Below are 71,130 nucleotides of genomic sequence, written 5' to 3' on the forward strand. Positions count from 1 at the left end.
ATTTGGGATTCTAAAACACGTTTGGATATTTAAATACACGTTTGCAAGAAAAAGAAAATAAAGAATATCAAAAAATAACTTAGAATGCAAGAAAATGATGATACTTGCGTTGGGATTAGTTTCTTTCATATGGAGGTGGTCTAAAACTAAAGCTTATTCATCAAAGATTTTTTAGTCCTTTCATGTTTGGTTAAATCCTTATATGGCTAAAAAAAAAAAAATAAGAAAGTGTAACGACAAAATAAAGAAAAAAGGAAAAAAAAGATTTTGTATAGATTCGATCAAGTAATTTGATTGATATCAATTTGTTGTCTAATTAAGTTAAAATTTTATTAGTATATTTATTATTCATTATTCTTCAATCTGAATGGTAGAAATCGAATTTTAAGTTTTTTATTTATTGATTTTATGGGTATTTGTTAATTCTTAAATTTGCTAATATTTATTCAATTTTCTCTTGTAAGATTGTTTCTTTACCAAAATTTTTTAATCTTGAGATATTATGGTTGTGTACCTCTAGTTCTAGCTAGAAAGAACTTTGTATTCTCGTTATTTTAATAGTGAAAATTATTTGTTGCTACTATAGTTTTTATTGCTTGTTTTGGAGAGATTTTTTACGTAAATTACTTGTGTCTTTTTGTTTATAGTTTGGTGATTTATTTAATAGCTCTATTTATTTGATTCTTGTTAAATTCACACAAGAGAGGGATAATTTGATTTTTTTACTATGTAATATATTTGGTTTGAATATTATTTGAGATTATTTTATCCCATCAAAGTGGTATCAGAGCTCAGGCTATTTGATTTGTGCCTTATGTTGAATATGGAAGCCAATACAAGTAAAATGATTAATTTGAATGGTTCAAATTATCATGTGTGGAAAGGAAAGGTGAAAGACTTACTTTATTTGAAGGATTATTATTTGCCTATGTTTGCCACTGAAAAATCTGAAAATAAAATAGATGTGGAATGAAATTTGTTTAATCGACAAGTATGTGGTTATATTAAACAATAGGTAGATGATAATGTCTTGAATCATGTTAGTAGAGAAACACATGCATACACTCTTTGAAGCACGCTTGAGGAGTTGTATACTCGAAAACTGAGAATAACAAACTATTTTTTTAAATTAAATTGTTGATGAGTTTGAAATATCAAGATTGAACTTCTATGACAGATCACTTGAATGCATATCAATGTATTATTAATCAGTTGACTAGCATGAATATCAAGTTTGAAGATGAGATACATGGTTTATGGCTTTGGTACACTGTCAGACTTGTAGGAGACGTTTAGAACAACGTTATCTAACTCAGCTCCAAATGGTATTATTACTATAGATTTGGCTAAGAATGGTGTTTTGAATAAACAAATGAGAAGAAAGTCACATGGTTCCTCTTCACAATCTGAGATCTTAGTCACAAAATAAAAAAAAAAAGTAAAGGTTCAAAAAATAGAGATAGAAGTAAGAGTAAGTCCAATAAATTTGCCAATGTTGAGTGTCATTATAATGGTCTGAAAGGGCATATAAGAAAATATTATCGAAAGTTGCAAAAAAGACAATAATAGTGACAAAGATAAGGAAAAGAAGAATAGTGATGGTAATGATGCTAATAAAGTTGTTACTGTCATAAATGACTTCTTTGTTGTATATGATAATGATGTTGTTAATCTTACATGTCATGAGACTAGTTGGGTGATTGATACTGGTGCCATAATTCATGCTATATTTTGTAAAGACCACTTTGTATATTACACATCTGGTGATTTTGATAGTGTTAGAATAAGTAATTAGGGCTCAACTAAAGCCATTAGTATAGAGATTTGTTCTTGGAGACCAATAATGGCACTACATTGATCTTGAAAAATGTTAAACATATTCTCGATATTTGCATGAATTTGATTTCTACAAGAAAGCTTAATAATAAAGGTTTTTGCCACACTTTTTGTAATTGTCAATGGAAGCTTACTAAAGGTTCTATGGTTGTAGCTAGGGGTATAAAGCGCTCCTCATTGTATTTAATGTAGGCTAAGGTATTTGATTCCATTATCAATGTAGTAGATAATGATGATACAATTAAGTTTTGGTACAAGCGACTTAGTCATATAAACAATAAGGGTTTAAAGGTTTTGGCCAAGAAAATTTTTTTTTCTGGAGTGAAGAATGCATCCTTGAATAAGTGTAATCATTGCTTGGTAAGGAAATAAACTAAAGTTGCATTTAAGACATCCTCTCCATCAAGAAAGCTAGGTATATTTGATTTAGTATATTTTAATGTTTGTGGTCCTATGAAAACAAAAATACTTGATGATTTCATATATTTTATGACTTTTATAGATGATCATTTAAGAAAGATATAGGCTTATACCTTAAAATCAAAAGACTAAGTGTTAGATTTATTTAAACAATTTCATGCTTTATTTGAAAGATAAATAGGATTGAAATTAAAATGTATAAGGACTAGAAATTGGGATGAGTACAATGGATTTTTTGATGAGTATTGCAGACAGCAAGGTATTAGACATCAAAAGTCACCTCTTAAACTCCTTAGTTGAATAGGTTAGTTGAGAAGATAAACATGACGTTAATGAAAAAAGTGAGATGTTTGCTTTCACAAGTATAATTATCAAAATCTTTTTGGGGTGAGACTTTGAATATAATTATACATATTTTAAATCACTTAACATGCGTTCTTCTAGATTTTGATGTTCTAGATAGAGTTTGATTTGGCAAGGATGTGTCTTATTATCATTTACGCACCTTTGGATGTAAGACTTTTATTTATATTCCTAAAGATGAGAGGTCCAAGCTTGATGTCAAGAGTAAACAATGTGTGTTCCTTGGTTATAGCAAAGATGAGTTTTGCTATAAGTTTTATGTTCTGATGCAGAAAAAATTTATGAGAAGTAGGGATGTTATTTTTGTTAAAGATTAGACCATACAAGATATTTAAAAGATTGATACATTAATTCCATGATGTAGTGATGATTTGGTTGACTTGGATCTAGTTTTTCTAACATATATGCCTCTAGGTTAAAAATGTCGAGGATAACCAATATAATACAGGTGATGTTGATACCAGTTCTACACAGGTTAAGGTGGGTGATGACACTCATAAATAGTCACTAGTATCAGAGGTTCAATAAGAGGTTTTACCAGAAGTTTCACTCATGAGGTTTACTAGAGATTAACAACCTTTCACATGGTATTCTATTGATGAATATGTGTTACTAATTGATGAAAGAAAACTTGAATGTTATGTAGAAGCCATGAAGATGAACACAAGAAAGAGTGGGTTGATGCCATGTAGATAAGATAGAGTCTTTGCATGAGAATAATACTTTTAAATTGGTAAAGTTGTCTAAGAGAAAAAGAGCTTTGAATAACAAATAGGTATATAGAGTGAAACAAGAAGAACACACTTCACAGCCATGTTTCAAAGCTAGATTGGTTGTTAAGGGATTCAATCAAAAGAAAGGTATTGACTTTCATGAAATATTTTCTCCCGTTGTTTAGATGTCATTTATTCATGTGATTATGGGTTTAACAGCTAGTCTTGATTTGGAGATTAAGCAGATAGATGTCAAAACTACTTTTTTCTATGGTGACTTGAACAAAGAGATTTACATAGACCAGCCAGAAGGTTTTATAATAAAAGAAAAAAAAGATTTTATGTGCAAGCTAAAGAAAAATCTTTATGGATTGAAGCAAGTATCGAGACAACGGTATAAGAAGTTTGAGTCAGTTATGGTAGTTATGGGTAAGCAAGGCTACCGAAAAACTACCTTTGACCATTGTGTGTTTATGCAAAAATTCTCTAATGATGATTTTATCATATTATTACTTTATGTTGATGACATATTTATTGTTGGTAAGAATACTTCTAGAATTGATCAATTAAAGAAGCAATTGAGTGGATCTTTTACTATTAAGGACTTGGGGCTAGCATAGTAAATTCTTGAAATTCAAATTTATTGAGACAGAGCAGCCAAGAAATTATATATGTCACAGAAGCACTATATTAAAAGAGTGCTTGAAAGGTTCAATATGAATTAAGCTAAAGTGATTAGCTCTCATATTATTACACATTTTAAGCTAAGTATTAATTAGAGCTCTTCTACAATTAAAGAGAAAGAAGACATGAGAAGAGTTTCGTATGTTTCAGTAGTAAGAAGTTTGATGTATACATTAATGTGTACCAAGCCAGACATAGCCCATGTAATTGGTGTTGTTAGTCTCTTTTTGTTAAATCCAGGAAGAAGGCATTGGAATGCAATTAAGCAAATCATGAGATATCTATAAGGCATTTCCAACTTGAGACTCACTTTTAGAAATGAAAAACCAGTGCTAGTTGGCTACATTGATTCAAATATGACAGGAGATATTGATTCTCGAAAGTCTACTTTGGGTTATTTAATTACATTCTCAGATGGGGTTGTATATTAGCAAATAGACTATAGAAATGCGTTACACTATTTACAGCAGAGGTTGAGTATGTTGCAACCACTGAAGCATATAAGAAGTTATTATGGATGAAAAAGTTCATAAAGAAACTCGGTTTCAAGCAACAATGCTATGTAATATTTTGTGACAATCAAAGCGTAATATAACTTGGTAAGAATTCTACTTTGCATTCAAAATCAAAGCATATTGATGTGAGGTACCATTGGTTAAGAGATGCTCTCAATGATAACTTGTTTTAGCTAGAAAAGATTCACACCGATCACAATGATTCTGATATGTTAACAAAGACACTACTAAGCGAAAAGTTTGAAGTTTGTCGTTCGATCGTCGGAATGGTGATTCCCTCCATATAGTTGAAAAAAAAAAAGAGATTTGTTGGGCTTAGTTTCCTCTATATAAAGGTGGCATAAAACTAAAGCCTATTCACCAATGACTTTTTAGTCCTTTTATGCTTGGTTATAGGGTTTTAAACACTTATATGATTAAAACAAGAAACAAGAATGTGAAGACAAAATAGAGAAAAAAAGGGAGAAAAAGGGTTTTGTGCAGTTCTGATCAAATAGTTTGATCAAGGTCAATCCGTTATCCAATTAAACTGAAATTTTATCAGTGTATTTATGACTCATTATTCTTCAGTCTGAATAGTTGAGATCAGGTTTTAAGCCTTTTACCTACTAATTTTGTGTGTATTTATTAATCTATAAATTTATTAAGACTTCTTTAATTTTTTCTTGCAAGATTGTTTCTTTACCAAAATTGTTTAATCTTGAGATATTGTAATTGTATACCTCTAGTTTTAGCTACAGAGAACTTTGTATTCTTATTATTTTGATAATAAAGATTATTTGTTGCTACTCGTAATTTTTACTTTTCATTTTAGGAAAGTTTTTCATATAAATTACTTATATCCTTGTGCTTGTAATTTGATGATTTATTAATTAGTTCTATTTATTTGATTTTTGTTAGATTTACACAAAAAATAAATAATTTAATTTTTTTACTATGTAATATTTTTAATATTATTTGAAATTATTTTATTTTATCAATTCGATCTTTCAACTTGTACTATTTGTGCATAATAAAACCAAACGTAACACAAATTTATTTGACTACAACAAATAATGTACAAGTGACGATGTTCTAAAAGCCGAGAAAGAATTGTATAAAATTATTATGCCGCGTCAGTATATCTCATCCTATTCATTAAAAGTCATGCCTTCAATTAGGGTTAGCAAATATATTCAAAACCGACGGATCAAAATCTCAAATAGAGTTGAAAAAAAATATGAAGTAGCATTAGATTAATAAAATAAAATATAAATTGATGTGGCATACAGTTCGTACAATGTTTTTCTTTAAAAGCTTGTATGGATTATTCTTCCTGTATGAGTTTGCGGGGGCTCTAGTTTATTTTCATCCTCTTTACTTTGGAAATTGGACCTAACAAATTTGACCGTCTAGAATAACGTAAGGGGATAAGAGACTAAGAGTCTGAGAAAAAAGACAAAAAGAAGAAAGAAGAAAGAAGAAATGGACGTAAAGAACGTTTGCCTAAATTCCCTACATCATCCACGTTGTCAATTCATCACGCACACATGTAATAGAATCCCTCCCACGTGCTGATCCCATCCAATCCAAAGGTCGTTAAACTCCCACGTCGCGTCCCCATTTCCCATCACCGGCATTTCCTCCTTAATTATTAAGTTACAGTTCGCCAAATGTCCACGCGCTCCTTCCCTTCTTACGTCTCCCATTTTCCCTCTTTTGCAAATCTGCCCTTTGCTTTTTCTTTAGAGTTCGGAATAACACTTGCAACATAGAAAACAAAATTAAAGAGAAAAATGGTGAAGCCGAGAAGGGAGAGGGATGACGCCCTTAATAATAACAGTAACGGTCGTTACAAAGGTGTACGGATGAGGAAGTGGGGAAAATGGGTAGCGGAAGTACGTCAACCGAACAGCAGGGGCAGAATATGGTTGGGTTCTTACAAGACAGCAGAAGAAGCTGCCAGAGCTTACGACGCTGCAGTTTTTTGTCTGCGCGGGGCTTCGGGAAAGCTTAATTTTCCGGACAATCCTCCGGATATAGCGGACGCCAGTGAGATGACGCCTGCCCAAATCCAGGAAGTGGCTTTCAGGCACGCGCGTAGAGTTACTGAAGAAGCGGAAGTGACGGCTGCGGCTAGGAATTCTTACCCAGAGTGTTGTTTTGGCGGTGAGAGTGTTGGAGACCGGTCAGGTGGAGCTTATTATCCTTCGACTGGTGCTTGGAATTTCTAGTTCTTCAAGTTTCCTTTCTTTTCTCCTCTTTTAGAAACATTAGTTGAAACTGGTTATTCCAAGGTCCCCTGTTAGTGTTATAAGCAAATTTTGATTGGTGAAGATTTGCTAGAAGAAAGAAAAAAAAAATTGTATCTGAGAAAGTTCTATCATGAAGCTGTGTTTTATTGAAATTGCCATATGAAATGCATAATCATTCTTTGTTTTCCTTTTTTCTTCTACACATTATCATCGATAGATATTTCTTTGTTATCAATAAGCTTGAACCATTAGCCACTTGGCGAAATTGCTGTTGTCCGTTAGTCCATTTGTAACTTGTGACATGGTGACTTCCAATACAAGACAATGGGATTCAAAGCAATCAGAACCAAGATTTGTTGAACTGCCGAACAAGTTTCCTGTTTTTGAGTTAGAAAGTAAGAAGAATATTTGATTGTGAATGTTAAACGACCTTTTTCATTGCGGCTTGACTTTGAGTAGCTTGGACAGTCCCCATCTTGAGGTAACCGCAAGATCTATTGGGATTGCCAAAGCTTGCAAATTGGATTATTGAGATACTATTCCCACCTTGGCATGCCAATTTCAATGAAAATTCTCGGTTTGTTTTCCCACGTACAGTTCCAACCCTGATTGTCTGGATTGAAACCTGGAAATGATCCATATCTCCAACCACTTCTTCAAGCAAAATCAACGTGCAGTACAATAAATCTTACGTATAGTGACCCTTAAAAAAAATTGGTAAAACCTCAAAATTCATCAATATAGTATCATAAACTATACACCGATGATTAAAATATATATTTCAATGAATTTTTAACCATCAGTATATCTTTTGTTGGTATAAACCTATACCGAGAGTTTTTAAGATGTTGAAATAGTTCACAAAAATATACCTACGGTCCAAGACTGTTAGTAAATGTATATTTATTGGTATAACATATGTTATATTTTTCACTATTATACCTTTTATCGATGATTAACACCTGTCAGTATAGACTCGTATGTTTTAATTTTTCTTGCTTATACCAATGGTTAATCCTCGTCAGTATAAACTTATAATTTTTTTACCTATACTGACACTTAAAGCCCGTCAGTATAGATTTGTATGTTTTAATTTTCTCACCTATACCAACGACTAGCGCCCGTCAGTATAGACTTATATATTTTAATTTTTCTTACCTATACCGACAGTTAATGCTTGTTAGTATAGATTTATAATTTTTCTTACCTATACTGATGCTCAGCATCCGTCAGTATGGACTTGTATTTTTTTAATTTTCTTACTTATACCAATGGTTAAAGACTGTTAGTATAGAATTATATGCTTTAATTTTCTTACTTATATTGACGGTTAGAGATTGTCAGATAGACTTATATATTTTAATTTTTTATCATATTTTATTGACAATTGGTGACTATTAGTATCGCTTGAAATATTTCAATGATTAAGTGCATCAGTATAAATGTTAAGACGTTGATAAATTTTTAAAAAAATTATATTTTTAATTATTAATATTAATATATTTATAATCATAATATGATTTGTTTTCATATAAACAAAAAAAAAATGCAATAAAGTAAAAGATATTTAATAACATTAAAACTACAAGTAAATTACTTATAATCCACAAACTTAGTATAAACAAAAAACTAAAATCATTGTACCAAGTCTAATAAAACAAACATCGATAAAACAAATATAGATAAAGAGTTACACCACCTCACCCTTAAAAATACAATCATAAGTTTGCATCACCAGATACCTAAAGGCCTTTTGATTACCTTAGAACTTCAATAGAACTCTAAACAAGATAATCTTAAAAAATTTGTATATAAACAAACAATTGTAAAACCACCTCAATAAGAAAAAACATACATGCACCTATTACAAGCCCTTTTCAAAATCAAAATATTTTAATTCATTCAAAATATCACAAGTCTTAAAAAAGTTAACAAGTGTAGCTACATAATATAACTAACAAGCTCAATAAACCCAACTTACTAACAGTAGTTAATATACCAATCAAATATCACAAAACACAACAACCTTATTTCAACAAAGTGTATAATATCCAAAACAAAACCAAATCCCCCTACAAACATAATGCTCAGAGTAAATAAATAACTTCCTAAAATAAATGATCCTATCATAGATATCTACAAACAAGCATCTGTATAGCATAAAGAAATCCAATTAGAATTCTTGTAAATTATCTTATTTATATAAAAGTAACAAGATAATCATCCATTCATATATCAGTAGAAATAATTTTATAAACATCTTATTCATTCATATATACAAAAGGTAATCATCCATTTATGTACCAGCAAAAATAATTTTATAAACATCATATTCATTAATGTAATGCATGAATGAACAAGAAATAACCTAATTTGCATATATAATCTCCTCATTCTTTTAGTTTAATTTTAAATAATAACTTAATGAAACCAACCTAAAATTATTTCAGTTAACAGAACTATCATTAAATAAATATTTTCACTATAATATTCAAGTTTACAACTACAAAGCATGCTTACATCATAAGGAAGCCTTTTTAAAAGAAAAAAAAAAGGTAAAAAAGCTTTCTCAAAGGAAAAAGAACGGGTTTTAAATCATAGTGTAATTCAATGGTTATGGCAAAGACAATAGGTAATGTTTCAAGAACACAATTACATGATTCAAAACTTAGATTCAAAATTAATTTTGGCATTCTATCTAAGAAAAAAGTATCAAGCAAAACATTTGCACATATTTATCATGTGATGACTAGTTTACCATTTTTATTTTGATTAGGTTGATAACTTGAATTTGAAGAATGATTGTTTTCATGTGTGATTTTTGGAGCACTATTAGCATCAGAAACCTAAAAATAATTCAAAAAATTTTCAATGAAGTTTAAGATTCATGAGTAAAATGACAATTTACATATATATAAATTAAAATAGATGTTATATATATCTCTCTATTCATCATGTGAGTAACAGTATTCAAGATATCTATATTTTTATTGAAAAATTATTTTTTAAGTATCGATAAGACAATAATTAAAGTTTCTTTTAAGTTTTTAATTTTAACCTTCAACTCTTATACCTCTTTTTTACGCTGAACTAATTTAAAAGATGAAAGACCATATTTTTAGATGACGTAGATATTATACCCATGCAATGAACATGCCATTTTCTCTTTGGTCCTTTAACTTTTGAATAAACATCATCTTTCTATGAACTCCCTTCAGAATTTTGAGCACTATTTTCGCTCAAACCTTGTTTCATGAGTTTCTAAATTTGTAAACAAATATTTTAGTATAAAGAAACTAAACATAAGTAAAAACAAGTAATAACTAAATTAAATACCACAATTTCTGTTGTCTTGTCATTTATAACACTTCTTCTTTACGTGTATGAGAAAGAATACACACATCAGCATGTGATAGTGGAATTTCATTAGTTTCTTGTTTCTACAAAGGTATCACATTAATTATTGTAATGAGAAAATCACATATATAAAAAGTAAACTTCATATTTATTTAACTGAGTACAACAAGAAAAATTAATATATGTACCAAAGTTTGAATGATCTTCGAGAATGATTTTATTCTTGTGCAATACGGCTTATCTAATTTTGAGCGATTTGTTTTGTTTATCTCACTTTGTTTTTTTAAATAAATGAATAAGAAAAGATATATTATAATAACTTTATAATTATTATCATAGTATTAAAATAAAGTGAATCATATATATTGTAAACATTTACCTTTGCTTTATTAGTCAACCAATCTACAGCAAGAAATAGGAATTGACTTTTGTCTACCGGAGAATCATCAATCTTTGTAGCCATTTTCTCTTATATCTTTGTTTATTATAAAATTTAGATTTCAATTTGCTTTTCCATTGCCTCTACTTAGCACCCATGTTTTTTACTGCCCAAGATTTATTTTTTGAAATATTTCTTCATCAACGAGCTCATTAGAATCATATTTGTGAAATTCAAACTTCAACTACAATTTGAAAGAGGTAATTGGAAAGAAAATGTCAATATATATTATAAGAATTGCTACTATTAACTAGAAACTAAAAGATTATTGTCATGGCATTAGCTAGCAACTAAAATATTATCGTATTGATACCTCTAATGTTTTTCATATTTCTTCTTTTTTATCATCTGACATTTTATGCCAATTTGTATAATTAATTGGCACAAAGCTAGGCATTCTCACTATGCTGCCAATGAATCGAGTTAAAGAGCAAGATTCATCACTGATAAGTATAGTATCATCATTAACCTTAACAACAACATGCTTCTCTTCTTCCAAATTCCAAATATCAGCCATACGTGTAGGACCTCGAGATTTTTTATGTCGAACATTTTTTACGTAGAAAAATTGCATGTAAAGAAAGTAATTAAATTCATTAAAAAAAGTAATTGTATAACATTATAATACATAAAGAATTGTACTAAAGAATATAGTACTTCTATACCTGAATTATGTTCAACTTGTTCATCTTGATCTTCATTATTGTAGATTAAAAAATTGGTTCTTGAGATTCTTATGGAAGCTCATGTTGTGAAGCTTCTAGATCTACAGGCACATGTTGTTCTTCAGATTGTGCTTGTAATTGAGAACTACAGGCACGATTTATCTTAGTGATATTCAATCGTCTACGCTTTGTCATCTTAAGTCCAATAATACACAATATATACTAAGACAATATAAAAGAGAACTTAATAGTGGCAAACCATATAAAGTACTAAGTACAATTTAATATATTACATAATCACACAAAATTAAGTAATTCAAGCGAGCAACACAAAAACAAAATAATAGTGAACTATATCATATATTGCAAAACCTTAACAATAATTTAAACTATTACATAAAATTAAAAAATGTCCTCATCATTATATTCATCTATGGGACCTTCTTCTACATGCTCATTTTTTATCTCTAATGTGACCTATATTTCTTCATTATCAACTTCACTTCTAACCCAATTTGAAGTCTTATATGTGTCATCAAATTCAACATAGATTTCTTCATTCTCTTGTTCTTTATATAAGGATGATTCATCACTCATATCAAATACATTTACAAGTTTTGTATGCTTGACAAGAACCCAACCATTATGTTTTTCATCCTTAACATAAAAACTTTCTTAACTTGTGATGCCAAGATAAAAAGATCATGAACCAAATTAGTTTCACTATGAGCTAGATGTGAAAAATTTATAAGAGTGAAACCAAATTTAACCTTCTTGCAACCTCTATTTATATCAATCTAATCACATTTAAATAACATAACTTTTAATCTACCAATATAATTCAACTAAATGATATTTTTTAAAACTCCATAATAGTTAGCTTCCCTCTCAATAGGTTGTGCATCTCTTGTACTTGCATAACTTATCATTTTGGTTGTTACAACAACACCACTGTTTTGAGTTTTCAAGTATCTCTCACGTGCCTTGGTATGAAATATAAAACCATTAACGATATAACCAGTATATTTTTTAACAGTATCAATTAGACCATGAGCAAGCCATCTAAGTTGATCTGTAGCATTTGTATCTCTTTGTTCATCCAAATTGGTAACCTATCCAATTTCATATTTGGTTAAAATAATAATCTAACTATAAAAACTTTAATTACATATTTCAAACCATGATGTTGACTTACATGATCACGAAAATAATCATAAAAAATTTCACTTTACAACTTTTTTATCTCATATAGCGTAAGCCGAGGAGATCGATTACGCCTTTTAATAAATTACTTATATTTTTTACATGAAAAAAAATTCTTATAAGACTATATAATATACTACAAAAAAATTATCAAGTATAATATACATGTAGATAAGTGTTCTTACTTTATAAAATGAGCAACCTTATTAGAATTAAATAGCACATATCGATGTGCTTGAACAAAAGTTATAGCTGTAAGTACAATTCATGAGACCATTTTACACTTGTTAACATTAAAATCTTTATATTTTAATGTACCTAATGATCTTCTTATAGTAGAAAAAATGGATATTTTTTCCTCTACAAAGGGATTCTTATCCTCATTTCAGATGTGTCGATTAAAAATAGTTTTTATCCTATTAGAGTATCTTGAACAAAAAATTATGCATTCATTTGCTAAGTACCCTTATGCAATTAAACCTTCAGGACAAGTTCTATTGTGCACATATGATTTAAGAGTAAAAAGAAATATATATAAATAGAAGTTCAATAGAAAATATCATTACCAAACATCCTAGTTAAAATTTAAGTAAAAAAATCTATAACACTTTAAGATGTACCTTTTAATAGGATACATCCACTGATAAATGACTGTACCAGTAATTTTTGTTTCATTTGTCAAATGGATAATTAAATGTACCATTATTATGAAATAAGATAGAGAAAAAATCTTTTTTATTTCACATAAAATTGATGCAGCTCAAGACTCAAGTAATTCAAGCTTATGTTCTTCGAGAACTTTAAAACAAAGTTTTTTAAAAAAATATGCACAAATCAATAAGAACCAAGCACACATTATCAAATAAAGACCATCGTATTACTATAAGAAGAAACTCTTGCATTAAGAGATGACAATCATAACTTTTGACTCATATTAGCTTTCGTTATTTAAGTTACACACAACATAAGATATTTGAAGAATATTCATCTAGAGTTTTCATTTCCTTAAGAATCTTAAAAAAAAAAATTTTCAATTAAGCTCATTTGATATAAAGCTTGAGACAAGTATTGGGTGTTAGTGCCAAGATGAGTCTTTGGATGAAGAACACTTTTTATACCCATTTCTATAGGGTCAAGTCATTTTTTATAGTTATCCTTTTACTTCCCTTCTTGCCCAATCAATGTACCAAGAATGTTATCATAAACATTATTTTCTAAATGCATCACATCAAGATTTTGACACAATAAAAAATGTTTTCAATAAGGTAATGTGAACAAAATGATCTTTTTCTTTCATGGCCTATCTTCATTACCATTTCATTGTTTCAACTATCTTAATACTTCACTCCTGAATGGTGGTGAATGAGTACTTCTAAATTTTTTAGTCCTATCAAATGAGTTTTTATCATTTCAAAATCAATAACGTTTAAGGGCATATGTAACAATACTTTTTATAATGTTTTAATCACTTATATGCAGTATCAAATCCATAGCAAGGACATGCGTACTCTTCTCTAGTACTCCATCTAGATAAATTGACATATGCAGGGAAGTCATTAATGGTCTAAATTAATGCTAAATGTAGTTGAAAGTTTTAATTTTTTGAGGCAAGTCGGAACACCAACTTCCCAAAGTTTCTGCAACTCTCTAGCAAAGGTTGCTGTTATATATCTATATTATTTTTAGGACCTTTTAGACTAGGAATAAGTAGGGAATAAAGTTTGGTTGTTTCATGCAAATCCATAAAGGCAAGTTATAAAGTATTAATATAATAGACCAAGTATGATGTGTCACACTCATAATTTTAAAAAGGGTTAAAGACATTAGAAGTCAATCCCAAGCGAATATTACGAGGGTCAAAGAAAAACTCAAGATATTGAGAATCTAATTCTTTTCAAGCAAGAGAATCTACAAGATGTCTTACACGTCCATCTTTAGTACGTTTAAATTCATGCCAAGTCATCAAGGGAGCAATTTTTTAAGACATAAATAACCTTTGTAGTCTTGTAATTAAAAGAAATCAATGTAAATCTTAGCAACTTTTTTTTCTAACACTATATCTTGGAGATCACTTTATGCATCATTCAAGCTCTTTTTTCACCTAGGAGCATAACATTTTGAACATATTTCTTCATTTGTCTTATCTTTTCAAAACAACATGTAATCATTGAAACAAGCATGAATTTTTTCATATCCCAAACTTAAGGCAGAAATCATCTTTTTCAATTCTTGATAAAACCCTGGCAATGTATTACCCTCTAATAGAGCAAGTTTTAAAACCTCTAACAATGTATTGAAAGATATATTTGTCCAACCATTAAAACACTTATGCTATATTTGGATAAATATTAATAAAAGAAAGGAAAAGAAAAGAAAAGAAAGTTTTTTAAAGGAAAGGAAATGATATATGTAACATTTATTTGGATAATTAAAATTAATAAAGGAAAAGAAAGGAAAGGAAAGGAAAGGAAAGGAAAGAAATTCTAATAATCATTGTTTGGATATAGAGTGAAAAAGAAAGAAAATGATTTATTATAATAATTTTTTTCAATTATAACCTTTCATTGCCTATTATTTTAGAACATTCCTGAACTATGATATTTTTGCTATCTTGTCTAGCCTCACAATTACTGCTATATCAATGGTTTTTAATCAAGTGAAATAGGAAGATGTTTTACAAATATACATTGATAAATTTTAAGCTAGTCTGACATCTTATAAACTCAAAAACATATCTATTTATATTCAACCATTCATCAAAATCAAATCACCAAAAAATTATAAAAAATTTTTATATTAAAAGATATATATGAAACTTACTTGAAAAAAGAAATGGTTTTGAAAAAATTATAGGATGATTGTGATCTATTTAGATTTTTTTAATTAGGTTTTTAGTATTAATAAAAAGATGGACATAATAGTCTCTTTATAAAAAAAAAATTTTCAACTTTCTTTTCCCTAGCTTTTCCTCTAAATTGGGGTATTAAAAAAATTGAGTTTATAAGGGAAACCAAAGGTTATTTGGTTTTTACCTCTTTCTCTTTCTTTAAATTAAATATTTATCCAAACAAGGGAATGAGAGTTTTGTTTCCTTTACTTTACTTTTCTTTCCTTCCTTTCTTCTCAATCTAAACATACTGTTAATGTGAAACTAATAGTATTTACAATTTGGATATAGTTTCTCTTTTACATCTTTAAGTAAATCATAAAAATTGTCACTATCAATTTTTTGACCATGGTGTTGCTCTCCACTAGTATCTCCAACTTGTATGTTACCCACATCAACATTCATAGTTCTTTTAGCCATCATATCATGTAATAAATCATTAATATCATGACCTAGCCCTCCTTATTTGTCATTATTTGTTCCTGTAAGTAAACATGCATCTAAGACCTCTTCATGAAATACCCATCAAATATATCTTTTAAGAAAACCATCACACATTATATGATCAAATGCATCTCCCCTACAAACTCTCAATGCGTTGACACATTTAACATAAGGATACCAAAATTTTCCATCTTTAAATGATATTGTAAAGGCAAAGTCTAAAAAACTAGTGACTTATTTTATGTATTCTCCACTAGTACTTGATGTGAGATTTATCCATGCCTTATCTATAAAATGTAAGATGATTTACCCTCGGTAATAAAATTATATTTAATTTAAAAACTTAAATTGAAACAATAGCATTTAATTTAAACACTAAATAAAATTTGACTATGTAAACATAATGTCACATTTTTATTAAGAATAATATTTCAGACATACTTTTATAATTAAACTTATATATTTTCAGGAAAAGCACAACTAAGATCAATTTTAGTTGAATAAGCAAGAGAGAAGTAAAAGATAAAATGAAAGTAGCTCAAAACAAAAACAAAAAAGCTATAGATGTGAAATAGGGTTACCAATGTAGGGTTATTTGGGTTTGGGTTTTAGGGAAATAAGAAATATTTGAAATAACTCATAATTGCAAAAGGACAAAATCTGGGTAACTTGTAAAAACTGTGTAGAAATTAGAGATTTTTGTAAGGAAAACAAAGTTTTAAAGCTTGAAAATTTTAAAAATGATTTTAGCTACAAAGTTAAAAAGATCAAAAGCAAGGGAGAGTGAGATAAGATAAGCTTCAGGCGAGGTAAGGATTGAAAGGTAAGGTAAGGACGATAGGAACAAAATTTTCATTGCTTTTGTTTTAATAAGTTTATATTTTTTTAAAAGGTTTTCTTTCTCAAGCCGTGGGACCATAAGGTAAGGACAGTGGATTATTGAATGCATTTTTGGCTAGAAAATACCTTGAATAATCTTAGAAAATCTTAGCTTCTGGTTGTTCAAGGCATTTGTGATAAAAAAAATACATTAAATAATTCCCTTTAATTTTTATAAGAAAATTATTGAAGGCATTAAAACACCTTTAACAATCTTTTACAAAAAATTGAATGAGGTTATTGAATGCATTTTAAGCCAAAAATGCCTTAAATAATTCCCTATAAAAATATTTTGGGATTTATTCAAGGCTTTTTTTGCCAAAAACGCTTTGAATAATCCCCTTCAATTTTTATAAGATAATTATTCAATGAGTTTTTACCCTAAAAATGCTTTGAATAATCATTTACAGAAAATTGAATAGGGTTATTAAAAGTTATTGAAGGAGTTTCTAGTAAAAAACTCATTTAATTTTTATAAGTGGATTATTGAAGGCTTTTTTTTTGCCAAAATACCTTGAATAATCCCTTAAAAAAAATTGAATGGGATTAGTCAATGTGTTTATGGCTAAAAATGCCTTAAATAATTCATTAATTATTCAAGGCGTATTTAGCTAAAAACGCCTTAAATAATCCATAATTATTCATTTAAAAGGCGTTTTTAATAATCCAAACTTTTTTTTTGGAATATTCAAGGCATTTTTGTCCAAAAAACACCTTGAATATTTTTTTACAAAAAATTAAAGGCAATTTTTTTGGTAAAATGCCTTGTGATCATTTTTAAATTTATTTCCTTTTTCTGAACTTTAGAATTCCAAACTGCTAATACAGTGAATGATAAATATTATTTTATAAAAAAAATTTTACTAATAATATAGAAAAATATTTATATGAATATAAATACTGCTATATTTATAAGTAGACTTTCGATCTAAAGTAATTTTAAAATTTTATGAAACCATAATAAAATTGAAATATTAATTGAAACCAAATTACTATAATATTTAAATTTAAAAAAATTTTAGTCTAATATTTAATTATTAATTTATTAATTAATATAATACTTACAAATTTTATTTAAAACTTATAATCATTTAAAATTAATTAAATTACAAATTTTATTTATTAATAATTATAGTTTTTAAAAATTTTTATTAGAGGGAAATATTATGAATTAATATTTTTTTAAAAAAATTAGGAATAAATATTTTTTGGAGCTTATATTGAAGGTTATTATAATCGTCAGTATATAACATAGTTATAGTGACAAATATTTATATACCGTCAGAAAAAGTTTATCTATATCGATGGATTTATAAAATGTTGGTATAGGCACTGTCTATACTGACAATAACAAAAATCCGTCAATATAAATACTTTTTACTTACATAGTTTAATCATTAGTATAGATAAGTGTCAATATATAGCATACTTATACTAACGGATAGTTATATAACGGCAGAAAAAGTTTATCTATACCGACGGTTGTATAAAGTGTTAGGAAAAGTATGATATATTTTGACAGTATTAAAAAATCATTAGCAAAAATCTATTTTACTTATACAATTTGACTGTCAATATAATTAAGCGTTAATATATTAAAATTTTTTTGTAGTGGTGTTGACATCTTTCTTCAAGAACGTAAATATTTGGGGAAAGTGCATGGTATTCGATAATAATTGCATCATTTTCTTGTTAGCTGATTTTAAGCCATTACCCACAGCTGGTTTCTCAAATTATTTCAAGTACACTTTTTAGTTCTTTCACCAACTTTGAGTAGAATTTCCTTAAAAAAGAAAATGGTTTGCTGAACCATTACCAACAGGAAAATTAATTTGTGAAGATGCAATCAGCAGAGAAATGGTAAGCCATCAAGTAAAATGCAATCAGCAGTACCGTGAAAAAGGAGACAACAGTATAGTAGTAAGTAATATCTGTGTGTAAGAGCTTCTTCATTCGTATCATCATTTGATTAACCACAAAGAGTCAAAGACATTATGGCTCTACTCTTCATCATCAAGCACATTATTTCTTTAGGAGACACATATATCCTAGTACATTTCTTGTATCTTCTCCCTTTTTAACTTTAGGTTCTGGTTCTCTGTATTTCAACTGCAAACAGCTTGTACAGCCAACTTCTTTGTTACATCCACATTATTCAATCCGAATGTTGCCTCTGATACATCAATGCTACAGCTTGGCCTTCCCGCACATGCCTACAAAAGAGATTTTTTAAAATTACAAATAATCCATGAATTACTTACAAAGTGAAATTTTCATTTTTTTTTTATATCAAGGATGTTTATATATGATTACCTTTTCCACTGCAGCCAAGCTGATAGTGGCTTGGAAGGAGCCTGCCTTGTATGAGCCACATGATCCCCAGGGGTCTCCAAAGCTGGCAAACTGGATATCCGCAATGGTTCGCCCAGCTTGGCATGACAACTCCAATGTGATGCCCTCATATGCATAACCACAAATTGTTCCTATTGTCACAATCTGGAAAGAAATGCCTGTAGTGTTTCCTCCTACTTCCTCAAATAAAATCAATGTGTTTGTGCCATTGTTGTTAAGGAATGATCTCGGAATGTGGTACCTGATACAAGTATAATACATTTATAGTTAGAGGTTGGAGTTCATTTACACTATAATTTTAAGCAAATTATCAGTAGTTTTACCATCTTTGGGAAGGATTGCCACAGTTTGTCCTACATCTGCCATCCTTATATGCGCCGCGGTAATCGCAGGTGTCACTGCATCCATTAGCATCAGCTATCTGTGCAGGCCAATATCGGCCAATGCTGTTTCCATTCACCCAGGCGTGCCCCTTGCCCATGCCTTGCAAGTCCACCACCACTGGTTCTGTACCCAAAGGAGCCTCGAAAGTGGTCTGAAGACAAAGAACTTAGATTCATTAGAGCTCGAAAAAAAGGAAAACAGAAAAATTAAGAAGCTATTCTTATATAGTACCTTATACCAAGTCATAGGCCTGCCAATGGGAACTTTATCAGTAGCAAAGACTTTCCCATGTGGTGATTTTGGATCAAAGAGACGTTTGGCTAATTCACCAGTTAAGCCAACCTTCGCCAGAGAAACAATGAGATGAGTTCACCGGAAATAACATTAAAAAGAGACAGGAAGGGAAATAAAATCAAATTACCTTATAAAACCAATTGCTTGATGTTAGGTCAATAGTCTTTTTTGCATCGTTAACCAACTGCACTGAGCCACCCACTAAGCCAGTAGGTTTCAAGTCGTACTTCTCACCATAGTTCTGTCAATATTGAAGCAACGAAGAGAAATTTTATTATCTATGAAAAATGAGAATGCTTATGAACTTGACTTTGATGCTAGGATGATTCAGCTGTTAATTCTGCTAAAGAGGTAGGAAGTGCAAACCGCTAATCCAATTGTGGCACTGAGTAAAGATATGGTGTTTGCCCCAGGTTTGAGAGAAACTGGTTTCTCGAATACAAAGCTATAATCGTCACCATTTACCATTTGTTGACCATTGGCTTGCTTGGAGAATTGATAACCTATTATACCGGCAAACATTGATTTAAAATGTTGTTGGAAATTATCATTGCAGAAACAGAAACCAATTGCACCTTTCCATCGAACCAAAATTACCTACGAGCTTCTTGTTCACGTAAGCATAGAGTGCATGGCCATTGGTGCTGACGCGTAGGGTTGTTTTTTTCCAGGAATTATAAATTGTATTATTGATATCAACACTGTTTCAGATTAAAAAAATAATAATAAGCAATACTCCATCCATGGTAAAGAGAAACACAGGAATAATTAGGTCAGAGTTGAGGAAATTACCTAGTCATGTACCATAAATAGTCACTGATGTCAAAAGTTGCTTCTTTCTGGTCAAGAAGAACTGTTGCTCTAAATCTCCCCTTTCCTCGGAGGGTGTCTCTCATGGCCTCTGGAGCCCACGTCCAGGTGAGTTTGGGAGCTTGCTCTTCTGTCTCAGGTACATCAGCAACTCCCTCGTTTTCGTCGCCATCGTCGACGTCATTCTCATCCTTATAGTTTAGTTTCTTTATCATTACGGAGGTCTGACTACTGAGCTGTGGACAATAATAATACAATATATATACTTCGTTAGCATTATTGTTTTGCTGTGGCCTGTGAGCCTTTAGAAAACCTAATATGAAAATTGTGAAGGAAGAAGTGAAATCAATCTCTCTTACCTTTGCACTGTTGAATATCTCCTTGTTGCAATTCTGAAGAATACTAACAGACCAAGCAGGCACAAAGTACTTCCCATCTTGGCCCAAGTCAACATTGGCATCATTTTGCTCGTTTTGATTGCTCAAGAAACAGAATCTCTCTCCGGTAGCATTGATGGCGTACGTGGTCAACTGATTGCCAAGAGAAATTTACATCATTTCTTTTACCTCGAATTCAGCAATTTCTTATGTATATATTTATCAAATGTACTTACATTGACATCTTTAGCATAATTCTTTGTTGTCACAATGCCACTAGTGAGAGCTTTCTCCCCAACTTTAAGAGCTGCATGAAGTTGCTTTAAATGTCCATACTTTGGCTGGTTAAGATTCCCTGAAAGTTTTTATTTTCAGAGCATCAAGCTTACTAACAATGTCGAATATTCTTGGTTTTAAAGTTGTTCTACTTTAGAAGTCAAGTTTATTGTAACTTGGCCTTGATGCAGAATCAGGAAAATAACATCATAATATTTGTATGTTTGATTACCATATTCATCAAGTGGTGCATCATAATCATATGACGTAGTAATGTATGGACCTCCGGCAGTGCGTCCAAAGTTTGTTCCACCATGATACTAAATTTTACAGGGCAAGAAAACAATAGATTATTACGATGAAATAAGAAAATATGGCAGTTGAAAATCCTCAAATGCGATGACCAACCATGTAATAGTTATTCAAGACTCCTCCCTGTTGGAAAAAACGTGCAACTGCAAATGCGAGATCTTCAGCTGCTCTATGTGGGTCTTTGCCTCCCCAAAGTTTGAACCTAGGAGAGCAAGGATACAGTGTTAAAGCCATTCTATAACAATGAAAGAGCCAAGGAAGAGAAACACACCATCCAGTCCAGTTTTCTGTCCACATTTTTGGACTTTTAGGATTGTTTGGCTTGAATTGGTCACAGTAAAATCCATTGCAGGTATTGATCTGCACAGAGGGAGGAAAAGAATGTTACTCAAATAAATCCATGGCATTTCTGCTTTGTAGTATAAAGTACAAATCGGTATACCATGGTTTGAGGAGCATCGTTTTGTTGGCACATAATCCATGGAACACCAATATTTTGGGCTACAGCCATTTGTGCACACCATTGGATGTATTTTTTCCCTGCTTCTCCATAACCTTTCATGATGTTTCCATATTCGTTCTCGATCTGTCATGTTTTAATTACAGCAAAAGGTCATTAAAACTATAGCTAATAAAAAATACAAGAATTAACTGAAATGAATGTTGCTGGTATTTTTTAAAACCTGAGCAAAAATAATGGGGCCTCCTTGTGATGCAAACAGCTTGGCACTTTTGACCACGTCGACGATCTTGGTTGTAAAAATTTCCATTTCTCTCTGTATTTCATGATAATTTTTTTTTAGAATGCTTATCATCAAAATCAATGAACACTGAAAGAAAAGAAATGTCTGGTAAGTTGAAAAAAAAAAATCGAAGTTGTGACCTTGTAGATCTCGTTATCAGTTCTCAGTTGAATCCCTGGTGTATTATGAAGCCACATAGGGAAACCTCTGATGTAAAAGAAAATGTTATATTCGCACTTTGTTTTCAAGTAAGAACATATTTCTCCTAGCATATTATAAATGGTTGTATTTCATTTCAAACTTACCCATAATTCCATTCAGCACAGACATATGGTCCAATGCGCAGAATGGCGTAGAGACCAGCATTTTGAATAAGCTGGAAAAACTTTATGAAGTTCAAGTTTCCTGAGAAATCATACTGAAAGAAGAACAAAAAAACAGAAGGGAAGTCAGGAATATATATCTGCAGATTCTCTAACTGAAAAATATTATAATATAACTCTAAAACAACAATTCAGACCTCACGGCGTTTAGGCTCATGTCGATCCCAGAAGATATATGTTTCAACAGCATCGAGTCCACCCTCTTTTGCCTTCTGAATCAGATCAGGCCACATCTGTTTTATGTGAATAGTTAGCAGGCATTTTTTTAAAAAAAATTTCAAATGAACAATGCCATTTGAAGATTTTTGTTTGTGTTCTGGCATAATGTGGCTCAAACAATGCTGTTTAAACTACCGAACTAAGTTGTTTTTTAGATTAAAAAAAAAAGAAAACAGAAACTGAAGTTAATGCTCAAACAAACTTGAATATTGCAACTTTGTTTTTGATTTTCCTAAATCCTACGGTAAACAAAAATTTATTGTCCCATACCTGCTCAGTGCTGCGAGGATAATGAATGGAACCAGAATTTATAATCTTGCGCTGACCATCAATGATAAAGGCAGTTGCATCATATTCAACCTTAACTGCTGAGCATGAACTCGGCATTGCTAAGGCAACCAGGAGAAGAAACTCAATCCAATTATTTGGCATTTTGATTAGCAAAGAACAACCTTTTTGTTCCGAATGATGATGATTGTGAATGATAGAGAAGCTAGGGAGGAAAAACTATTTACCTACTAGTAAGAAGGAAAAAAAAAAAAAAAGAAAAAGGAACAAGAATGCATATGGAAGCCAGCGGCTTAAATTCCCCTAAGCTGAAGATCAATGCATTTATAAGCAATCCCTCAGATAAAACTACCCAATTATTTAGATCAGGACAACCTCATCTCTCAGCAATCTATATTTAGGCTTACGATCTTTTAGGACATTAAAATTCGGATAACAATATATGCAAGAACAAGGTGAGGAAGTTCTTGCGGATTTGGTGCAAGACCACAAAATTCAACCAAAAAAAAATAATAATAACAAACATGAGTTATCAACATTATCAAGTTTATAGAATCGATCAGTTTCGTCTCTTTCCTTTCTGTTGCTTGTGTTAGAGCAATTGCTCGATAATAAAAAAAAAATTAAGCTTATAAATGTAGAGCATTTTATACATTTCGATCCAGAGAAGTGATTACTCAATGTTGAATTTCGCATTTTGCATTGCAATGAGAACTTGAGAATCATAACAAGGAAAATAATCAAAACATGGCAAAATAATTTTTGATGAAAAGTTATTACAAAACTCAATCTATTAGGCTAACACAATTCCTAAACGAATTAAAAATAAACCTACCACTTCAAAATTATTTAAGCAAATTCAGTCTTATCACAAAACAAATTAAAAATGTAAAATCTCTCAACAAACAGCTTCCACAGCTAGCCTTCTAATGCCACAATAAGCTTTCCCAAATTTAGCTTCAGAAACCTCGAAAGAACATGACTCTTTGCCAACACATTCCTGTTCAATTTCATTATAAAAAAAAATTAATTTCATTATACTTTTAAAAAAAATATATATGTATTGAAAACAATGAAAGGGATTTCACCACACACCCTTTCAAGTATTGAGACTGCATCTACTTCTGATTCGCATTCGCCTTTTTTGAAGGATCCGCACACACCTTGTGGGTGGCCAAAGCTAGCAAAATTAATTCTTGAAATTGATCGGCCATGACAAGACAATTCCACTGTCTTTCCTTCATAAGCATTTACGCAGGCCGTCCCGATTTCAACAGTCTGAAATTGTACCCCCAAAGGATTGCCACCAAATTCTTCAAATAAAACCAACGTATTCTCACCATCTTTAAGGAATGAACGAGGAACATGGTACCTATAAAACAACAATATTGTACGACAAAAAAAATAACAATAGTCAATTTTAAAACAAATTATAAATTAGTTTTTTTTTTTTTTATGATGTGAACTTTTGTTACCATCTTTGGCTAGGTTCACCACACTTAGAGGCGCATTTTCTATCATCATATCTGCCACGATAGTCACAAGCCTCAGTCTTGCAAAGCTGCTCATCAGCTACATAACTGGGCCAATACCTACCGAGATTATGACCATTCACCCAAGCAACACCTTTTCCTAACCCTAGTAAATCCACAACAACTGGTTCATCTCCCAGAGGAGCCTTGAAGGTGGTCTGAAATTTCAAAAAAAGAAAAAAATAGAATCAATAATCACAACAACAATTGTGTTACTCTATATCCATATATAAACTAAATTTATATATTTAAATTACCTTGTACCAAGTGAAATTCCTGTTAACAGGAAGAGAATCGGATGCCCATTTCAATGTTGAAGGACGATCTGTCTCGAAAAACTTGTTTATAATTCCATCCAAACCAACCTTGTATGTCCATTTATTTGAGGCTAAATCTTTGACAATTGTGTTGTGATCCTTTTTCAAAACCAATTCAACAGGAGATATAATTCCAGCTTCTACCAAATCAAACTTTGGCCCATAGTTCTGCAGACAATTTGGCAATACATTGATTACAATTTCTGAAATTTCCATATTAAAATTTATAAAACAATAATGTTGGGTTGTACGTATATACCTTGAATCCAACTGTGACACTAAGCAATGATATCAAATTACTTCCTGAGGATAGCTTGATATTTTTCTCGAAAACATATGTCACATTATTGCCATATTTTGACCATTGAGAACCTACATTTTGAAAGAAATAAAAAAATTATATCAAATATTTGTATTAGTTTGTTGTGAATCCATTATTTATTAAAGAGAATGAGAGAAGATATCGTTCTTTACCAATATATTCTCCATTGACAAAAGCATGAAGAACATGACCAGTATCATTTACACGAAGGGTCACGGTTCCATTCAACATGGGATCATCTTTTCCAAGCTCAACTCTATCAAAAAAATACAAAAGCCAATTAATTGAAATAGATGGAAAAATTAGAGATGGATTATATACATCGAAAAAAATGTAATGAAAATCATCAGTTTACCTTGTCATGTACCACAAATAGTCACTAGCATCATTTGCCATATCCTTTTGATCAACAACCTTGTTAACAGAAACGTCTCCCTTCCCTTTTACTGCAGTCGATTCGATCGATTCAGGTCTCCATACCCATTTCAGAGAACTTGGTTCATCCTCCGCTCTGTTGGATTTTTTTACCAACACTGAAGTTTGAGCATAAACCTAAAACAAAATATCATAATATAAGTATATTAAAATACAATTTTGGTCATAAAGAAAAACCAAAATATAAAAATTTGACCTAAAGAAATAATAATAATAATAATAAAATTACCTTTGCAGTGTTATATGCTTCTTCCTTGCAATCAGGAAGAACACTAACAGACCATGCAGGAACAAAGTAATCAATTCCTCCGAAGTTGACTGTGGCATCTGTTGCATTATTTGTATTACTCAAAAAGCAACTTGATTTCTCCTTTGTTACGTAAACAGTAGCCTAAATCATATAAAAATAAGAAAAAAATTAGAAAAAAATATAAATTTATATTCTTCAAGTAGAGTCGTATATAATAAGAAATTACCGCGACAGAATTGCCAAGATTTGTAGGTTTGACGGTCCCATGAGTAAGAGTATACTCCATGGAATGCAAAACATCATGAAGTTGCTTCAAATGTCCCCATTTTGGTTGATTCAAGTTTCCTAATAAAAATTTACAATATTTTAAAATTAATCATAAATAATTAATGATTGTAAATAAAAATTATATATTTAAAGCATGCAATTACCATATTCATCGAGAGGTGCATCATAGTCGTACGTAGTAGTGATATATGGGCCACCCGCAGTTCTATCAAAATTGGTACCACCATGGTACTAAAAGTAAATATAACCAAAAAAAAAAAAAAGTTAGTAAAAAGAAATTAAAAATTTTAATGTGGGCAAAATTTATAAATTTAATTAAAAAAACACTGACCATGTAATAATTTTGCAATGTGCCACCAGTTTGGAAAAAGCGTGCAACAGCAAAAGCAAGATCTTCGGCTGTTCTATGTGGGTGTGCACCACCCCAACTCTTAAACCTAATATTCATTAAAAAAACAATATATTATAATTTTATATGTAATAATAAAATAATAAATTTCAAACAAAATAAAAATAAACTCACCATCCCGTCCAATTTTCAGTCCACATTTTAGGGCTATTGGGATCTTTTGGTTTATATGCATCACAATACCAACCATTGCATGCCTCAATCTGACCATAAGAAGAAATTAAAATACCTAAATAATAGTTTTAAATATTTAAGATATTTAAATAATATGTGGATATTAATAATTGAACTTAAAATAAATTAACAAAATATTATTTATATACGAATTTGAACAAATAATCCAATACTTGTGCAACTCTAGTAAAATATAATTTGATAGATTTATACCATTGGCTTTGGAGCACCAACTTGTTGACACATGAGCCATGGGACTCCAATGCCAAGAGAATCAGCCATCTGAGCACACCAATTGATATAGGCTTGTCCATCAGCTCCATGTGGTTCCATAACATTTCCATATTCGTTCTCAATCTGTATAAAACAAAATAAATTAATAAATATAACATATTCGCTATAACATTATTTAAATATCATAAAAAAAATAGCATTAATTGGCCGTATTTATACCTGAGCAAGAATAATATGACCTCCTTGTGATGCAAAAAGTTTCTCCTTTTTGACCATATCAACTATCAAAGTTGTAAAATTTTGCATCTCATTCTGAAATAAAAAAAAAAAAAAAAAATTTATATATAGAAAAAGAAAGAGTAAAATAAAATTTAAATAAAAATTATTGAAAAGAAAAACCATTACCATAAACACATCATTATTAGTTCGTAAGGAAGCTCCGGGCATATTGTGCAACCATACAGGAAGACCCCTAATAAAAAATATTAAAAAATTTTTATAAAAGTTTAATAGCAAATTACAAAAAATTATTAGCATAGAAATCACACAATTAATTAATTAATTAATTTACCCATAATTCCATTCAGCACAAGCATAAGGTCCAATTCGAAGAATCGCATATAATCCTTCATCTTGAATAGTTTTAAGAAACCGAATAAGATCAAGATTTCCATTAAAATCATACTGACGACGAGCTGGTTCATGTGCATTCCAAAATACGTAAGTTTCAATTGTATCCAGTCCACCTTCTTTGGCTTTCCTGATAAGGTCCGGCCACATCTATCAAATTTAAAAAAAAAAAAAAAAGTTACTAAAAATCATGATAAAAATAATCAAACATCATACATAATTAAAAAAAAAAAATGAGGAATTCAATTTATACTATTACCTGTGCAGTGCTTCTTGGATAATGAATTGAACCAGAAATTATAACTCTATGAGTTCCGTCAATTATGAGTGCTCTTGAATCACGAGTGACATTGGCAGCATTTGCAAGGAATATGAGAAAAGAAAAAACAATAGCAGAAAAGAAAAAATTGAAAAACCCCATTTTTTTTCTTTTCTCAAAGCTGAAGATGAAGAATTTTTCAAAGTTGAATGTGAAGAAATTGGTGAACTGCGATACTGTATTTATAATGCCAAAATTTTGAATTGAAGAGATTATACGAATATGAAAGACTATCCAAAAGAAATTCTTTCTGATTGCAATTTTGTTTAATTTTGATTTCTGAATCTGGTTTTTGGATTTAATGAGACTTTGAGATTTTTAGTTATATTTAAATTAATGGTATGGGCATTAATTAATTAATTAATTTTTATAATAATTTTTCAAAAAGAAGAAGTTTTAAGTTGAGATCAGTCATGACTCCAAGATGCAAAAATTAATTACATTTTTTTTTGCTTATACGTGGATTACTAATTACTAAACAATTTTTCTCCAAATTATTTCAATCACTGAAACACTCTTTTACTAGTTTGACTTTATTTTTTTTTTATCTTATATAAATTAATTTATTTTAATTTGCTATTTTCAAGAATTCATTCCTAATTTTTTTAAACCTCAATTATACAATAAAAATACAATTTAGTTTTGCAATACTTGGTCAAAGTTGATTAGTTGCTGAGAATCTATAAATGATTTTTTTTGCTAAAGAAAATAACAAATGAATCTCCGTTGCAACTTTCAAATTTAAAACCAAAGATATTACTTTTACTCAAGATAAAATTTGGGGACAGAGTGGAATGAAAACAATTCTTGAACAAATAGGATTTTTTATTGAGGCGTCTTCTTTAATTGCCATTTATTAAATAACAAATCATTAAAACTAAAGTCCTAAATTAAAACAAATTCAAATAGAAATATCCTAAAATATAGCTTCCACCGCTTTATTTAAAAGAATCCAGTCCAATTTTGGGCTATTGTGGTCTTCTTGGGATTGCATGCCTCGATCTGAATCATAAGAAGCAATACCACCAAAAAAATATGTCGACTCACTTTCAGCCTATGAAAAATGTGGGTCCACATCTCAAAATTTAATTTTTTTTATATTTATAATACAATAATAAATTAAAAATTAATAATACATTGACTAAAAAATTAAAAAAAAAGGTTAATAATTGAAGATCGTTGTCAAAATCTTCGATGACATCTACCCCAGAATCCTGATTAAATGACTCGGGAGTCATTGTCACTGGACTCTGGGTGGACTCATCCGACGAGTTAACTCACTTCACGTGGCCTTATTAAAAATAACCAATAAGAATCGGAAACGTGCTGAACAAGACGCGCCCTGGGACCTGGATGTGCCTTGTTTTCATCATGGAACCTTTTGAGGCCTCTGTTGGGGGCAAAACATCAACCCCATTTCAATGACTTTACTACCCCTATTTAACCCATTTAATGACATTACTACCCTCACTTTTTTTTAACCTTTGGTGTTGTGTACCTGGCCTTCTATTATTGCATGTTTTTAAATTTTGTTTTAATTTCCAATTCATTTTTACGTCTAAAATGATTTCCTACCGCTTGCAAAAGACTACATTCTAGTATGGAAAATTGGAAAAGTTTCTTTTCATTTTATTTTATAGCTAATAATTTTAGAGGAAAAAAATTAAATATAAAAACCTTCTTCTAAGAGTGGACATACAATTATATATGAATCTTTATAATATTAATAATTTTATATTTTTTTATGATCATATTTAGTGTATAGGATAATTGGTAGAATAATATAATAATCATTTTGTATATTTTTGGTTTGTTATATGAAGAATTATTATCTCTTTTTATATAGGATAATTTAATTTCTTAAAATAGAGAATATTATTTTTAATCAATTAGCTTAAATTTACATATCTTATTATACTTTTTTAAAGTTATATTAATAATTTAAATTATTTAAACTTTGAAAAAAGATAATTTTGATCAATAAATAAATTATCATATCCTAATTATTGCACAAATCAAACATAAAATAAGATGAGATTATTTAAATCTAATTATATTTATAATATCATTTTGTCATATCCTATTATAATCTTATATATCAAACATGACCTATATATCTACATTATGATGAGCAACATAATATATCTATTGATTGTTTTTACTTTGTTTAAAATACTATAATTTTCTATAAAACTCTTAATTAGTTTTTTTTATCTATTTATGTTTTGTTATGTTTTGTACAACTTTTATTTGAGTTGAACAAAATTAGAAATTTTAATCTTATCGTATGTTGAGAGAAAAATAATTTCACATTTGACAATTAAAGATAAAATTATGGTTTTAGAAGCAAAATTTATCTTATTGAGGCCTTTTTTATTCAAAAAATAAATTTATAAAGATAAACTTTCGGGTCATCAAAATAAATATTACCTTGTAAGAAGTGTAACTCAATCATTTTTGTATTAACGGTATTAATCCATCATATCAACGACAGAAATGATGACATTTCCAAATTAATGACAAATTCTTTTGTATATAATTGCTATCTTTTATTCTTATTTGAATTTTTTTTCAATATTTGATTTTTTTCTTGCTTTTGTCATATCGATTTTGGACTCATCCAACAAATTTAGAAATGAAAATAAAAAAAATAAAAAATAAAGTTTCTATCATTTTTTTTAAACTAAATGTAATTAACTACCTATTAAAATTTATCTTTTTAATAAAATTTTTAAATTTATTAAAAAGATGATTTTAAAGTCTACAAAACATTATGGGTCTGTAAGTCGATTACAAGTGGATAAGGATCAGCATCCTTACAATATCCGTTTAAAGCAGTATTAATTAATTACGTGTTATCCATTAATCTCGATAAAAACAGTTTTAATTTCGGTGTTTAAAAAATAGTTTTTTTGACTTTCTTTGTTTATCAAAATTTTGATTCTTTTATCTATAGTCATTTTTAATAAAAATTTTGATTAAATTTTTGCCATTGAATAAGTAGTGGTCAAATTTAAATTGTAAATAGTATTTTCATTTTTTTCTATATTATTAATATTTTCATTGAATCTTATGTATGTCAATGAATAAAGTATAGGGAGAGTAAATATTCATCCTCTCTGAATTTTTATATTATACTTATTTTTGTACTTATACTCAATGAGTATTTTAAATTTATCTTCATCCCATCATCATAGATATTTAATGGATATGGATAATTTTCATATTGTAGCTTTTTTAAAAAATAAAAAATTATTTTTTAAAATTTTTTATTTTTATCTTATATATTTAGGTAATTTTTTATAAATATATTAATATATATTTTTTAATACAAATATATTAATTTTAATTAGTCTAAAATAATAATTTATATTATTTAATAAAAATTTTTATTTATTAAATATATATAAAATATATATATATATATATATATATTAAGGTATGAGTACAGGATAGGTTTTATATTACTTGTTTCTATCCTCTTATCTAATAAAAATTTAAAGTCATACTCATCTTTATTCTTACACTCATAATATAATATTCATCTTCATTACTCATAATATAATACTTATTCTCGTTTGGATAAAAAAATTGAATTTTCTATTAGATATGATAAAGATTAACATCCTTACTAAATCCTATCATTTTATATCTTTTTAATTTTTATTAAAATTTTAATTGAATCATTTTTATTAAAAAATTTTTACGAATTTTAGCTAAATAATTTATTTAAATTTTATCCTTAATTATAATTATAACTTCTAAAAAAAATAAGTAAATAAAATTTAAATATTTTCTAAAGAAATATCTCAAGAACCCAAAAAAAAAAATTTAGAAAATCTTAAATTTGAAATTTAAAGATGTTATGAAATTTATTTGAAGAGAAATGATACCTTCCTTTTCTTCACAGAACAAAAAGGGGCAAAAAGAAAGATCTAAGAAAATCTAAGAATATATGGATCGCACTTTTTCAAATTTCTTGTTTTTCATGATAGGGGTAATTTAGTAACTTAACAGCGAAAAAAAAAACTTTATCAAGGTCGGCCCAGACCACGTCCCTTTCCCTGCCCCAAAATTCATCAGAATAATTGCAAGGCACCATCAACCGTATATTTTTGCCACGTAACAAAACTTAAATGGTGAGAGTGGCCAAGGAATCTTTAGTGTTGTAAGTGCGGTGGCCGCATGTGGGCCATAACCCTCTAGATCAGGTCTCACTATTAGACAAAGAACATTATAGAGACTGGTCCCACGCAAAAGTGACCTTTTGAAAATCATTTTAGGAAATTATTTTTAATTGAATATGATAATGTTATTCTTTTTATTATTAGTGTAGCAAAGTGGAAATCATCACCCAGCAATTCCGAACTCTACCACCCACTCCATAAATTTGTAGCTCTTAACTTGGCTTTGGTGGAGGGGATTTATAACAATAAAACCACTCCCAATAACTCTCCAATTCTTCACCTCGATTTGATTTTTTTTTCTTGTTTCTGTTTTCCTAGTCATGTTAGGGAAGAGACCACGTCCAATGATCGGAAAATTGTCTGAACTATTGGTTTCTGGCAACAAACCCGAGTTTTGGGATGCTGCTAAAAGCCCCAAAAGTCCATCACCTAGAGGTTTGAAGATTTATGATGATGTAGGTGCGGTTGGACTAGGAATTGTTGCTGCACTAGAGAAGTCTAGTACTGGTTCTTGCAGGCAAGCTATTTGTAGCTCAAATTTGAATATTAGATCAAATGCAATTGTTGTCAATTATCCTGGCAAGAATTGTGATGGATTTAGAGGAAGATATGAGGATTTAGAGATGGAAAGCCTGGAGGATTATACTTATGTGACAAGCCATGGACCTGGTAAGTCATCTACAAAGGTGTATTATGATGGAGGTTATGAACAAATGAGAAGTTGTACTCCATATGACAGTAACGGGTTTAAGGAAATCCCAGCAGCAAGCTTTGTTGAAGACGTTACTTACCCAACTTCAGATTTTCTCAGTTCTTGTCATCTATGCAGGAAAAAGCTGCATGGCAAAGACATATACATGTATAGGTAAACACACTTTCCTCGCTTTTAGTCAATCAAGATTCCTTGTACAATTTCTATGGTTCTTGGTCATAAGAGAAATCATATGCTTTCCTTGTTATCATCTGGTAATGTTTGTTATAAGATTTGTTATAAGAGAGAGGCTGATGATTCCTTTGTTTTAATGATATTTTCAGAGGGGAAAAAGCCTTTTGCAGTTCAGAGTGTAGGTCAACGCAAATAATGAAGGATGAGAGGAAAGAACGATGCAGATCAGAAGCTTCAAGATCTGCAAAAGTCTCAACCTCTTCTTATAATACAGGGCAAATCTTCTCAACAGGGATTCTTGCAATTTAGCCTGAGCATGCAGTTTGTGATTTTGGCTGCCCTGCATATATAATCTATAGGAAAATTCCTTACCGTTATGAGGATTAATAATAGCTTTTATTTCCCAAAGTCAATTCATAAACAAGAAGAAATTAAAAAAAAAAAAAAAGAGATGAAATTTTGGTCGTTCGGATTGGAGGAGTAGGGCTTATGCTGTAAAAAGCAATATGAAGTTTGATAAGAGATGAACTTCCTTTTGTAGTTTCCATTTTCTTGCTCTTTCCATTCTTCTTTATTTCTGAGAGAAAATGATAAAGAAAGGTTGATGCCTTTTTATTTAATGTTTAATAATTAAAAACTGAAGCAAAATATCCATATATGATCCGTTAGAAAGTTAGAAACAAGAAGCTATCTCCCAAAAGCCTCAATCCAGTTAGCAAACGAATGGATTTGGTAAGTAGGGTTAATTCTGGTCACCGGTTGTTTGAGCAACTTACCTGTTTCTTATTTGTTGGTTCTTTAATTAATATGCTAATTAAAAGGATGAAATCATTTCTTGTTTGTTTAGAATATATAAATGAATAACAATGTTCTGGTGATATTAAAATACTTGAACCAAGAACAAAAAGGTGATGATAACTATACACATATTGCATTTCTAATTTAAGTATAAATTGAGTTTTAATTCAAGCAATCACTGCGACATGTTGCAATATCAATATAAGCTTTAAATTTTGTATCATAAAATTAGATTTAAATGTTATCAGTTTTAACTTGAAAAAATAAATGAAAAAAAAAAAATTCATCAATCGGCAGTTTTCATTATGGATGGACACATGGGCTTAGTGTCGAATTTTTATTAATTATTGATTCCATTTAATTGAGAAAATTTCTCTTTCAAGGCTGGCTATAGAGGGAGGATGCCCCGCCATCTAAAGAAGCCTACTTATTCCTATAAATACTCCCTTTGTCTCATTTCATATCAGAAAAGATCATCAATTAATTAATTTACACCAATTCCTTCTATATTTCCTTTTTGTTTTCTCTTTGTGTTAAGGTTCCGTGCCTCCAAACCGCCCCCATTAGCTCCTAAACAGCCAGCTTTAAACTACATAATCTTAGAAAACCACATCCATCCCTCTAAGAAACTCAAAATTCCATTTTTACTACTTAGCATAGCGTACATATGCATAAATATATATATATATATATATATATATATATATACACACACAAACACACAAACATATATTTTATACCTATAGATACTTCTTCTATCTCACGGAACACAATTCTTCTCTTTTTCATCCTCTTTATCATTCGATTCCGTATTATGATCTTTCAACCAAAAAGCAATAAATATATATGATATATTGTTAGTGTACAGATTTTATATATTGTCACTGAATCGAATGATTATACTTTATTAATAAGTAAATATCAACGTTACGATAAATATAAAAAAATTAATTTTAAAAAAAATTTACTTATTAATGAAGTGACAATATTTGATTCACTTTATTAATGAGATGATATTATTCAATTCACTGATAGCGTATAAAATTTATATACTGATAGTACATCAAATATAAATCTATATATATATATATGATAAATTGCATCTATATGTCATGTGGTTAAACGTGATTTGAGTTTGTCCTTTGAGATTTAAAATATAACATTTAACTATACTATTATTTGTTTTATTATATTTTTACCCAAAATTATTTTTTTTATTTTTTCTTTTTCATCTTCAGTTTATTTTCTCTCTCTAAAATTAGATAAATTCTCTCTCTATCTCTCTTTAAAATCAGATGAATTTTTATCTTTAATAAAACTTATTTCCTTTGGTTCTCATGTCTCTAATGCTTCAATTTTTCTTACAACAGCTTTTTCTCCTTAAGTAAAGTTCTCTACCTTCGTTTTAGAATTGAAAAAACAAGATTCTAGATTCCGTCGAAACTTGCCATTATCGTCTACTAAGCTACCATTGTCGGTTGCCATTATCATCCTTCGTCACTAATGACAACCATCATAAACTAAAAAAGGAAACTCCAACACTAAAGTCAAAGAAATCATTGTGCTACCATACCTTATTCCACTACTAATGCATGTTTCTCCTTAGTTTGAAAAAAAAAAAACCCATTAAACCAAAAACCACTTAAAAAATCTTCTCCACAAACCCAGAAAAACAATCTCAAGCTAAGATCCAAAATTTTGATTTTGTTCTTGGTTAAGCTAATAGTGTTCTTTGGTTGTATTGATTATTCTTGTTTGAGACGTGCAATTTTTTTGCTTATTTGGTTGTTTGCAAAGGTTATGTGTCATTTTGAGAATAAAATTTTTGCTGTTAGGAATTGTAGCAAGCATTAAAAAACAACCAATTTCCATTTAACAGCCACATTAATTTTCAGGACAACCATCAACAAAGTAAATAGCCTATAAGAAACCTAGAAGCAAACCTAGCAACCACAAGAAAAACTCATAGAACCCAAATCCACCCTGAATTACCTACACCTAGTAAACCCACAAAGTAATCATAAATCCACATAAAAGCCATAACAACTCATCAACAAGGTTTTTTTTTGTGGGTTTCGATTTGAATTGTTTAAGAATTTTTGGATTTTTAAAATAGAGATAGCAATAGGAAGACGAAGAAGATCAACTAGTAGCACACATCACAATAGTATACTTTTTCAACATTTGATCCCCCATTTACTAAAAATTGTGAAAAATTCATGTTTCCAGTCCAATTTTTCTTTGAAAAGTTTAAATATAAGAAATAGCAAAACAAAAAAAAAGAGGGAAAAAGCTAAGGTTTATTGATTAGCCGTTAACGGTTTTAATGAAAACTAACAAAATGTCACAAATATACAGCTCAAAGTGGTTAAGTGTCACTTTTTAAACATCAATGAGCAAACTCAAATTGTGTTAAACTTTAAGATATATTTATGTAATTTACCCATATATATATATATTGTAGCATGAGTAGGATTAATATGCTATATTACATACATTTAGGATGCATCTTTTCCTTTTATTTTTATTTTTATTTTACTTTTATTTACATGTTATTTTTTATTTACTTTTCAAGTTATTTACTTTGATTGAATTAGGGATGTCAATCTTACTCACACCCAATTAGGAACCCGACTTTTTATCTAAATGGGGATGGAAATTGGTATTATATTGTGGGTATTAAGATGGGGATGTGTATAATTTTAAATTTTTATTAGATATAGGGATAGAGATGAGTAATATAGTATCCATGCCATACCCATACCCTATATATATTTATATGTATAATAAATAGATTTTTTATTAAATAATATAAATTATTATTTTGGATTAATTAGAATTACTAATTTTTATTGAAAAATATATATTAATATATATTTAGAAAAAAATTACTTAAATATACAAGATAAAAATTAAAAAAAAATTAAAAAAAAAACTTTAGTTTTTTTTTAAAGATATAAAGATTATCAATACTCATTAAATACCTGTGATGATAGAAATATAAATAAATTTAAAATATACATTAGGTATAGGTACGAAAATAAATATAATATAAAAATTCAAAGATAAGAATGGACAATGCTTTTTCCTATCCATACCCTACCGATTGACATCTCTAGATTGAATGCATTATTATTAATAATGAGAAATCATGAATTGCTGCTTCTCACTTATGTCATAGAATTCACATAATTGTTTGCATGAATATAAAATAAATTGTGAGATATGCACTTTAATTTGGATATTTGGCAAAGTCATGGATGGATTGAAAAAGTAGATTTGGATACTTTACAAAGTTATAGCTGAAGTAAAATAATAGAATTTGGGTTATTTCAAATGATATAATAAGTTTTGATTTCCTTTTTATTTCATATCTAAATCTTCAAATCATTTCTTTTTTTTATGAAAGTGAAACTTATGATTTTAACTAATAACCGGCCCACACTTTTGTTGCGGGTGAAACAAACTCCAAGTACATAATGCTTAAATAAAAAAAATACTAATCTTAAACATAATTATTCAAATATTTTCAACAATTTCAAAAAATAAAAACTAAAACAATTGAATCAAACATTAAAAAATTAAAACTTAATAAAGAAATTTGATCTTCTGCAACAGTAAAAAAATGAAATCTAATTTCTACTGATTCATATTTAGGGAAGATTCGACACAAACATTAAAAAATTGAAACTTACAAGAGAAATCTGATCTTCTGCAGCAGTAAAAAATGAAATCTTCTTCAAATTCTCAAATTAAAAAATGAATCTTCTGTAGCAGTAAAAAAAAAAAAAAAAGGCTGCAACAGATTTTATCACATAGTCAATTGCTATTATACTTAAGAAAAAATAAGTTTACTAAACTAAAAAACAAGAGTACTTATACAACTTCAAATAATATTAAGCACTTAGGCATGCCTTTCAACCACCAATTTTCCTGGAAATCCCACTCAAAACAACATGCAACTCATGCATGTTCCAATGCATGATAAAATTTTGAAACTCGTCGATTAAGTAATGGTTCTAGTTGGAATGATGGAATCTTGCTTTGCCACTTTTTAGCTTCATACATCTCATTCCAATGCCTGTAGTATCTTGTCAATCTTAAACCCTAAACCTGCAATGAAAAAATATAAGTTATGATTTTAAGGTTTATGCAGATGTTAGTTGCTGATACAAAGTTATGATTTTCAACTATATGTTACCTTCCAGTGCATTGTTATTTGAGCAATGGTTTTATATCATAACAGCTATATCGGTAGGAGAAGCTCCATAATGCTCAAACTTCTCAATAGCCATCTCCAAACTTTCTTGCCAGATAGGTAGTCCTTGTTTGAATTCTATGATTGAACGTTCATAAAGTATGGTACCCCATAAAAGGTTTATTGGAGCACTGGTGCTGATAGCTTGCTCTGCAGCTTGATCTGCTGATATATTTCTTTGAATAAACAATCCGATCCTATTTTTTCCAACTGTTTTTTTTCCCTCTTTGATTTGGAAAGCACACTCAGGGGTTGCTCTTCTAACTCCTCCCACATCTGCATGCCTCTGTCCATTTTTTCTTTAGCATTGTTATAAAGGTTCAAGAACTCTTCAGAAGGCCATGTTTCCAGATCAACATTGTTGCCAATTGCATAATACCAAGAAAGTTTTGCCTGTTCAAAATGTTGCTGTCCAAGATCTAGAAGAGCTTCATAGAAATCTAATTTGATTCTTAGTGCTTCTTCATATCTCTTACCTGCTTTGCTATATTATAATTATGCCAAATCATAGGTAGTTTTGATCTGCTCAAGTATGAATTCCTTCAAACTGTCTTCTGTGAAATACACCCTTTTCCTTGCCTTGGACATGTGAACATTTCCTCAAATATGTTTCACAATCTTGACTTCACTGGTATATCTTTAGAAGTTCAAAATAATAAAAGCTCTTGGATACTGAAAGTACTACTTCCTATTATCAATGAAAGTAGAAAATACAAACTTTCTCTCTATAAACTTAAAGATTGAAATAATCCTTTCTTGGACAAAACATTGAAACTTTATTAGGTGGAAGATAAAAAGTTAATGAGCTAGTAATCAAAAGAGCTTCTATCTTAATTTATGCCTAAATTTTCCAGTCCAAACTTGGAAAAATTAGGGGATGGGAAATAATGGTGATGTTATAATGTTGTAACTTTTATAGACTGAGTTTTTTTTCCATTCAGAATAGATGGTTGTTTCTGTTAATCCTAAAGAAATACAAAAAGGTTTCCAAAAACACAACCAAAAATAACAAACATAATAAATCTCTAATCTGAGAAAAATCATTGAAAATAACAAATTCAAAATTTTTTACACGAAACAATAGCACCAAATCAAATGTCACAAATTAAAAATTTTAATTCAATTTTGACAGCCAAAATAACTAAATCAAAGTATGGAACAAAAGAAAATAACTAAAAAACAAATCCAAAACCTCACTAAAGGTGATACTAAAAAAATTTGAGATATGACGCATCTCAAAACTCAAATGTAAATCCAAATTCACTAAAATGAAACTCAAATTGCAAAGAAATTTGACAATCATGTAGAGCTCAAAACTAACAACTAACCATCAGTATCGGTGTTACCACCGCGACAGCAACCGATGATGTCTCGCTCTTCCCGGCATTCATGTTTTCTCCAGTGATCGAAGCTTCGCCATTCCCACAATCTCCGGGATCCATGACGGGCGGCGTTCACATTTCTTTGGAACTCTCCTTACCGACACTGGTTTCTTCGTTTTTTTCACCTGAAATAAAAACCCACTAAAAAGTCAATTCTCAAAACTCAAAAAAAAAAAAAAGAATCATCTTCGGATCTGTCTTATACTGACACCTTTTACCGTTTTGGAGACGAAGGCTAATCCTCAAAAGAAAATGATCTCTTATTACCAAAGAGAGATCCACTTCGTCTCGCTGAAACCATGACTCTCTGATTTTCCTTTTGTACTGGTTTTGTCATTGAAATTAAAAAGGAGATAAACCGTGAAAAACTAACACAAAAATCGATATACATGACAACCTTTTAATCTTTTGAAATTCTTTTCATATATTGTATATAAATATAGATATCTATAATCAATTTTTGATTGTCTTAAATAGGATGACAACTCTCCAAATTTACCATGTACCTAAACAAATGCTATAAGAGTGAAATTTGTTCCGCTTACTATCAATTATATATGTTAAAACCTTGTAAGTTTTGACCTTTATTTGAAGTTTAAACAATGAAATATAGATTTTTATTTTTTTTTAGATTAGGAGGAGAATGCTTAAAAATTAATAGAATAAAATAACTTTACTTAAGAAAATTAAAAAAAAAAATCTTAAAAACAATAAATACTTTTATGCTTTATCTAGTATTTATTATTTGTCGTTAATAATTTTTTTTAAATAATAATTATACATAATATACAATTCTAAGGCTTAAATTTTGAAATATGAATAATTGAATTTTTTCAAATATTAATCTATAAATTATTCCAAAATATTAGAATTAAGAAAAACATTTTTAATGAAAGCCATTAAATGCAATTCGAATTCTTATTTACAAATTGAATAAATTTTATTATCATTTATCATAAAAAAATAAGTTAATGTTAGTCATTTGATGTAATTAAAATTCTTACTTTACGAATTGGATAAATTATATTAATATTTTTCATTAAAAAATAATTTACTGTTAGTTATTTAGTGTAATAAGAATTTTTATTTGCATATTAAATAAATCTTATAAATATTCAAATTTTAATGAATAAAAATTTTTATTTCCTTCCACCCAAAAGTTTTTCAACATCCACATTTTTTATATGTAAATATATTTTGTTAACATATTATTAAATTATAATGATACCACAAAAAATAAATTATTTTTAATTAAGAATTAATTTATAATAACAGTTTAAATCCTTTGATATTATAAAAAATAATTTGTATGAAAGTAAGAAATTTTATAATAAATAAAAATCTTAATTATATAGTAAATTTTTATCATAATAAATTAAGACCGAGAGATACTGTCTGTCATATCCAACGGTCTCGAAAATTATCTCAAATAGCGAACAACAATCCATACAAGTTGAACGTAACAAACAAAACTGAGAGAAACAGCAATCTAAACAAAGAAAAGGAAATGAAAAAAGTAGCATCATCCTACAATTCCCCAAATACTTATTCCGCCCAGTGAAGCTATAATAGGAGCTGGATCCCACCATTTACTGGTAGTACATAAGCTGCTGGGTTGTCACAGCATTTTGGTATCCACCATTATAGATTGCTTGACTAGCTCCGGCGGCACCCATTCCCATGGCCGCCTGCTTAAGGGCATGCTGACCCTTTGTATGCATCATACTCATTACTTGTGCGCCACCATATTTACTCAACTCCATATGCCGTTCATCGGCAGCAAGGTCCGCAGCTAAAAGACCCGGCATATGTGCAGGAGCAGCTGGTGGAGGCAGAGGGGCAAAGCTTGTTCCTGGTGCAGTAGGTTTGCTACCCCACGAGCACTGCAGCACTTAAACATTTGAAAGGTCAATGCCACCATAACATAATATTTGCACTGGCCATAAGTGCCAGCAGCAAATCTAGAATCACATCCAGCAACAACACTCGTACCAATAGTTCCAAACCAGGATGAACGATGGCTTTTGGTAAGGTCAAAACATTAGATGAGTGCCATGGGTGACATCACTTTACAAATTAAAGTAATATAACTAACTGAATCCATAACATTCAAAATCATAACTAACTGAAAATCTGAGAAGGGGTTTTGTAAAGAGAAATACCTTAATTGGTTTACCACATAGAATTCGCGCATTTCCCATCTGTATAGCTAGAGCTGCTTCAGCATGTGAACTGTATCTCACAAAACCAAAACCTTTATCTCGTTGCACACGAACATCTTCAATATTTCCTGCTCCAAGGGCATGAAAATGCCTATGGAGATCCAACTGATGTAACCTGCAAATTTTTTTATCCATGAGAACCAAGACCAAAAATGAACTACCTTCCATCTGAGACCGCTAAAAACGGTTGTGCAAGGGAAATTTGATATTGCTATAAAATAATTTATTCAAAGTTCTCATTCAACCCTAACGATGGCATACTTCATGAATCCTTTGAGCCATTTCACATGATATACTGGCAGCAGCTACAGTTTCACCATTCAATTGACCAGAATGTGATGTTTCTAGGTTTGCCATGGAAGTTAATATTGATCTTGTTATTAGAAGACAAAACCAGTACACTGGAAAATTTTGTTTTCATTAACTATGAGTTAAGCAGGGGAAACTTGGCCGTGGCTCATGAATCTTAATTGAGTAGTACGACTGGTAGGCCCAACCCCATTATTTTACTCACCCAAAAGTTTGGATTAAGGGAAGAACAAACTTGAGATTGGAAAAACTAATACTTGCCTCTGGGGCAAGATTGCCAACATAAACGGTGGTATACTGAGGATTGTTCTCTGGAGCATCTTCATTAGTCTTCTCTTGACGTTCTTCAGCAAGAAGAACATTATACTATAAGAGCTCTAACAGAATGAAAAGGAGTTTGTAATTGCCCTACTCCACGTCATCGTAAAACATCTAGACTTGAAAGTAAATTTAACAAGAAAATTTAACAATGGCATAAGAAAGATGCAAAATTTATATACTACTCTTGAATGTAAAAGATAATATATCAAGCATCCATATTGGCAGTGATGGCTCAACAAAGGCCAGAAAGCCAGAAGGCTGAGACCAAGTTGGATGTTTCAAATTATAGATGTATTGCATTCAAAATTTCAGAAAGAAATAGCCCATGGTTATTCCAGAAAAAAGAAGAAGCTAAGAGAGTTAAAATAACTGGCACTAGATCTCAACTACAAGAATTGTTTTAGCGCTCAAGGATGATCTCACCACATGTTCCATTTGTCAGCTCTACGATGCTTTTAGCATCAGCGGCCGGTTTGTCATAATTGAAAGTGGCACCTTTTGCAGCCCAGTTACAGTGGATCTGTCTACTTCCAAGCCACTTCCCTGTAATAAGCCAAAACGAAATGATGGAAATTTGAATAAATATTTATCCGAATACAAACAATTATGCCTATAAAAGCAATTTTTCACGTACCATTTAAGTCATTTATTGCACTTTGGGCATCCTGAGAAAAAAAAAAAAAAGGGGGGAATGATCATTACATGATGAAAACAAATATGGAGAGAGAGATGATACAGAAAGAAAACTAAAGTGACTCTAGTACCTGCTGGTTCGCGAAAGAAACAAAACCAAAACCTCCTGAACGCCCAGTTTTTTGGCCCCACATAGCCCTTGCATCCCTGTAACCACAAAAAAAAGGTTCTATTTATCCTCAAGTCAGCTAGTTCAGGGTTGATTACCCTCCCTTTAAACCCACATTTCCAGCAGCTCAAGATTGATAAGAGGTAATCTTAGGGTAAAACAGGGAGAATTAGTACTCACGAACAACTGGAATACACAGAAAAGCATGCAAACAAGGTAGCATCTGTAACTTCAGGGCTGAGATCACCAACAAAGATGTTGTGATGACCTGAATGCCAAAGTAGAAATACCATAAGTTGTTTGCAAATACACAGGTATAATACAACTAAGTAGACTTCATTAGTGTACAATATAAACCCGATGTATCCTCCCTCTGACTACAAGCATATGCCCAATTAACTTTAATAGGTTGCCCAAATCTGCAAAGAAGACCGTGCATTAAAAATATAGGACAAGGCAGAAGTGAAATGGGAAAAGGGAAAAGCCCAACATCACAAGGGTTCATATTGTTACTTACAGATGCCTTCCATTAAGAGTCACAATAGCAATGGCAGCGGATCTACGATCAAAGTAGTCCACAAAACCATAGGATGACTGCATTAAGCAAATATGAGCTCATTCTGTTAACAACAATATAAGCATGAACCAAGAATCCCAAAAATCCAATGAAAACTTGCAATATTTGCATCAAAAGATAACCTTATCTTTTTTAATAAGTTTGCATCCTTCAATAGGACCAGTACTCAAGAAAACTTCTTGCAGAAGGGGTTCCGTTACCTGGGGGTGAATATTTCCCTCATACCTACAATTTAAGATAAGGTAAATGAAAAAAGTAACAATGAAATGAAGAGAACTACATAAACAGAAAAATCTACAATCTCTAAAAGGGTGTTTGGTTTAGGGGAATTCAAAAATTTTCCCCAAGAGTCTTGATTGTGAGTATTTGATTCTCACGTTTGGTTCAGAGTTATCTGATTCCTAAGGAAAATGTCAAATTCTCAACAGTACCTCGAGTCCCAACATCAGAAACTCACCTATTCCCATGGCATTTTACGATTCAGGGCAGAATGTTACTTGATTATCAAATTTGACCTGAATAAAAATTTCTTCTATCTATATTACCCTTTTGAAAAGCAAGTGTTGAACTGAAATTAAATTTTATTTTAAATCAATTACAGCATTTCATTTAATTGGTTCATTTTGCAATATGTTTTCCCACATATTCTATAACCTGCAATTACGGTGTTTCTATTAAACATATGCCATAATTGAAAATGTTTGAGATCTGAAATGACACAATTCGGCGTTTTAATGACAAAACGCCATAATTGAGTAACTCATTTATAGCGTTTTCCATTAAAATGCCGTAATTGCTTCAAAATTAGATAATAATTGATGCTTGAAATAATGACGAATGCTATTATATATTTGACTAGAGAGTTGAGTAGAAATTAATAAAGTGGACCCCATGAAAGCTCGGGCAATAATCATTGCCACATTTCGAAATTTTATTGACCACTGCATGGAAATTTTGTGAGTTTTTATAAATTCCAAAACAAGTGCAGAAATAATGAAATTTCATAATATTTTTTAGAAGTAATTACAGCATAATGTGCAATAAATGTCATAATTAAAAGTTTGGTTCAATTTTTAAAACAAGTCAATTAAGTTATTTTTTTTATATGAAATACTGTAACTGAAAGTTTTTTTTTTTTTGTTAGACTCAATTACAGCATGATGTGTACTAAACGCCGTAATTAAAAGTTTGGTTTTTTATGTTTTTATATAAATTCCAACCATACAAGCTATATATTTTTATAAGCTCAACTACAGCAAAATGTATAATTAACCGTCATAATTGAGTATATTTAATTTAAAAAAAAAAGTCTTTGTATTTTATTTGATGACAAAGGCTTCATTTATTATTTGGTTCTTTTTTAAAACAAATGAAAGGTTGCCTAAAGTTGTCAAGGAGATTATGGTAAATATACATGATTTACCATATGGACATTCACGAATCTAAAAATGGGATGCCTTGAAAATAAAAAAAAATCCCGGGTCTCACACTTTCCCTTGAAATCCAAGATTCCACAACTCAAATGCCCGCTAAGTAGTAATTAGATTAAGACTAAGATGCATATGCAAAAGCTTCACCAAGTGATATTATAAACATGAATAAAAAAAACCCAGAAGTGAACAAATTTAAAAAAAAAAAAGGAAATAGATGCCCATGCAACAATCACACACTGCGGCAAGTAGCTGAATCAAAACCAAGAGGAAGATTTCCACTCAAGATAGGCTCTATCTGCAAAATTAAAAAAGAAAAAGGTAAAAAAAGGAAATTTTTCCTAAATTGGACATGGGCACTCCTCACATCGGTAAATAAGACAAAAAATTAGACACAAAAGTCTAAGTGAGACACCAAAGCTTACAGCAACCAAATGTAAAATTAAAAAAAAGATCACATTTACATAGTTAAGCCCCTAACTGTTGCCATCATAATTAACCTGCTTAAGAAGACAAAACCAATGGGCCAGTTGATACACAAAATGACAACAATATCTGCCGACCCGCAAAAAAAAAAAAAAAAAAAAACCATTTTTTGCCATGACTAAGTATATCAAGCAAATTTTCAATTTTCCCTGTTAATTTCAACAGAAAATTCTCGCACGAAGGTCAAACACCCAAAAAATCACAAAATAAATACTAGCAAGCAAATAAACAAATTGACAGAAGAAACAAAACTAATTTAAGAAAGCCAATTCGATTAAGAAAGAAACCAACTTCATAATATAAATAAAAACCCCAAATATTAACTAAAAAATAGAAAAATAATAAAGCGAGAAATACAAAGCAAATAAATAGAACCTGAGGAGCAGCCAAGAGACTGAGATGGTGGTATAGAGCCCGTTGCATCATAGCTTGCTGCTTTAGCCTTTGCTGCTGCATCTTCTTTCAATTAAATTAAAAAATATGAAGATTTTTTTAAAGGTTATTGGGTTAGGGTTTCTCGAGAGATCGATAAAATTGAAGAAGAAGAAGATGAGGAGGAGGAGAAAGAGGGAAAATAAACAGAATTAAAGGAAAAAGAAAAGAAGAAGGAAAGAAATGAAAACAAAAAAAATATATTGTAAGTCGAAAGTTGAAATGAGAAAATGAAAAGAGGAGTGAGTACAGAGGAAGAGCTCCCTTGATTTTGTAATTATATATTTACTTTTTTTATTTTGTTGGAAAATAGAATTTTGAAGGAAGTATCGGGTCCGAGATTTGATCAGGTGGTATCGGGAGTACGAAAGAGAGAACGAATATTTCCAATGGCCAATTGTGTAATGCAGATTGCTTGATTGACTTGGGACTTTGACCACCTGGATCGGTCTTACTAAGAGGTTAACCTATTGGATTAAAGTTTATGGGAAAAAAACAAGAAAAAAAGGGAAAGAAAATGATTATTAATTTCCTTATTTAGATAATTAAAATGAGTAAAGAAAAGAAAATGATTGATCTTATTTTTGTTTAGTTCCGTTGTAAAAGGAAATGAAAAGAGATATTATATTATATTATTTTTAAATTATATATTTTTAAAATAAAATATTTTTTATTATGTGAATAATTTTGATATTAATTATTTTAAAATTTTTTAAAAGTTAATAAAATAATTTTAATTTAAAAAATATTATTAATAATTAATTCATAAAAAAGATATGTTTAGAATTATTTTTATACTATAACTTTTTTAAAATTAATCCATAAAGGAAAAAATTAAAAACTTAAATATTTATTATTAAGAAAAAACTAATCATAAATTTGTTTAAGTATTAGCATTTTCCTATCACTATATATGTTTTGTCATATTCTTTTATTTTTTTATTATTTAGAATTTGTAAAGTCATAACAAAATGAAAAAAAAAATTAAGACCTAAGAATAAATTAAAAATATATAAAATTCGACGTTATTGACAAAAAAAATAGTTGAAAAATGAGTTTCAAAAGATTTAAAAGAAGCATAAATAATTAACATTAATGGTTAAATTTTAGTATCATAATAGTATTCATTAAAAATGATAAAATATAATAAGGACATAAAAATTATTTCGGTAAATTATATATATACCCTATGATTAAATGTGATTTGAGTTTGTCTTTTAAAGTTTAAAATATAACACTTAACTAGCTTATGATTTATTTTATTGTATTTTTATGCAAAACTATTCATTTTTTCCTTTTTTTTATTTTGTTCATCTTTTTCAACTTTAATTTATTTTCTCTCTCTAAAATGAGATGAATTATTTTTCTATAAAAGTCATTTTCAATTCTTTCTAATACTTTAATTTTTTTGCAATAGCTATTTCTCTCTAAATTAAATTCTCTAGAAATTTGCCATTACTGTCCATTGCACTACCATTGTTGGTTGCCATTATCATCTTTCATCATCAATGATCACCACCATAAACTAGAAAAGGAAATCCCAACGCTAAAGTCAAAGAACTCACTATATTGCCACACTTTTTTTTGCCAGTAACATCTCATTCTCCTTAATTTGGAAAAAAAACATTCAAAAACAATCACACCCAAAATCCAAATTAATTTTTTTGGACATTCACCATCACCATCTATTGCATTACCACTAAAGTCCTTCGTCATCAGTGACCACCACCATAAACTAGAAAAGGAAATCCTAATGATAAAGTCAGAAAACCTACTACGCTATCATACTTTTTTTTGCCACTAGCGCCTCATTCTGCTCAATTTGAAAAGAAACTCTCGAAAACAACCAAATTGAAAATCATCGAAAATCTCTTTTTTACAAACTCAAAAAAAAAAATCTCCCACAAAGACCCAAAATTTTGATTTTGCTCTTGGATGTTCTTGTTAATGGTATTCTTTGATTGTGTTGATTGTTTTTTGTTGAGACTTTCAATTTTTTTGCTTATCTATTCTATGCAAATTCTAGATTTTGTGTCTTTTTGGGAATGAAATTTTTGCTGTTAGGAATTGTATTAAGCATCAAACAAACAATCAATTTTTAGGGATAAACATTAACAAAGCAAATAGCCTATAAAAAAATCCAAAAATAAACCTAGCAGCCACCAAAAAAACTTAAAGAACTTGAATTCATCATAAATTACTCATACCCAATAAACCTATAAAGCAATCACAACTTCACATAACAGCCATAACAACTCACCATCAAGTTTTTTTTTTTTTTTTCTATGGGTTTCGATTTGAATTTTTTGAGAATTTATGGGTTTTAAAACAAAAACGAAAATAGGAAAAGGGAAAAAATCAACTAGCAACACACATCTATATTTTTCTAACATTTGATTCTCTACTACTTGTTGAAGATTGTGAAGAATTCATACTTCTAATTTTTTTTTATTTGAAAACTTTGAATTTGAAAAATAGAAAATAAAAAAAAATTTTGAAAAAAGAGCTAGGGTTTATTAATTAGGCATTGATGGCATTAATAAAAACTAACTGAATATCACGGATACATAGTTTAAAATAATTAAGTGTCACTTTTTAAATTTTAGAAGACAAACTCAAATTACATTAAACCTGAGGGTATATTCATGTAATTTATCCAAATTATTTTATATTTAAAAAATTTAATTCTTTTCTTTATTTCTTGATTATCCTAATTTGAGGTAATTAAAAATTGGAATGAAAAGAAAAGATTGCTCAATTTCCTTTTGTTTCTTTTATTAAAATGCAAATGATAAACCAAACAAAAATAATATTTTTCTTATTTCCTTTACTTTCATTTCCTTTTCCTTCATTTCCCTCATCTTTCCTCATAGGATGGGTTACCCACTTTAGACATTTTGGCTTTACTCTGACAAGAAAAACGAAAACTATTAAGAAAATTTTGTTAATTTAACGATTAAATTATAAATTAAAAAATTATAATAAATTTAATCATTAAATTAATAAAATTTTCATCTTAAATTTTTTTTTTACCAAAAAAAATCTGTGAAAATTCCTCACAAAATTTTAGGAAAAGAAATATGTTGGACATTTATTGTATGCTCAAGTAGACATTTGTACACTTAATTAAAATTAAAAATTCATTAGGATATATTGAAAGGTATTGTTATAAAGTCTGCAAATTTCGATAAATTTAAAACAAAAAATTATGATTATTTTTAAATAAATATTTTCATTAAATTTTTATGTTGAATAAGTGTTACTTAAATTTAAATTACAAATAATCTTTTTAATCTTTTTATATATTATTGATCTTTATGATTTCTATTAGTCTATAAATTTTGATTTTCTATTAATACTTTTATTAGATTAATTTTAATAAAAGATTTCATAAACTTCATCTAAAAATATATAAGTTATACACTTGTAGCAGACAAAAAATAAATAAATAAAGCTTTGGCCATATTCTTTAAAATGAAAAAATATATATATGAACAACAATTTTGGGTTTAATGTTTAAAAAAATCATTATATTATGAAATTTAAATGTGTTAAAATCAAACTGTGGTGATAAGTAATAGTTAGTCATAACGCATAAAGTAGTTAGTACTAGTAATATTTAATTTGCAATTCAAAGTTTGGTAACTTGATTTGATTTCTCGTCCCAACACCTTTGCATGAAGAAGTCCAGGAACCAACTTTGAACATTTCGAACACTTGATCATCATGCCGGTGCCATGCCATAAAGCAAACAGAACCGGGCTCTTTTATGAAACTCAGTCCACCTAAATGTCGGTTTCAACAAAATATTTGTTGGGCCTGTTGGTTTTATCGTGTATCCGGTTTTGTGACTTTTATCTACCTAACTGCCCTCAATCATTCGTTAGCCTTGTTCAGCTCTAATTCTGTTTCAGCCTTGAAACAAAAGACTTCATGGATATCTGAGATGGTTTCGGATGCTGTCCTTGCCAGTTCCATTTCTTTCCTTCCAATGCCATGATTGCACCAGTAGTATTACAATCGAAGCATTGGGAAATTTGCTTTATGCTCTTGGTCTCTTGCATACAAAACACAGTTTTGCTTTAATCCAAGATTAGATCTCATGGTGGTATTCATAGTCTGCTTGATTAGGAATCAATCACGACTATAGATAGTTGATTAAATACTTTGAACAAGTATATCTAGCAACAAAACTCCTAGTCTTAGGAGAAACTAACAGTAAATGTTTGCAAAGTGTACATGAAATTGCCTTCTTCGTTCCAACAGTGGCTGAAGCAAGCAAGGGCTTTAAGCCCGTGGTTTAAGGTTTTACAAGGAGTGGGACTTGAGTAGTTGATAAGGCACTTGCACCACTCCAACCGGTTGCTCCCTGCTGCTCCAAAGTTGGATGGACCTTGACCATGCTGGTTTGGCATCCGCTCTGCCCATGATCCTGCTCTTGGGGTTGTATTATTAGGCGGTCGAGCTTGATAACTTGTAGTTGAACCACTCCAACCAGCTGCTCCTTCATATATTTCCTTTTAGATGGTTCCACTGCCCCCATTCCACCCCAACTATAATGACAGCTCCAAGCAAAACCAAGTAGACGAGAGCAACTCCTAGGCTCTTATACCAAATAGATGATGATCGATTGTTTACAGCAAAATAATATTAAACAGAAGTAATTTATAATTCAAATATATAATTAAGATATTTTAGTTGGTGCTTAAAATTAAGCACCCTCCTATTATAACCTCGAGCTGGTGATCATGTGTTAGAGTTAGGTACCAAATCAATAAAAAAATAAAGAAAAAAAATTATTTCAAAAGTTAAAGCATATGTGTTTTTATATCTCTGTGTAGTTTACTGATAATGTTGTGTAAAACATGCATATACTCTTCTAGTTATTTTCAACTTGCCGGAAAGAGTTTTACTTGGAACAGAAATTTCAGTGGCAAATTGCCATATCATGTCATCGAAACAATAGAAAAATTCACCAAAAGAACGAAAAAGTCAGAAAGTTTATCATCTAAAATTTGACTATTGATTTGTGGCTCATCTTTGAATTAAGTGTGACAAATTGATTTTTTTATTTCAAAAAGCCACCGGCCAACTGTATCACGAAAGCAACTAATAACAATTAAAGAATACATAAATTTCAATTCACATTTCACACGCTACATAACAAAAAGATGCTTTGTCCGGAAGAAAAATAAAGACTTAAATACATATTTGATCTTCAAAATTTAAAATTTTCGTCGTATTGGTACTTAAAATTTTTTTTTATTATATTAATATTTAAATTTTTAAATTTTTTATTACGTTAATATCGTAGACTAAAACCATAAGTTAATTTTATTAATGTAACATTAATATCCAATAAGATATTAAAATGTGTCAAAAAAAATTAGCTAATATCATATCATCAATGTCACATCTTTTTTAAAAGAAAATTTCAGAAAAAAATCAAAAAATTTTAAAAAATTCAAAAAAATCTAAAAAATTTAAGAAATTCTAGATAATTCTTAAAAATTAAAAAAATTCTAAAATAATTCAAAATTTTTTTGTATAAAATTAAAAAAATAAAAAATTCAAATGAAAAAAAAAAATTGTATAGATTTAAAATATTTGTAGAAAATTTTAAAATTTTTTTAAAAATTAGAAAAAATTGAAAAAAATCTTTAAAAAATTGAAAGATATTTTAAAATTCTAACAATTTTTTAAAAATTCTAAAATAATTTCAAAAAAATTTATGCAAATTCAAAAAAAAAAAAACATTTTAAAAAATTCTGAAAATTTTTAAAAAATTAAAAAATTCTATAAAATTCTATAAAATTCTATAAAATTTTAAAAATTTTTAAGATTAATTAAGAAAACGTGAAAATTTTCAAAAAATTTTTATAAATTCTTTTATAAATTTATAGAATTTTATATTTTATGAATTTAATTTTTACAAATTTTAATTTTTTTACTTTGTTGGATTTTTTAAAAATTTTTCAGAATTTTAAAAAATTTTCAAATTATGATAATTTTTATAATTTTATAAAAATATTTCATACTTTTAATTTTTTTATAAATTTAAAATTTGTTTATAATTTTTCAAAAATTTTTAGAATTTTTAGAATTGTTTTGAATTTTGTAGTATTTTTAAATTTTTTGAGAAATTTTAAAATGTTTTTCGAATATTTAAAAAATCTTAAAAAAATTTTAGATTTTTTTAAAAATTAAAAAAATACTTTTAGAATTTTTTTTTTAAAAATTTGAATTGTTTTGAATTTTTTTAAAGATTTTAAATTTTTTTGAAGTTTTAAAATTTTTTGAAAGTTTTAGAATTTGAAAAAAAATTTTAAATTAGAATTTTTTAAAAAATAAATATTTTTTAAATATTTTAATTTTTTGAGAATTTTTGAGAATTTTTTGAAGTTAAAATTTTTTTATTAATTTTAATTTTTAAAAATATTTTAGAAGTCTTTTAAAATTGTTTTGAAGTTTTTAAAATTTTTAAAAAAATAAATTTTTTTGTACTAACGTAACAATGATCATATGAAAAATAACTAAATTATTTTGATACGTATTAAAATCTTATTAAATATTGATGTCATGTCAACAAAGTTGATTAATAGTATTAATCCGAGTTAACATTGCAATAATAAATTTAAAAATCCAGACATCATTATGATAGAAACGTTTTTTAAGTATCAATGTGATAAAAAATTTTAAATTTTAAGACTAAATATGTATTTAATCCAAAAAAATCTAATTCCAACACCTTCTTTCTTGCTGCCCATGCCCAATGAATAGAAATTTCATGGACTACAAAATTAACATGTTTGTTTACCAAATGCATTAGATCACAAAACTGGAATGATACTCTCTTAGAATACTTTGGTAGAGCGGTGAGAGATACTCTCATCGCGCCATGATATAATTTCATAACAAAGTTTTTATATATTTTTTTCAATAAATAATATCATGATACGACGGAAAAAAAACTCTCCTTATATAAAAAATGCATGTGAATTATTTTAACCTTTTATCTTCCAGAATCTTTGACCTTTGATAAAAAACCTATTTCCATCATTTTATTATAAAATGAAATATAATTATTTCAACGACCTGGTAAAAAAAGGCCCCCTTCTTTCGTCAAATAAAGGTTAAGAAAATGGGGATTGACTAATCTTTTGGACCATCCAACCAATTTTTCTGAGTTTTCCCTTGTAAATTATGTCTTATTTTTATATGATTAAAGTCACCAGTCGTGAACAACTTTGGACTGTACTTTTGGATTATTTATAGCCAAAATGTAGGGTTCACAAGAAATGTAAATACACAAGAAATCCCTCAAGTACTATACTATTTTTCTGCTTGACTTCTGAACGTGGATTGGAGGTCTCTCTCCACCACTCATTTGTTTCTTTATTATTATTATTATTATTATTATTTATTGTTTAATACTCATTCGCGTGTTCAAAGTCTCTTTAATACGCATGTTTGCTGAGAATTATTTTAATGGAAGATGCTTTCGTTGAAGAAAAAGAAATGGAAAATTGCACACCATCGCAATTCATCACAGGCATTGCATTGCCATGCGTTTGACATGGTGAAAGCTTCTTTCAAAGTTTTATAATGTCAAGCCTGGAATTCATCGATGAACTTGAAATGGGTTCACCTTATTCCACATAAAATAACAAAGAACAGTTTCTCCATTTGGTGGAGACAGGTTGCTTTCCGGATTCCATCAGTCTTTAGCTGAATGATTGCTTAGCTGGTTGAATTGGCAAGTTGCCATACCGTTCCATCTTGTTGAAAAGACCAAAAAAAAAAAAAACATTTTAAACTTCCCAAGTTCTCAGATTTTAAATTTGCAATCAGGCCACAAAATCCAAAAGTGATGATCATGCAAAGGCTCAACCAATAAAGCAGCATGATTTATGATAATAAAGTAGTGATGACAAGACTTGGTTGTGACAGTGATTTGATGTTGAATTGAAGACTTGCTAATCTGCTGTATAACCCCCCCCCCCCCCCAATTAACATTACTGATTACACTTGATTTCAGTGATTTCAGCTGCTAGTTCATAGTTCACAACATTTCATAGCTCATATTTTACCTTCTTTCTTCAACATATCCTTTTGGTCTGAGTTATCAAAACTACCCATCAGCAGCAATTGTTCACGCAGGGAATCACGTGGCAATCATGTATTGATTTCTACCAGACACAACTAATTTTTGATTCAAAATTAACATCAACTAAAAGTTTCTTAATAGAACTAATTACAAGAAACTAATGGTGAGATTTGATTGAGAGTTAGGATGTAAGAGGGCTCGTTAGAGCTCAGCTGATAACTAGAGAAGCATAAATAGAGAGCTAAGAAAACAGCAGGCTTAACCCAGCTGAAAAAAAAGGATAGCAGAATTAAAAGAAGCCTCAAAAAAGAATTCAACTTGGCTCAGACTACTGCGGTGATTGAGCAGCCAAACCCAGCCATGACTTGCCGTCGCCTGGATTGGAAGGAGATGCTGCGGAGCTACTTATCAGGTATGGTGCTCTTGTGGTGATTCTGTAAAATAATCATAAGGATGTCAACATCAATATGTTAAGCATCACTCTTGCCAAAAGTTTTAGACAAAGGAACATTAAAACGAATTACAATCGATTTTTAAAATGTAATTTCTTTTATTGGTCTCTAGATGCCTACCTATCCTTTCTCTTCTCCAGGAACCGATGGAGGGAAGCTCTCCTTGCAATTGGAAGATCTGCAATAGACAAAAACTAATAAGAATCCCTATATAAAACAAGAAAAATATGAGACATAATTCCACTTCCTGACTCCTCGATTAAAAAAAAAATGAAGTGGACAATGAAGATTACCGCCAGGAATGGGTCGCTGAGCAGGTTGAATGCATTCTTGAGTTGCATTGTTTCCGAAATTAGGAACCACATTTGAGTTAGGAGGAACTCCAATGCCAGATTCAACCGGACTTGTGGCTATGCTAGAAGTAAAGGGGGCGCTTGTCTTGGCAGAATTGGGGTTTAAGCTGTTGTTTTGGGAGCTGGACTTGCTAGCTAAAAGCATGATTTCCTTAGCTTTGTCAGCCGGAAAATCATCAAACACAATCACTTGTCCACCATAAAAGATAGTCATCTGTGCAGTTTGAGGCTCCACTGCGGCAAATTTGTTCATGCTGGTAACACTAGAATCAACCCTTTTCAGACCATCATCCTTGGCAACTGGTGATGAAAAGCCAGCTTGTTGAGGGAACAAATCCATCGATCTCAAGTTCCTAGGAGCTGCAACGTTCCGGCCACAAACATCACCTGACTTCTCATTGACAGGAAACAAATTCATGGTAGGACGCAGCATCTCAGGTGTCCCTGCCACATATCCATAAATAAAGCGATACATTAGACTCAAACTCCGTTATTCTAAAACTATCTTTAGTACTTTAAACGACTTATGCTTTCGAGAACTGAAGTATTGGCTATTTATAATAAAAAAAATCCAAAGATCTTGTCAAGTTTTAATGAGATCTAAAGGCAGGTATTTTGCCAACAGAATATAAATTGACGGGATTATATCTCAACAGAATTTTGTTCTTAAAAAAACATAAATACATGTTTCAAATCCCCATCATCCCTCAAAAAATGGGAACTTCTCATTGCCAACAGTTCAAGCACATGGTCTATTTGTTCTATAAATTTTTTTCTTTTTCAAAATTGAATATTTTCAGGAGGAGAGACCGAGAGAATAAAGGACATGTTTTCTGACTGTTTTGAACCATTAAATATGAACATGTCAATTTGCAAATCTTATTTTCAGGATCTGAAGATTGACAACATAAAAAATAAATAAAATAAAATTAAGAACAAAAAGATCATAACCTGAAGCTTAATTTGATTCAACCACTTCAAAATTTTGAAAGTTAAAACGGTTAATCAAACCGCTTGTCCGAGATGAAAAAAGAGGTAAAAGTCAAAGTAAAAGAACAAAGCTTATTGTGAAGCTATCTTTAAATCAAGTTTCCTCTTTTAATACTTAAAATAAATAAATAAATAAGAAAACAAACTCGAAAACTTCTGATTCAGTGATTCTTTCTCAGTTCTTGATCGACCCAAAACTCAAAAGGAAAAACGAAAAACAAAGAAAGAAAGAACTAACCATTAGCTTCAACTTTGCTTGTCATTCCCAGAGTTAGATCTCCAAAGCTACCTTTATCCTTCAAGTACTGACTCAACAAACTACGAGTCTGCGTAAAGCTTGGCTTGTCCGGTGACCTCACCGGTTTCTGACCCATATATTCCGGTGCACCCGACATAAACAAAATCCAAGTGTTCACAACTGTTGCTGTTTTGGGTTTTCAGAGACTGATTCGAAATCGAAGACCTCGATCTTTGAACTTACAGCCGCATCAAGTTTAGGCAAGGAAGCGAAATTTATTAATGTGAAGAGAAGGAGAAAATGGTTTTTATTTTTGATAAAGCTGGGACAGAGGGAGGTGGGTTAAAAAGCACGATAAATAAATGGGGCTTGATTTTTGCAGCTTCCAGAGGGTACTTCAACACTTGATTGCCTCGTTTGTTTCGGATTTCAAACACGTTCTTCTTTTATTTTTCTTTTATTTTCTAATTTTTCGACCACGCCGATGTTTATCGGTTTATGTTCTTGTTCGATATTTTATTTGGTGAATTTACTTTCTTGTCCCTATCCTGGTTGAGCGTTATTTGTTTTTGTGGCCGCCGTAAAAAGTTTGGTTTATTGGTTAACTTTTTCTAGCACGTGTTTTTTTAATTGCTTTTAAATTTTGAAAGGCCAAAAATATTTTTAAAATTTCAATTCACAATGTGGTTTATTTTTTATATCTCCTTATTGTTTTTATGCTTGATTAAACATCAAGAATTATAAGGGTTTCTTTAAAAAAATCTAAAACTTTCATATTAAGTTGAAGATAAAATGAAAATACCTTATTGTTAAATTAACTAGTTATAAATTTAAAATTACTATTTAATACATGATTTATGAAAATTTTAAATTTTACAAATAAAATTAAAATATTATTACATGTATTTTTTATTATATTAATTTTTAATTTTGTAAAATATATAGTAAAAACAATGAGATATTTCATTTTTTAATTGTATTTGAGAACTTTAAAATTTTATTAATGATGTATTAGATATTTTTCAGAAAATGTATACACTAAAATTATTTACTATTAATTTTTTTTAATAAATAAAATTTTCATTTATTCTAGAAAACAGGAAATAAAGACATGTTATACAAAGAACAAGTTGCTACGGTAAGAAAAAAAAAACAATTCTAAAAGCAGAAACTTCAAACAAATTTTCTATTTTTTGATAAATTTTATTATTTAATTAATAAAAAATATATCATCCACATAAAATATTTAAATTTCATAAATAGAATTAACAGGATAAAACATAATATTAAAAATAAAAAATAATTAAAGAAAAATAATATTTATTACAATATTTTAACACTGTTTTTAAAATTAAAAATTTTATTAATATACAATTTATTTATAGATGTATATTATTGACTTCTCCAAAACTAATAGTTGTTTTCCATAGCCCAAATATTTGACTTAATTTCAACTTTCCCACAAGAATTTCTTTTCTACCAAAATTCTAACCCAATCAGCCAAACAAAGTTTTCACGAGAAATATGGTAAAGCCCACGCAAAGGATATTTCTGTCATTCTGCTAATTAAGCACTTTCTTTTCGGCCAGTAACTAATTAAGCATCTTAATTAAAGTTTAAACAATAAATGATTAATCTTATAGCACGGCGTTGAAGATAACGGCGTCGGGTGTGGCTTTCTCTTTCTTTCATTTATTTTGTTTTTTAAATTTCTATAATTTATTTATTTTTACTTGCCGTCGTACAGGTGGAGCAATACGACCAAAGTGGGCGCCACAAACATTAATGCAAACACAAAATACCGCCTCCTTCACTTCCTTCCTTGCCTTCCCTCTCAAAAAAGGGCAGGGGCAACTTCACTTTCCTTCTCCCAATAATATTTCGACACGTGAAATTCCAAGTCTATTTGTTTCGAGTGGGCCTTCTTCTTTCTTTTTATTTTTATATTCTTATATAACCGATAAATAAGTATAACGTACGACTATTCGTGAAGTAGTTTAATTATTTGAAAAAATAATTGATTATATTTTTAAATATATTTATTTAATATTAATGAATAAAATTATTTAAATTAAATTTTTATCAAATGCAAATCCATTGCGAAGAAAAATTAAAAATAAATGAATAATTACAAATTGAATCAATCTCATTTTAAGATTTTTTAATATGATAAATAAATATAAAAAAAACTAATTTTTTGTTATTGGTAATCCCATCATAAATAAGATTGTACTACTTCGACAGATCAATGTTCATGTTCTTTTTCTCCTTTATTTTGAATAAGAGGATAATAATGTTTCAATTAATGAAGTTTAGCATTATATATCTTATTCTAATTACTAACAAAGTGCAATAGGGACATGCTGGCTAATCTAATCTAATTAGTTTGTTTCAATACAAAGTTCTGGAAACAAAATATTATAGAATTTTATTGAATAATTTAGATTAAATTTGATCACAAATTAAATGTTTAGTATTGGCGATTGTGAAGGTTTTATAAATAGTATTGTGCAATCCTATTATTATAAAGTTTATATTAAAAGCAGTTTGATTTTCTTAAATATAATATTATTCACGTGTAAATTAGAATTTCAAACATTTTAAGCAATAATAACCACAAAATGCAACAAAAATACTAAACTTTCGTAAAATAATAATAATAATAAATGCCGAATAACCAAATTTTAAGGCCAACAGACCAAATATAAAACTTTGCTCTTTGAATATGAAATTCCGTTGACGCTCAACCTATTGCACGTGGTACAATCGAATTTATTCGCTTTAATATAGGCTTAGAGAATAAATGGTACCACAATATTTATTGTAATTAAATTAACTTATATGTTTTGTCTCTCCTTTTTTTTTTCTTTTTAAAAATTGAATGACGTAAAGTTATACTATGTGAATCAATAATGTGATAATAAACATTTTGATCAATAACAAGTAACAAGTTGGTGATGATTTTATTTTGCTTAAATTTTTACTTCTTTTTTTGTTTTAATTAAAGAAATCAGTATATAAAAATATAAAATAAGATATTATAAATATTAAATTTAAAATTTAAAAATATTAAATATTACTTTTTAAAAATAATTATATTAATAAATTAAATAAATATATATTTTTAATTTAAATTTTTTTTTATATTTGTTTTGGACACTACCTCAGTATTTTTTATTTTATGGTGATTGTAGTAAGATTTTTATTTAATTGGAAATTTCGCTGCTACTAAAAAGTTTATTTTTCTTACCGATTGATATAGTATTGTATTTTTTAAGTTGATAAATTTGGTATTTTGTGGCAATAAAATAATAAAAGCAAAATTAAATTTGGAATGTTGTGACAAACAAATTCGAAATAAATTAAAAAAAAAAAGAGAGAGTCAAACTCGCGTGAGAAACGCGGAGAGAGAGGGAGAGAGAGTGGATAGTTGGTGGGTGCACATGCACCGCAAACCGGCTCACCAGCTTAAAGTTACACGTGGCCGATAATCAGTGGGTAGTGAAGAGAACATTTTTCTCGTGATGGTGACATGAAAATTGCAGCCTTTTTCTTTATTTTTTAAAAATGTTCTCCAATATGGTTGTCCCCATGTTTGTAAAGTGATTTAGAATTATGTAAAATATGTTTTTATTGGAAAAAATGAAGAAATTTTAGGCGCGGGGTCGGCGAAAAGAGTCACGGGCGACCCGACTCCCGACGTCCAGTAAAAATGGCGGAACATCGAACAGTTGATTGGCGTGTCGGCTGTGGTGCTTACTGACGAAACACCCTTCCATTTGCGGATAACTGCGGCACCATATCAACGCGATTCTTTTTTGAGTTTAGCTATTAAGGGACTGCTCAAAAGCTGCTGCTCGTTGCGAAATCCAGGAGTGTTGTACTCTTCAAAGCACTCAAAGCTAGGAGACTGGTGCAGGCCTACGTCTAATTTGCAAATCGCAGTAAAAAGATCGCATCCATCTGTCAAAGTGAGAGTGACATTCATTCAAACGGTGGGCTGAATTTCATCTCAAAGACTACCCCATGGGATGTTCCTTCCTTACAAATCCAGATGAAGGGCAAGGGCCAGCTTGGAACAAACCTTTAACCAAAGATTTTTAATGATGTTTCTATTTAAGGTTCATGAACTATACTTAGTACCTTAATCACAAGATCTTGATGTCATGTGAGTTTTAGTGGTTGGTATATCGTCTACTTAATTACCCCACTAGTTTCGCCATCAAATTATGCTAAGCATGTTAAAATCTTTTCTCATCTTCTAAAAAGATCTGCAGACTGATACAACCCATAAGTGCCATCAGATTGGTACATTTCATTTTGTATCAATAACATGATTACAAATGAGCGAATGACGATTGCACACGTCTAAAAAAAAAAAAAAATCTAACCAAACCCCAATAGCATATGGTTAGATTGATAAGATCGTTGTTGGTTTCGATATCAGCCATTGCTCTAAGATGTTGTATGTACCACTCTAGTGGTCCGAGTGGTCCATGAAGATAAAATTAAAGTAGTCAACTGTTGGCATGGGATATTTAACATGCTTTGATTTCAATAATCATGAGCCATCTTTTTTTTTTTTTTTTTGAAATTGCAAATTGGTTTATGATCTTTAAGTATGGCCTGGAAACTTATTGCTCTTCGCACGTGACTGCAAAAGAGTGCGGGTCACAAATTGTAGAGGAGACGTGTCGGTTTCAAATTACATCAAACTTCTTAACTGTTCCATTCTAAACTTTGTCTGTGAAGATCGGGATTGGCTCTATAAACGGAAACATGACTCCACAATTACTGAACGTAATAACGTGTATACATATATATATATATTTATTTATTTATTGTGATTTTAAATTTGCTTGTGTCTTTCCGATATAAATATATATACATGCATATATTTATCCTGATTTTAAAATATGTATATATATATATATATTATCAAGTATTTTGATCTTTTTTATTAACACTATCAGCTAATTGACAATGTGGCAAAACACAACTAATTAATAAAATTGTGATACATAGCGAAAAATTTGTCATTTTTATTTTTAAAATTAAAAAATAAAAAATAAAAATTTAAAAAACATTTTTATATTTTGAAATTAAAACAATTGAATAAATAAAATTAAAAAAAAAGAAAAAAAAAAAAGAGAGAGAAGAAGAGCTGCAATCGACACATCCTCTCCTTTCGTCTCCCTTCTCTTTCTCTCCCCTTTTGTCTACCCTCATTCAAAAAGTAATTATTCATTTAAAAAATTATTATTTACAATAAAAATTAAATTTTTATATTTCACAAGTGGATTAAAAACATGACATATGTTTTATTAAAATATGTATGAAAATTTATAATAATTAAATGAATGTGTGAAAACATTGTTATTTCGTTTTATTATGCATTTGGACAACATATTAACTTATTATTATTATTATTATTATTATTATTCATTGAATGTTTTTTATTGCAAAATGCCAACTAATCCTGCAGATAATTAATGAAATGCGTTAAGGAATAAGAACCAACATTATAACTTGTCTTGAAACTGCCTCGTCATTGCACATACATTAAAAAATATCAGAGAAAAAGAATAAAAAGGGAAAAAATAAAATTTTTTCGTATAATGCAGTATATAACTTTAATTATAATAATATTAATGATATTTTACCATTTTTTTTAATAATATAAATTGTAGGATTGATAACGAAGTCAACAAAATAGAAAAATTAAGAGCTTGCACATTTTTCTGCTTTGACTTATGATCTCTTCCCAGATATATAGGTATTTAAAAATAAAATAGTTTTGGTATGAGTGAAACACCTCAATGCCATGGAAAATGATCCCTCACCAAAGCGTTTGTGGAAGTTCAATTATATTATTATAAAATTTATATAATAGAGTTGAATTGTATGACCGGACCAAAATAAATTTGATTGTCTTTGTGGGTCTAATCATCACATCCAAAGATGATTAAATTGTTGGATTTGCATAAGTTTAATGTTTGGTCTACCAAATTAATTTGATGTAAGTAAATTAGTTGATGAAGTTGAAATTTAATCCGAATGGTTTTTTTTTTACTTCTTTCGTAAGAGATTTGATTTTTATAAGGATAGGATTCTATCTCAATACTCAATTTCTTTTTTCATTTTTCAAAATTTCAATTTTCAGCTTCTCTTGTATATAAAAAAAAAAAGTTTATTATTGCTTATCAAAATATGACAACTTCCAAATTGAATTAAAGAAGAATAAAGAAAAATAATCCTATTTTATATACTCCCTATTTTATTTATTTTTAAAAGCATTTAGTCATGTAAGACAACATAAAAAATATTTTTCTTAAAGGATAACGTGGTCATCAACGAGGATTTCTAGACAAGAGGCGAAATTTTGTTTTGATGATTAAAGTACACTCCGCTTTGAATTTATAAATTAATTATTCAATGAGACAACAATTTTATGTTATTTCGGTTTTCCACCGGCTCTTACCGAACTAAAACTTTTACATCACCTGTTTTTGTCCGTGGACCGTGAATGGACTACTATAGCATTTAAAACTTGAAAAAAAAAAAAAAAAATTCAATCGAAACTACTAGCCTGCCAGAACCATAAAGCCAGTGGTCCAGTATGTTACTATGTAACCGTTCAACTTGCCGTGATTTTCTGGATTCGATAGCCTTTCCGTTTCAAAAAATGTAAGGTAAAAAGCATACTATGAATTTGAATTTAAGTAAGCTGATGAAAAAGTATAAACTACTTTAAATTTTCTGTACAAGACTCCGTGAATCAAACAAGTTATAAAAAGGGAACCAAAAAGGGTATGAAAGGAAATAAACATGCCCCTCTGCTACAACCTTGTTTTGCAAAATTACCTCGTACAGGCAGACTGTGAAGGGTGAACCTCCATCTTCTTATAAGTCATAGTCTATATCTGTTACATTCTGCGATGCAGAGCGCGTCACGAGTCTTTCTTCTTCATCATATCTATCAAGGTTCTCACAAGGAGCAGGGAAGATGGTCCCTATTACGCGGCCTTCAACAAAGGCACACTGGAATATATGCTTCTTCTTATATGTTATCCCCACAGACATATCCCTAAATGTCACGTTTCTGACAGGAATATCTTCACTACCATGCATACGAACAGGAACACGAACTCCTTGACCATGTACCCCAGTGAAGCTTATGTCCTCAAGTATTGGAAGGGCCTTTCGGTCAAAATCATCATCAGGGTGCTCATTGTAGTCTGTCTTGATAACAATTCCAACTCGGGCATTATCAAATGTCAGATTTCGGTAGGTTATATGTTTAACATATCCACCTCTTCCAGCAGCAGTTTTGATTCGAACTGCACGCCGAGAACTCCAGACAAGGATGTTCTCCACAGTGACATTAGATACCCCACCAGACATCTCACTGCCAATGGATACGCCAGCACTGTTGCATAGTTCAGCCAAGGCCAAGTTTGGTTAGTATCTGAAGAGTGAAGATTTACGATAACTAAATGCGAATGACAGGTAGGGGCAGATAAAAAGTAGACAAAGTACATAGATGGTGATTCAGCAACAGATTTAAAATTTATGTCTTGCTATGAAATATGTCCAACCATTTGCCACCCTCCGATGGCAATAAAGGCTGATACTATGACTTAAGTGGTGCCTTCCTTGAGCAAGATGCAAGAGCAGATTACATGTCCCAGCTGCCTATTGAGGGAAACAAGCTGGAAGAGAGAGGGTTGACCAAAAACAAAAGGTTGGAAGAGAGAAGATTAAGAGAGAACCACTTCCCCCACAGTAACAGTTCTTGAACCTGAAATGGGAAAAAAGTGTTGTATCCAAAAGGGCCAAAGGCATAAAAATAATATTTAAATACATCTTCAGGATTGCAATAATTACCGTTTCTTTTCAATAATGTTAGGGATCGTCTGTATAGGCTTCATTATTCCTCCCGTGTATTAAATATGTTGCAAAATTTTAATGCTAAACAACAGATATCAATTGGTTTAACATAAGTTCTTTAAAAAGTTGCTATTTTTTTCAAGTAAAAAATTATTTACAACATAAAATTCTGACAAGAGTCTGTGTATCAATCCTACTAATTTTAGATGCGGTTAACAGTTGATAGCCCAGAGCATATAGTTATTGACTTATAGGTGGCTTAGGAAAAAACAAGGAATCACAGGGAGACATTATTTGTTTCTATCGTAGTTGTTTGAAACAAAAAGGAACTAATATGGCATATTGCTGTTGACTTTAAATCACAGTGCACAAATTTGACCTTCTTTTACCAACTACTTGAGAACGGGCAGAAAGCAGAGGACGGTTTGGATGTAGTATCAAAAAATTTAAATAGCTTCTTTTGTGAGTTAGATTAAAATGCAAGATTTAAGCCATTTCAGACTCGGGATGACTCAAAATGGAAAGCTGCTCCACTGGGGACATCAGTAAAGTTGGAATGCATAGCTAAACATTCAAAACTCCAGTGTGCAACAGAAGTAGAAGGAAACATGAATAGAAAAATCTACAAACTTCAATGATTTTCCAGAGAATGTATTTGCTAAAAAGTTTGCAAAATATGTTATGCATGCAAGCTATTTGATACACCAGCATTGTTGCATAGTTCATGAATAGAATGTTCATGAAGCTGGAGGAAAACTAATTCAAGAAAATTCACCTGACCATAGAGCGGACAATGAGGTTTCGAATGATAATGTTTTTTGAAGGTCGTCCATAAGCTATCCCATACTGATCCCAGCCACTCTTTATTGCAATTGCATCATCCCCAACAGATATGTAGCAATCCTCGATTACCACATCCTCACACGAATCTGTTTACGACATATATGATTTGCAATTAGTCACATTCAGAAAGAATTAATCTTTTCTCCCTCACAGCAAATCAACAAGCTGAACTCGGTGTACATAGTTGTACTTTGAGCTCGCCAGTGTAATATGATGTTCACTAATTACAAAGATGCATATGCAATGTGAATTTTCTTGTATGTGTTGGAAAGGAAAGGGATGAGAAGGCAAAAGACAAAACAGTGAAAGCAAATGTGTTGCAATTTGCCCACACATTTCGGAGGATTCAGTTCAGAATACCACATTCATAAATTCTATGTCTAAAATCTCAGCTTCCTGCTTCTGTACTCTTCCAGAAAACCATAAATTGAACCATCTATAACATAAAATAAAGTCTTCACCAATCCAGCTTCAATTACTCCTTAAAGCCTTGAATTCCTTCTACAAGTTATCGACCAAGCTTGTTCATGAAATTAGTGATATCAAAAGGAAGGTACAGACCATTACTAGGATTTTGCATCACTGATTTATGTGTGTGTGTGTGTGTGTGTATGGAGAGAGAGAGAGAGAGAGAGAGAGAGAGAGAGAGAGTCACTTTCTCCCCAAAAGGGGGAAAGAGAAAACTCTCTACCCATCTCTTTCTCCTATTTAAATGAAGAATGAACATTCTAAAAAACTATTCGTAGTATGAATGAGAATTCTGTCTAGAGCATTAGCTACCATAAATGCTCACACATAAAAAAGTATAAGTTTTACATTTAGTGCCTACTCACCAGGATCAATTCCATCAGTATTTGGGGCTTCAAATATGGGAGCCAAGATAGTAACATTCCTCACTGTTACATTCTTGCAGTCATATGGATGAAAAGTCCAAAAGGGAGAATCACGTAAGGTTATATTAGAGATCACAATGTCACTAGACCACATTATCTCCACAAGTGGGCCCCTGGTGTGGTTTAGTAGCTTTTGGCGATATTTCTTCCACCATGATTGACCTTGTCCATTTATGGTACCATTATACCCTGTTGATTTGTAAAAACAAGGATAAAATCAGACTCAGCGAGCAATGAGTGATTTAGGCAGAACAAAGGTCCCAGTGTTCATTTATCAGAATCACAGATACACAAGAGACTTACCCAACGTCTAAGAGTTCAGTGTCAAAAGTTGAACCAATCAAATCTACATCATGTATTGCTAGCAGCCAATAAGATTGCCATAGTAAATGTGATTGGTTGATTGTTTCATTGATTTGGAGAGTGGTATGCCAGTTTATATCAGATGCAGGAAATGATAGAGTGAATATCAATTTATTAGCAGTCCATCCTCATTAGAAGAGAAGCAAAAGAGAGCAAGCTGGTAATATTTATTCATCCAAAACCTTAAAAAAGGCCGTTTCTCTCCCCCTTTTTACCCACAAGAAAAAAGGGAAAAAAAATCAATTAGCAACTATTTTGTGCAAATTTTTTGCATAATATACTAGACTAAACTTTGATAAGGGATACAGAAAACAGGCTTAGACATCAACCTGCCAAAAATAATAGTTTAGATGTACCATGTCCCATGACTTAGAATAGCCAAATTGCCTCATTCACAATGGATATGCTTAAAGTATAACTTGCATCTTAACTTTGATGAACCCTTTTAAGTGATTAATGGCTGATTCTGTGGTATGATAGCTTATTGGTAATAATAACATCTTGAAATGTCCCGTTAGCCACCAACTTTATTTGTAGTTTCTCAGCTGCATTAATGGCTTAATTTGAAATTCAATGGGTAGTCCAAGGGTAGAAGATTGGGCATTATGGATTAACCGATTAAGGTTCTTGGAACCATAAAAACTACTTTTATACAATGATCGAATCATATCGCTTAAAAGTTAAATCATGGCTTCAAATTTACGAAATGTGATTCCAGTAAAAGAGATTCTACAATAATCTCCCTGTAATTCTTTTACCAAAGACAACGTCAAGACTAATTTGATACAGTTTATAATCATAGAATGCTTGAGTTAAAAGAGGTCATATTTAACAATAGAAAAGGGTTAGTCTCGTGAGCCTCAGCCACCATTTAAGTCAAATGACTTAAGAAGAAAATACAAGGAAATGACTTAAAAGCTGAAATTACTGCTTACACAGACAGAGAGAATAAACTAACCAGTTATAACAACATCTTTGAGGTTTTGGCCGTGGATTAAACTCCCATACCGAGGTCCATGATGCTCTCTTCCATACCCGTATGAGGGCAATGGAGGCATTAATGGCCATTGCTTCTCATCCTATGTAATACCATAAAAAAAGAGAGCACATCCAACATCAGCAGTGGACATTCTAATTGTTATACAACAACCACAAGATGAAGCCACGAAAACTCAAAGTCTTAATCATAACAGCTGAATAACTAACTTCAACGATAAGAAATTAGCTAATGGCAAAAACTTAAACCAACACCAATATACTTGCACGCCGTGGAACTTAGAAATTGGGTGGCAATATCGTACTCTGAAGTCTCAAGGTTCAGATAAAGACCTCGAAAACGATTATGATTTCCCCTAACTATATGATCATAATACATGTTCACACTAATTATAAGCCCCCGTTCATTACCATTCACAGAATCACAACCTATAACAACTACATATGTTAAATGATTAGTGTGAAAAACTCAATCTTGTGAAGAAAAAAAGCTTGCTTGACTTAGCTTGTTTATTTAATAAACCAAAATTGACATTCAGTTTCACTGCCAATTTTAAACATACTTATAAGCTCATGAATTCAACAAGAAGATGGATTTGAGAAAAACACATCATTTTACATGATATTTAGTTGAAAATAAAAGAAACTGAAAACACCAACCTCGATTCCAAGAATCTCAGCATCCTCAGCTAGAAACAAAGTCATATGACTAGTAAGATTAAACGGAGCCGTAAGCCACTTCCCAGGCGGTACATTGAGCTGCGCACCACCTCTCTTCCCATGCTTCGAGATCGCCAAGACAGCCCTCTCAAAAGCTGCCGTATTTACCGTGACCCCATCCCCTACCCCACCAAAATCAGTCAAATTAAACGCCAAAGGCCGCATCTTGGGGATAGGCCGACCCGGCCCAGCTTTGCCGAATATTGGGAACCCAGCACCAACAATATTCCGTTGCCATAAAAAAACCGAACCGAAAGCCGCGATCCAGAGGACAGTAAAGAGAGTTTTATGTGAAGAAAGGAATGCCGGAACCCATCTCTTAAGTTCCAGCCTTTGTTGTTGTAATTGAAACCGCCCAACCGGCAATGTCTCCACCATTTCGGGATTTTGGTTTGGGGTTTGGAGTAATTTGGTTCAAGAAACGGTCTTCGGCAGTTGGGTTTGGAACATGGAAAAGAAGGATCTTTTCGTATAAGAAGAGTGCAAAGGGCAAAAGGGTGTATTTTTTTTTGCTTTGGGTGAGATGTTAATGATCAGTAGCTGGTGGATTTGTTGTTTGTAAATGGAATGAGTACGTTTCAAGTGAGACTGCAACGGAGAAGGTGAGACAGCGTGTGTAGGTTGTCTCGTTTGGGCACGTCGATATTCTTAAGTATAAACTTGAAAATTCGTGTTATTCCGTAAAAAATTATTTATGTATTATAATTTATATTAATACGAAATTATAAAATATAAATTTTTTTATTTTATTAAATTAATTTATATTTTTTAAAAATTTTGAATTATATTATTTTTATATTTTTATTTATCTTAAATTATAATATTATATTTTAAATTATCATATCCATTTAAAGATATTTTATGATTTGAGGGGTTTTTTTTTTTTTAATTGGCCTTTGAAGCTTTTGTGATTTGAGTTACATCTTTGCATGTGCATCTATTCAAAGTTAATTTTCTTTTTATTGAATGAAAGAAGGGAAAAAAAAAATGGTGAACTGCACAATGTAATTTTCATTTGACATGAAAGAATTGAAATCTGAGGTCTCTTTCACGGCAACGAGAAGCAAAGTATATCATTTAGTAGGTGAATGGTTGAAGAGTTTCAGTCTGTCCAGTGAATGAAGGGAATTTTTTTAAACATTCGGTGAGATGTACTCTTCAAAGCTAATGATATCATATGGTAGAACACGAACAAACGGAATAAGGCTTTATGATATTGCAATTACTAACATTTTGCACTTGAATCAAGAATTTTCTGTTTTGTCAAGATTGGATTCCGTGGTAATAATTATTATTATTTAATTAATTTATATTAAATTTGAATAATTATAAATAAATAAATAATTAATAAATTTTGATAAAAAATATAAAATATGAATAATATTTTAGAATATCTAATAATTTATTCAATTTTTAATAAATGATAATAGTATCCAAATTCATACTTGAATTTATTATTCATTTATATATATAAAATATATAATATTTTAATATTTTTGAAAGATTTTGAATCTTTATAAATAATTTTTATTTATTATTTATTAAGAATGAATTTTAATTTTAAATTAAATTTTTATTTATTTTATATTTTGATAAAAAATCTAAATAAATAGAAATTTTAATGGATATTTAATCAAATAAAACTTATTTAAATAAATTTGAATTTAGATAATAATATTAAACTTAAATAATATTTAAATAAATTTATATATTATAAATATTAAACAAATTTAAGTAAGAATCCTTCAACAATAACAAATATCTATTCTGTTGACATCCTTGTACCAAACTCTCTTGGTAATAGGAAATTGTCGGTTCTCGACTTTTGTCAAATGGAACTTGGAAGTTGATGTGCATATGCCGGTGTCAGATGGTTGAGGCTTCAGAGTTCGGACCAATCTTCTACTTGGGCCGGGATGTTGTAGGCCACATTATCCTTACCCAAACCACTAACCAGAACTAAGTTTCAGACTTCCTATGTTTTACACACGTAAAGCTGTCATTGGTTGCCTGGTTTTCCTTTTATTCCACCTCAGACAATCTATCATGACTACTTCAGTGTTTCCCATATTTTCCAAGCGGATAAGGAGTCGTCCCTGTAAGCAAAGCTTTGCCGACTCCATTGGACATTTGTGATTGTGTCATCTATGGCCTTAGCTATTGCTTCGACTGCATTGTCAAGCTTTCCAATCAGGTTATTGAGATTTACATATTCTATTGCTTTGTAAATTATGAACATTTATGGTTCTTATTTTTTGAAATGCATTTTTTTTTCTGATTCCAAGTGGTTTTGTCAATACACAGGGATAAAGCTCAAAAATCACTTCCAGGAAAAATTACAACATTCTTAGCAGGAAGAACTCATCTAAAAGCAACAAAAGGAGTGTCGAGTGTTTGTGAGCCACTTCCTCCTGATAGACCCGTATGGTTTCCTGGTAGCACACCTCCAGAGTGGCTTGATGGCAGGTAAAATCTATCTCTCCTTCTTAATTTGTTATTTGTGTCTATCATTTCCTTGTGCATAAAAATCTTCTTTATTTGTACATGCATTCTAATGCTTAAACGTACAAGAACCGTCTGTTATTGTCTAACGATTCCTTTTAGTCTTATTTTTAATTTCAAAGGAGCAGAACTTAGGTCGCACTGTTGCAGCCATAAACAATATCCTGAAAATAGTTTTCTGATCAAAGTACTATGTGCATTAATTTCCAATTTTTGTGTTGAAATAGGAGCATCATGATATTATAAAATTTCTTTATTTTTTGATGTAGCCTTCCCGGAGATTTTGGCTTCGACCCACTTGGATTAGGTATGCCTTTATTTTGCACAATTGAGTAAGACATCATAATTATTCATAAAACTTGCATTTTTTGCTTTATCATTGGTAAAAGTTTAACAGTCCTGTGAAATTTTGAGGTTACGACCCATTTTGGCAGATATATTTTTCCCTATTTTATTGATGTATGAAGAATTTAACTTCAACCTAAAGTCCGGAGGAAGTTAATTCTGATTTCTGAAGAAAAACTGGATGCCTTCAGCTTAATTCTGCCTAGTCTCTGATACCAACTTATAATATAAACCTTCATTTTTCTCTTCTGGAGCAAGACAAATAGACGATCATCAGTGGTCTGTCTACAAATGAAACGGTGTTGAGAACTTTTATTATCTGAGATGCTTGGCACCGACTCTCATAGTTAACAAGTGCTTA

The 71,130-nt window shown here is 30.1% G+C and overlaps 6 protein-coding genes, 1 long non-coding RNA gene and 2 pseudogenes across 10 annotated transcripts in view; 3 read left to right on the forward strand and 6 right to left on the reverse strand.

Moving 5' to 3' along the window:
* The first annotated feature begins 5,898 nt into the window (after positions 1 to 5,898).
* Positions 5,899 to 6,952, forward strand: LOC111304158 (ethylene-responsive transcription factor ERF018 pseudogene; annotated as a pseudogene). Its single transcript, XR_016326888.1, has one exon. The product of XR_016326888.1 is annotated as an ethylene-responsive transcription factor ERF018 pseudogene (transcript).
* An 11,448-nt stretch (positions 6,953 to 18,400) lies between these two features.
* On the reverse strand, positions 18,401 to 23,812 carry LOC111303039 (beta-galactosidase 15-like). Its single transcript, XM_089742053.1, has 19 exons — positions 23,060 to 23,812; positions 22,708 to 22,803; positions 22,493 to 22,605; positions 22,328 to 22,394; positions 22,128 to 22,220; positions 21,887 to 22,030; positions 21,716 to 21,804; positions 21,541 to 21,646; positions 21,365 to 21,452; positions 21,093 to 21,211; positions 20,839 to 21,009; positions 20,462 to 20,715; positions 20,267 to 20,370; positions 20,036 to 20,172; positions 19,797 to 19,910; positions 19,607 to 19,717; positions 19,315 to 19,526; positions 18,953 to 19,232; positions 18,401 to 18,852 (listed from the first exon to the last, which is right to left on the reverse strand). Exons 1-19 carry the CDS (start codon positions 23,219 to 23,221, stop codon positions 18,745 to 18,747), a joined length of 2,568 nt encoding a protein of 855 aa, XP_089598179.1. The 5' UTR covers positions 23,222 to 23,812; the 3' UTR covers positions 18,401 to 18,744.
* Positions 23,813 to 23,975: 163 nt separating this feature from the next.
* On the reverse strand, positions 23,976 to 27,350 carry LOC111303040 (beta-galactosidase 15-like). Its single transcript, XM_089742054.1, has 14 exons — positions 27,258 to 27,350; positions 27,018 to 27,161; positions 26,745 to 26,833; positions 26,553 to 26,658; positions 26,365 to 26,452; positions 26,160 to 26,278; positions 25,913 to 26,074; positions 25,604 to 25,800; positions 25,401 to 25,504; positions 25,186 to 25,298; positions 24,922 to 25,094; positions 24,625 to 24,762; positions 24,173 to 24,449; positions 23,976 to 24,077 (listed from the first exon to the last, which is right to left on the reverse strand). The coding sequence occupies exons 1-14, from the start codon at positions 27,342 to 27,344 to the stop codon at positions 23,976 to 23,978; spliced, it is 1,899 nt and encodes a 632-aa protein (XP_089598180.1). The 5' UTR covers positions 27,345 to 27,350.
* Positions 27,351 to 32,402: 5,052 nt separating this feature from the next.
* Positions 32,403 to 33,607, forward strand: LOC111303041 (FCS-Like Zinc finger 14-like). The gene is made up of 2 exons (XM_022899042.2): positions 32,403 to 33,039; positions 33,210 to 33,607. The coding sequence occupies exons 1-2, from the start codon at positions 32,495 to 32,497 to the stop codon at positions 33,367 to 33,369; spliced, it is 705 nt and encodes a 234-aa protein (XP_022754777.1). The 5' UTR covers positions 32,403 to 32,494; the 3' UTR covers positions 33,370 to 33,607.
* Positions 33,608 to 37,579: 3,972 nt separating this feature from the next.
* Positions 37,580 to 39,990, reverse strand: LOC111303043 (uncharacterized). Of its 2 annotated transcripts, none has more exons than XR_016326598.1 (3): positions 39,717 to 39,990; positions 38,060 to 39,623; positions 37,580 to 37,971 (listed from the first exon to the last, which is right to left on the reverse strand). It is a non-coding gene; the product is annotated as an uncharacterized LOC111303043 (long non-coding RNA). The 2 variants fall into 2 exon arrangements; XR_002691705.2 differs by having other exon boundaries at positions 39,710 to 39,990.
* Positions 39,991 to 40,845: 855 nt separating this feature from the next.
* Positions 40,846 to 46,314, reverse strand: LOC111303042 (oligouridylate-binding protein 1-like). The gene is made up of 12 exons (XM_022899043.2): positions 46,021 to 46,314; positions 45,396 to 45,457; positions 43,852 to 43,954; positions 43,670 to 43,746; positions 43,510 to 43,571; positions 43,333 to 43,420; positions 43,115 to 43,190; positions 42,985 to 43,015; positions 42,774 to 42,893; positions 42,265 to 42,373; positions 41,661 to 41,835; positions 40,846 to 41,381 (listed from the first exon to the last, which is right to left on the reverse strand). The coding sequence occupies exons 1-12, from the start codon at positions 46,099 to 46,101 to the stop codon at positions 41,088 to 41,090; spliced, it is 1,278 nt and encodes a 425-aa protein (XP_022754778.2). The 5' UTR covers positions 46,102 to 46,314; the 3' UTR covers positions 40,846 to 41,087.
* A 7,945-nt stretch (positions 46,315 to 54,259) lies between these two features.
* On the reverse strand, positions 54,260 to 56,546 carry LOC111303044 (protein TIFY 10A-like). Its single transcript, XM_022899044.2, has 4 exons — positions 56,218 to 56,546; positions 54,930 to 55,433; positions 54,757 to 54,814; positions 54,260 to 54,618 (listed from the first exon to the last, which is right to left on the reverse strand). Exons 1-4 carry the CDS (start codon positions 56,372 to 56,374, stop codon positions 54,513 to 54,515), a joined length of 825 nt encoding a protein of 274 aa, XP_022754779.1. The 5' UTR covers positions 56,375 to 56,546; the 3' UTR covers positions 54,260 to 54,512.
* Positions 56,547 to 62,909: 6,363 nt separating this feature from the next.
* Positions 62,910 to 68,584, reverse strand: LOC111303045 (putative polygalacturonase). Its single transcript, XM_022899045.2, has 5 exons — positions 67,863 to 68,584; positions 67,165 to 67,285; positions 65,784 to 66,032; positions 64,883 to 65,036; positions 62,910 to 63,646 (listed from the first exon to the last, which is right to left on the reverse strand). The coding sequence occupies exons 1-5, from the start codon at positions 68,298 to 68,300 to the stop codon at positions 63,121 to 63,123; spliced, it is 1,488 nt and encodes a 495-aa protein (XP_022754780.1). The 5' UTR covers positions 68,301 to 68,584; the 3' UTR covers positions 62,910 to 63,120.
* Positions 68,585 to 69,962: 1,378 nt separating this feature from the next.
* LOC111304159 (photosystem I chlorophyll a/b-binding protein 6, chloroplastic-like) overlaps positions 69,963 to 71,130 on the forward strand; it is a 2,057-nt pseudogene continuing 889 nt past the window's right edge. Inside the window, exons 1-3 of the transcript XR_016326889.1 lie at positions 69,963 to 70,116; positions 70,227 to 70,388; positions 70,694 to 70,731. The product of XR_016326889.1 is annotated as a photosystem I chlorophyll a/b-binding protein 6, chloroplastic-like (transcript). The remainder of the gene's footprint in view (positions 70,117 to 70,226; positions 70,389 to 70,693; positions 70,732 to 71,130) is intronic.

Source organism: Durio zibethinus, chromosome 13, assembly GCF_047325235.1.
Source record: "Durio zibethinus cultivar Kanyao isolate XHJ-2024 chromosome 13, ASM4732523v1, whole genome shotgun sequence".
Classification (NCBI taxonomy): Eukaryota; Viridiplantae; Streptophyta; class Magnoliopsida; order Malvales; family Malvaceae; genus Durio; species Durio zibethinus.

Excerpts from the sequence above, each read along its gene's own strand:
- LOC111303039 (XM_089742053.1), bottom strand. The coding sequence starts at position 23,221 with ATGCCAAATAATTGGATTGAGTTTCTTCTCCTGGTTGCCTTAGCAATG. Across the intron at positions 19,527-19,606 it reads GGCCTATGACTTGGTATAAG|ACCACTTTCGAGGCTCCTTT; the intron begins GTACTATATAAG and ends CTTTGTCTTCAG. Across the intron at positions 18,853-18,952 it reads GCTTGGCTGCAGTGGAAAAG|GCATGTGCGGGAAGGCCAAG; the intron begins GTAATCATATAT and ends TCTCTTTTGTAG.
- LOC111303040 (XM_089742054.1), bottom strand. The coding sequence starts at position 27,344 with ATGCAAAATTTTACAACTTTGATAGTTGATATGGTCAAAAAGGAGAAA. Across the intron at positions 26,834-27,017 it reads TTGGTGCTCCAAAGCCAATG|ATTGAGGCATGCAATGGTTG; the intron begins GTATAAATCTAT and ends TCTTATGGTCAG. Across the intron at positions 25,095-25,185 it reads GTGTCACAGTTGGATTCAAG|AACTATGGGCCAAAGTTTGA; the intron begins GTATATACGTAC and ends AATTGTCTGCAG.
- LOC111303041 (XM_022899042.2), top strand. The coding sequence starts at position 32,495 with ATGTTAGGGAAGAGACCACGTCCAATGATCGGAAAATTGTCTGAACTA. Across the intron at positions 33,040-33,209 it reads AAAGACATATACATGTATAG|AGGGGAAAAAGCCTTTTGCA; the intron begins GTAAACACACTT and ends TGATATTTTCAG.
- LOC111303042 (XM_022899043.2), bottom strand. The coding sequence starts at position 46,101 with ATGCAGCAGCAAAGGCTAAAGCAGCAAGCTATGATGCAACGGGCTCTA. Across the intron at positions 43,747-43,851 it reads AACTTATTAAAAAAGATAAG|TCATCCTATGGTTTTGTGGA; the intron begins GTTATCTTTTGA and ends TGCTTAATGCAG. Across the intron at positions 43,572-43,669 it reads ACTCTTAATGGAAGGCATCT|ATTTGGGCAACCTATTAAAG; the intron begins GTAAGTAACAAT and ends TCTTCTTTGCAG.
- LOC111303044 (XM_022899044.2), bottom strand. The coding sequence starts at position 56,374 with ATGTCGGGTGCACCGGAATATATGGGTCAGAAACCGGTGAGGTCACCG. Across the intron at positions 54,815-54,929 it reads TCAGCGACCCATTCCTGGCG|ATCTTCCAATTGCAAGGAGA; the intron begins GTAATCTTCATT and ends TGTCTATTGCAG. Across the intron at positions 54,619-54,756 it reads CTGGAGAAGAGAAAGGATAG|AATCACCACAAGAGCACCAT; the intron begins GTAGGCATCTAG and ends ATTATTTTACAG.
- LOC111303045 (XM_022899045.2), bottom strand. The coding sequence starts at position 68,300 with ATGGTGGAGACATTGCCGGTTGGGCGGTTTCAATTACAACAACAAAGG. Across the intron at positions 67,286-67,862 it reads CTGAGATTCTTGGAATCGAG|GATGAGAAGCAATGGCCATT; the intron begins GTTGGTGTTTTC and ends GGTATTACATAG. Across the intron at positions 66,033-67,164 it reads CAAAGATGTTGTTATAACTG|GGTATAATGGTACCATAAAT; the intron begins GTTAGTTTATTC and ends ACAAATCAACAG.